The 72,089-nt window shown below is 37.4% G+C and overlaps 3 protein-coding genes across 3 annotated transcripts; all 3 read right to left on the bottom strand.

Annotated features, from left to right (window-relative positions):
* Positions 1-20,215: 20,215 nt before the first annotated feature.
* LOC116267317 (putative disease resistance protein RGA1) lies at positions 20,216-21,604 on the bottom strand. The gene has a single exon (XM_031649002.1). It carries the CDS (start codon positions 21,602-21,604, stop codon positions 20,216-20,218), a length of 1,389 nt encoding a protein of 462 aa, XP_031504862.1.
* A 10,512-nt stretch (positions 21,605-32,116) lies between these two features.
* On the bottom strand, positions 32,117-51,320 carry LOC116265010 (disease resistance protein RGA2-like). The gene is made up of 3 exons (XM_031645521.1): positions 50,889-51,320; positions 45,529-45,728; positions 32,117-34,779 (listed from the first exon to the last, which is right to left on the bottom strand). Exon 3 carries the CDS (start codon positions 34,461-34,463, stop codon positions 32,127-32,129), a length of 2,337 nt encoding a protein of 778 aa, XP_031501381.1. The 5' UTR covers positions 34,464-34,779; positions 45,529-45,728; positions 50,889-51,320; the 3' UTR covers positions 32,117-32,126.
* LOC126409536 (disease resistance protein RGA2-like) lies at positions 46,563-50,895 on the bottom strand. Its single transcript, XM_050075489.1, has one exon. The coding sequence runs from the start codon at positions 50,763-50,765 to the stop codon at positions 47,745-47,747; it is 3,021 nt and encodes a 1,006-aa protein (XP_049931446.1). The 5' UTR covers positions 50,766-50,895; the 3' UTR covers positions 46,563-47,744.
* Positions 51,321-72,089: the final 20,769 nt, after the last annotated feature.

Below are 72,089 nucleotides of genomic sequence, written 5' to 3'. Positions count from 1 at the left end.
GTGAAACTTGTTTATAATATTGGAGCACATGAAAAAAATTAATACTCAATGATACGTTTTTTTATTAAGTTGTGCTAAAGAAAAAATTAAATTAGTTAATTTACTTGATGCTAAATGGAAAATCCCCCAACCCAAGCCTTCTACATCTCTAAAATCACCGGCAAGCGTTTTGCCTCAAGAAATTACATGTTAAAACAAAAATACACATGTTTTTTTTATCATAAATCAGTTGCTGAAATGTATCGTTGATTGAATTAAAAATTAAGTACATTTTAAAATGTAAATTCACATGTTTTTTTGCCACATCGTACAAGTCTACCACCATTCAAGTCAGTCTAAAACAAGTTACATTAAGAAATTATATGTATATATATATATATAGATATATATATATATATATATATATATATATATATATATATATTCGAGAAGGTGGAATCCTTTAGCCATTCCTGCCCTCCATGTATCGTAAAAGTCCAAGTATATTATATTTTGAAAGCACATTTTTAGCGTGTAATACCCGGGGCATCAAAGTACATTTCTTTAATCCTAGTTGTTAGTTTTATAAGAAAGTCAGAAGTTTAACATGCCCACCGCTTAATTTGGACTGTGGTGAGCACATGTGCCCTAGAGGTTTGCAAGATCCACAATTGCTGTTAAATAAATATGGGAAAATTCCCCCAATCCTAATCTTCTACGTTACCTGAAAGATGCCCTAGAGGACTGAAAGATGCTTTGAGATGTTCTTGAATAATAAACCCTTGACCTGCCTTAATTTGAAGGTCTTGAGTTTGATCCAGCCAGGTCTGCATGGCCATTGTTGGCTCAACACGCGCTATTTGATCCAAGAATATAATATGTTGGGATTAGTAGGCTAGGTGAGCGCAACCCGTTCGAGTTCAGACTGGGCCAAAGAAGTTAGACATGCCGAAGAGCAAAATTTGAATAAACATATTAATTGACAATTGGGATCACAACAAAGACTACATGAGATTAGATACCAAGCACAGTATGAAGCCAATTACAATTGGCAGTTGTAAAGAAAGAGTCTGCTGACATGGGATGTGGTGTGCGGAGGGTCTGGATTAGTTGGGTCATGATCTAGCTGCTGCTTTTGACTCCCACAAGTTTATCTTGACTTAATTTAGTGTTTTATTTAACAAAAAAAATTCAAATATCGACAATTAAGAAAAAGAAGTTAGAGGCGAAATGCGCTCACAGAATATGAATATGAATGGTGTTAAAATGGAGAGTAAAAAAAAAATTCCTAAATCAAGTCGTAAGGGAACATGGTGCCAGATATATGGAAAAGCGTAGTGGCTCGTGATCTTCACTCTTATAACCGAGAATATTCTATTTGGTTTTTTTTTGTTTTAATTACTTTTGCTTAATTATGAAAGGAAAAAAATGGTTCATTAAATGCACCCACATTTATAAAGTCGACTTCTTCGTGAGGGATTGGTGAGTCTTTACCAAGTTGTTTGACTATATTGTTACTATCCTATGAACCTGCTTAAAATAAGATGGCAGATTTATAAAACACCCTGGCAAGTGTTCCATGAATCTGTTCTTAATAAGTCCGAACATGATGAGAGAGACGACATAGGGCAGGTCATGACCCAACGGTTCAAAACGTCAACATTGTATGTTAATATTACCAACGACCCTAAGATCGAGTTACGTGCGCGCATACGCCGAGGGTGAACCTTATTGTCAACATGTACATTTACTTTTATGCCAAAACGTTACATATGCATGTGCATGAGATAACAAATAGGTATAAAATAACAAATAAATATGAGATAATATTTATGGGATAACAAAAGATTTATGAGATATCGAGATAACAAACATATAGATGTATGAGATAATGCTAAACATAAGTATGAGATAGTATTTATGAGATGACAAAAAATTTATGAGATAATAAGATAACAGATGGATGCACGAGATAACACTAAACATAAGTATGAGAAAATGTTTACAAGACAATAAAATATTTATGAAATAATGAGGTAATGGACGGATATATGTGGTAACACTAAAAATAAGTATGAGATAATGTTTGTGAGATAATAAAATATTTATGAGATCAAGACACAATGCTATAAGCGGGGCAAAAAAATGAAAATATTTTTTACTATTTAAAAGGATACATTGGTTATAACGATATGTATATATAGACTGACAAATTTTATCTTTATCGAATCCTCAAATATTCCTTTTGTGGTTCCCGTTCTTATCCTTACATAAAGTTTCTGGTTGTATTAATCATGGTTTTTTATGAAATTTACATACATGGATGTGCTGTATATAATCAGCTTCGAACGACCTTAGGTCTGTATTTTGTTGTAGTGTGAATTATAAATTTTTAATTCCCAAATACACTACTTTGTTGATCAGAATCACTGGGGACTTTACAAATATTTGACATCTTGTGTTTAATTTAGGAGCAAATACTTCATTCTTCTCCCTAAGCTGTTCAGCTGGAGTAGCATTTCTACAACATTCTATTAAAACCTTTTATTAACAAAATCTCCCTTTAACAATGTTTAAAACCGTCCCTAAAAGTATGAAAAACCTTTACTAAAAATATACTGTGCCTAAAAATATCACATTCTAAGCATCCTTGATGAAACTTTACAAGAGATGAAAGAAAGAAATAATCGGAAAAAGAAAATGTACAATGAACTTGTTTATTCGATGTTTCAGTTAGGACTACCAGCAATAGAAGCCTTTAATCTGATCGAAAGTATCTGAGAGCCCATCCGAAGCATGGAGGACCTGTCTGTGTGCAAAAACCCTCTCATTCACCATTAAGAGATTTTAGTTCCGTGAACTTCCACCGCAGATTAAAGGTGTTTTCCATGAAAAAGAAGCCCTCGGCCACCGGCGGAGGGTTTGCCATGAAAACGAAACCCTCGTATAGCAATCGAGAATGAAACCCTTGGCCAACTGCCATGGGCGAGAGAGAGAGAGAGAGAGAGAGAGCGGGAGAGAGAAGAGATCAAGACTCAGTGCGAGAGGGGACGCCACTGCCGGTCTTGCATAGCAGAGGAGAGGGAGGAAAAAAAGAAAGAGTTGCGTGCGTCGCTTTTCGTGCGATACACAGTAACAAAAAAGAAAGAGTTTTTGTAATTAAAAAACATGTGTTTTTTTATAGTCATTTCATTAGTTTTGATTTTGATTTGTATTCTACAAAAAAACTTGTTTTTTTAATGTGAATGAGAGGTATTTTTGTCGTTGTGTAAAAAAATTTTGTGCACCAGTATCACCCATATAACCAGCTTTGTAAGTGAACATTTTGTTAGTTCTTTGTATTTGTAATTTTTTTGGAATAATAGATTGGAAGGGTGTGTATGTGTTTTAGTGAAACCCGACGGCGAATATAAAGATATATATGTGCGTAATTCTGAAAGAGTGTGTGTGTTTTTAACTTTGTGAATATCATAAGATATGAAAAAACAAAACTTTGTACATGGGGCCGGCATGCAATTCTGAAAGAGTGTGTATGTGTTTTATAAGTAATGGGAAACGTGGGGCCGGCATGCATCAACGGGTGTATATAAAACAAAATAATATTTAAAATTGTTGTGTTTTTAGTGTTGGTACCCATTCAGGCAAACGACATTGGCCATCTATTTGATCCAAACAGCACCGCATGTATAGCAATCGGCAACCGGCGGAGGGTTTGCCATGAAAACGAAAACCTCATATAGCAATCGAGAATGAAACCCTTGGCCAACTGCCAAGGGCGAGAGGGAGATAGAAAGAGAGAAAGAGAGAGAGAAAGAGAGAAAAGAGATAAAGAATCAGTGCGAACAAAACTTTGAACATTGCCTAAAGGATCATGTACCAAACGTGGGGTTATATTCTTGGTGTATATAAAACAAAATAATATTTAAAATTGTTGTTTAAAATTTCCTTAAAGTAAAAGGAAAAAGGTAATTTTTAGTATTGTGTCCATCTATTTGATCCAAACAGCACCGCATGTATCATTTATATATGGTGCCGGTAGGTACCGATATGTACATAATTGATACTTTTTGCAAATATTTTTTGGGTATAAAAACTTTAACTTTCGTTTATTTGAGACAAACACTTCATTTAACATCATAAGATTTGGTGCAATCCTCTTTTTTCCAAAATTCAAACATATCTGGATGTTGGGCTTAATTAAATGAAGAGTAAGTACTGGTAGTACTTCAGATAATTCTCTTACTTTGAAAGAGTGTGACGTAAATAAAACATTGTTCACGAGGGAGACTAAGGTGCTGGTGAACCACACACGAGGGAATATCATTGCAGTGCCTTCATAAAGAGCAATGTTTATCAAAATTAGCCTTAGATGGAGGGCTCAAGAATACAATAGGAGGTGATCATCTTTGCTAGCTACCTTACATTTTTAAATATGGATGGGATTGAGCAGATTTGATCTTTTACACACACACACACATATATATATATATGGATGGAAAGTAAAACAGTGGTTGGATCTGCCAAGAATTAATATATAGGCCAAATGTGTGGTGGGTGAAAGAGAAAGTTATGACCTGCTGAGAAATTAATCACTGCTTCCAAGCTAAGCCAGATGGCTACAAACTACACTAAGATAACTAAATCCTGTCAAACGGCAACACACTCTCCTGCTTCTATCACGTTTGCTGAAGATAGTTGCAATCTATTGATTCTTACACATTTTCTCTACTTTTGTAGATGGAAAACATGACATAAAAATCTCGCAAGTTCCAAATCAAACAAGGGAGAGAGAGAAAATCAAGAGCCGATAAAATGCAAAAATTGCATATTTAACAAAAAGATTAGTTACAATTTTGTCACTGACTTTAAATCCACACACACTACAGACAATTTAAAATGAATAGAAAATTTTCAGCAGCATGATATAAAAAAACACTAATCATCTCCTATCATTGCAGCAGATCAAGTGCGTGACATCTGTAAATTATCAACGATTGATCAAGCTTCGAGAGGCAGGCAATCTGTTCCTTTGCATCCGTTGGGACGTGTGGCTGGTACGTTATTTTGTTGGGGAGTAACATTATTGACGTCCACCAGAAACTTCAGATTGGGGAAATCACAAATGTTCTTCTCTGTCAAAGAATGGTATCAATGGAAGATGGGGCTGACATTGCCCATTGCCAGATCTCACTATTCTCAACCGTTTCCCAGTCATCGCTTGTCATACTTTTTGCACGCAACAAGTACCCTACTTTGTGGACCACACTGGCACACTACTTTCTGTAGAGACGTCAAACAAGAGTTCTTTTACTTTCTTCTTATCCTCGGCTCTGCCTATGCGTGGTTGTGCAGTACCAATGTGATGGTTTGTCTCTTCAATTTTGTCATGTTCACTACCACTACCAAGAGGACCCTCTTCACAACTCTCTTTTGGTGCTGTGTTGGGCAAACCTGCCATTTTACTATCTTTCGCTATTTCTTCAAGCCTTTCATTGATCTTTTTAATATTAGTTCCAAGTTGGTAGGGATTAGCATATGCATGTTCATTAAAGCAAGAGCATAGAGTGATCCAGGGTTCTTTTACCTTGTTCCAAAAAGCAATTACAAAGTTCTCCCTTTTGGTGAGCTCAATTATGGTTCGATATTCTTCCATGATGTCCTGGGCATCATAAATAACGTCCTCCAGCTCTCCCGACACATTTCTCTCATGCTCGTCGCTGGAAAAGGGCTTGTGATCTGCGTCTTTGAGGGTCTTCTGCAGGTGTTTCAGCTTGCTTTGGAGCTGCCTGAGATCGTCGTTGGTCTTCTGCAGGTGTTTCAGCTTGCTCTGCTGAGATCGTCTTTGGCATCCAAGATGAGGTCCGCCTCGTATTTCAACAAACTGGTTACAGCCGTTTGCAGATTCGAAATAGCTGTTGCCGCAAGTGCGTCAATTGCTATTGCCATCTTCCCCGGTTTCTCTGTCGATGGAAGAGCAAGAGGAGGAGAAGCAATTTTCAGGTGGGGGAGGGAAGAAAGACAAAGTGCAATATATAAAGACCACCCTGCCACAATTACCATTGACAATTAGCTCCATAATATGGGCAGAGAGTAGATGCCATAGACGGCTCTCTCGGTTTCCACGCTCTTTTGTCAGTTCCATAGACGGCTCTCTCGTCCTTCATGTTTCTGCCGTTCACATGAATTTTCCCCTGGTAATGGTGTGACCTGTTTTTCTCTTCAATCTAATGAAACATGTTTATAATACTGAAGCACATGAGAAAAATGTTCAATCATACATTTTTTTATTAAGTTGTGTGCTAAATAAGAAATTTAATTAGTTGATTTATATACTGCTCATTATTAAATCTGGTGGAAAGAATCTCCCAACCCAAACCTTCTACATCTCTTTGAGCTCCCTTTTTTTTATTACATCTCTTTGAGCTCCCTTTTTTTTTATTCTCGTCAGGTTTCTTGTTAGTCGTTCGTTTATCTGATTTCATTATGTAAAAACAATTTACCATCTTGTATTCAAATTTATTTCGATGTTGGGTATGACCAAACTAGTAGCTACCTATGTCACCGTGGTACGTTGACGTTCTGGTTGAATCTGGTTTCAAATCAGAACCAGATCCAAACCATATTCCCAACCAACAAATACCCGACTCCTTCTTTCTCCCTTAGTCTTAGTCTCGGTTTTGTAAGTAGCGGTAGCAGGCTTTGGGCAACGGCAGGATTAAACACGTCAGTACTTGGTTTATGCAGGCGTGAAAACTTGTTACAAGGGCAGTGGAACTCCTTGGAAGACATGTTCCCCAATTCCTTCTCATTTGTGAGATTGAGTTCTATCAAGCACCATACAACAAACCTCCCTAAACTAACAAAATAGCACCGTCTAAATTTGAGGCCCTTTACCACTCAAGCAACTGGCACCGTCTATTTAATTAGTTTCTTTTCACTTTGGAGTTGGTTTGAGAAACCATTCTTCTTTCTCTCTTGTTTTCCCGTTGTCGAAAACATATACAAATCTATTTGCATGTGTTGCCCTAATATGCAAATTCTAGATGATATCATTTGTTTTTTTCAATTCTTTTATTTTTTAATTAAAAAAATCATATTATCATAATAAAAGTTTTTTCGTACCCGTACCAAGATTTGTAAAAACGCTGTACCCGCACCCATTTTCCCGTACTCGTACCAGCACTGTAGCTACAAATAATTTGCTGGACTTCATAGTCAAATTTGGACTTGGTTACAGAAGTACATATTGGCATAACAGTAGGTGTGTGTACACACATATATATAGTCTTCTTGGCTCTCTCTCTCTTGTGTGTGAATATAACTACAGCAGGTCTTCTTTAATTTCTAGTTGCTGATGGATTTGTGGACAGAGCTAGTAATTTAATCTTCAACAAACCAGTGTTAGTGCTGGGCGTCGGGCCGGGCCGCCGTCGGGTCGGCCCGGCCTGGGCCGGGGAAAACATGGCCCGGGCACGTTAGGCCAGCCCGGCAGCAGTCCCGGGCCGGATAGTCCGGCCCGATGGCGGCCCGGCCGGCCCTACTCCAGGCTCCCGCCTCCCCCTCCCGCAGTCCCGCTCCCCCTCCTCCTGTCCTCCGTCTCCCTCTCCCTCTCCTCCGTCTCCCTACCCCTCCCCCTCTTTCTCCTCTCTGTTCCCCTTTTCCCTACCGCTCCCCCTCCTCCTGTACTCCGTCTCCCTTTCCATCTTTCTCCTCCTCTTTCCCTACCCCTCCCCCTCTTTCTCCTCCTCTCTGTTCCCCCTTTCCCTACCGCTCCCCCTCTCCCTCTTTCTCCTCTCCTTACCCTACCGCTCCCCCTCTCCCTCTTTCTCCTCCTCTCTGTTCCCCCTTTCCCTACTGCTCCCCCTCTCCCTCTTTCTCCTCCTCTCCGCTCCCCCTTTCCCTATGATTTTCCGTTTCATCTTGCTCGTCGTCGTCAATGAGCCGCCATGAAAACCGGCATATCTTTTGAGAGATATCTGGACTTGTTCAGCGGGGCAGAGAAGCGCGTGGAGAAGTCTCGGTAGGCGTAGTCGGCTTCCTAACTCGCCTCAGCGCGTTCCATCCTCTTACCCACCACTCGCCGCGGGGATGCACGACGACCCGGCCCGGCCCCGATACCCACCCCTAACCAGTGTGGCACAGGTTATATATATATATATATATATAGACAGAGAGAGAGAGAGAGAGAGAGAGAGAGAGAGAAGTTCACTCAGATCAACAACGTTGCAGGAGCAGTTCACCCAGCCCATATCTTAGAATGGATCCACTTTATTTTGATTTTATCGGATCTTTTATAAGTTTTCATCCATTAGATTGAGCTTGGACATTATTATTTTAATTTTGGGTCCAAGACCCAATTAATTAGGAAGCTCTATTTAATGGTTTCCATTTAAAGGAACGTGTAGCTAGTTCATTCCAGAGGGTGAAGATAATTAATTTAAAACCCTATTATTTTGCTTTCCTTTGTACATGTTTCCTTCTTTTTCATTCAATTTGTGTTCTTGTTCTTCATTAGATTGGTAGTTTGCCATGAGGATTAGAGCTAACCCTCTAACACTACATTTTATATATATATATATATATATATATATATATATATATATATATATATATATATATATATATATATATATATATATATATATAGTGTGACCTTTCTTGGCCTTCTTTCTCTCTCTCTATACACAAGCGCAGCAGGTCTTCCGGTTTGTTAATTCGTAGTTGTGGATTTTATGCGAAAGAATCATCCCATCAGCAGGCCTACCACTTAATTTGGGTTGTGGTGAGCCCACGTTCTCTACAGCTTGGCAAGATCCATGACTGCTGCTAAATAAATCCTAATCTTCTACGTCATCTGGACTTCGAGGTCTCCTCCAATTAAGAAAAAAAATAAATAAAGGCGACGTAAGCTCATGCTGGGGTAAGTAAGCTAATAGAATGTGAATGATATTAAAATGAAGACTAACAATTTCCTAAATGAAGAACAAACTATTGGCACGTGATCTCTCTAACTTGAATATTCTATTTAAAGTTTTTTTCGTTTTAAATTACTTTTCCATTAAGAAACGAAAAAATGCGCGGCATTGTTTGTCAATGTATATTGTAGACCATACTGATATTTACAAAGTCGATTTTTTTTTCTTTTCATTTTTGTCATACCTAACACTTAACTTGTCCATGGTTCAGCACACCTTTTCAGATTGACTATATGCATACATCTGATTAATTAGCTAGCTATTCGGATCTAAATTTGGTACTCGTTTTTTTTTTTCCTCATGTTAATCCAAATTCATTTTGACCAAAGCTAATATGAAGTTGAAATCCAACTCAGCCATGTGATCAGGGTATTGCTACACAATTTAAATACGTCACTGAATTTGGATTTAAATATATCCTTGAATTTGGATTTTATGATCAAGATAGCCCAATACCATTCAGTAACGCAAATCCCAATGGAGTAACCAAGAACATATTGATAGCGGCCTTTTTCGATACCATCATTCATTTTTTTTAAATGAAACTATTTGTTTTAATGTCTTAATGTTCTATGAAATTAATAAGAAAAAGAAAATGACAAATAAGAAAAGAACAAAACAAAAGGTACTAATTACGACCAATTTTAGCATCCATAATTGATGTGGCAATTGACATCCTTCTTTTTGCAATATAATTTAAAATGACGATATAATTTAAAATGACGATAAGCATAAAAAAATAGACATATATATATATATATATATATATATATATATATATATATATATATAGAGAGAGAGAGAGAGAGAGAGAGAGAGAGGGAGAGAGAGAGGGGGGCAAACCTTTGAGCGGGTAGAAAGGAGGAAGGGAGAAAGAGAAAATATGCGAATGAGGGAGGCACATCTATTTCGATAAGGCAGCAGATTTGTAGTTCCGCAAATGTGTTCGTGTCACTAAAAGTTTAAAATATGGGCGAGAAAGGATATTGGAGGAAATTTAAAAATTTAACATGTACTGATGTGAAGTATCATGCAACTAATGATTAAACTTTTCAAATTAAAATAACAAGTGTGGGAGATAAAAAATTTGAAATTTTTACTGGCGTTTACGGGCAATGTCACCGAAGGTTATCACCTTTATTGACATTTTAAAAAATCGGCATTGAAAACAAAAGAAAATGAAATTTTTACTCATGTTTTGTTCTGGGAAAATGTCACCAAAGATTGAATATCTTAGTAGTGACTACAGAAAAATGCTATTGAAGAGAAATGGAAAGCAAGATCGTTGATGAAAAACTACAATCGGCTAATTTTCTATATACCTTTATTGATGTTTCAAAGGAGACGTCAGTAGTGATCGACCTTTAGCGAAATATACTTAGGATTGATGAGTTCTTGTTCCATAGACCCATACCGGTAATAACTCTCACAGGTAGACGGTTCTTCACAGAAGGGAAAAAAGGCGACGAACTTTCAACTATACGGATCCATGCTCGTCAGTATGCAATAAAACTTTTACTGATGTTTGACAAGTATCGTTAGTCACGATTTACCTTCACTGATGTTAGTAAACGTTTTTTTTTAAGTTTTCGCTGGGTAATTAAGTGCACCGCTATAGGCTTCTTCATATGTGCGCTGAAAAAAGGAAACAAGTGATAGGTATTCACTCTACGTGAGTAATGATTTCTCTTCACTCATCCATTAGACATTAGTAATAATTTCCTTTTACTAACGTTCATATGAAAACATCAACAAAGATAAATGTTTTTTCCACGAGTCAGATATAAATACCCATTTTAGTGAAATCTCTCTTTTCTCTCTCTCTCTCTCCCCCTCCCATGGAGAAAGGGTTCTACAGGAACAACTTCTGCGTGGACCACAGGGTTTGCATCAACACACCTAGGGGCGGAGCCAGGATTTTCTTCAGAGGTGGGCCGGCAGTCCGACCTCTGAATTTGAGTAGGGCCAAACTCAATTTTAATACAAAAAATATATTATGTAATTAAAAAATATTATTTTTTCAATGTAAAAAAAAAAAATCATTGGCTGGGGTTGGACTATGGCCTAGGCGGGCCCCCTTCCTTCCGCCCCTGAACACACCCACACCCCCCACAACGCATAGGTTTTTTATCCTTTTGGTTGTGCATGATAAAAATGAGTGTGGCCGTCCGCCAGTTGTCGTCCGTTTTTGGTCGATATAGAGGGTTTGAAGGCACGTCACCCTCACTTGCCGGAAACATAGAGGTATTTGTTTGTTTTTTTTTTACCATCAGAAATGTCATTGTCGATCATTGTTCCGCCATCAGCCTCTCCCTCTGTGTGTATGTGTGTGTATGTGTGTATGAGATGACAGGGCAAAGGCTACCTAAGTAACGTTGTTAGGTTGCTCACTTTAGCGTATGAGAGAAAGTTACTTTTATGGGCTGACCATGTGCAGTAAAAGAGGAAAGAATAATTTGGTAATGTATTTAAAAATAATTGTCTTTCATAGTCTTTTTATTTTTTTATTTTTAATTTTTTTACAAAAAGCTTTCTTTTTCAATGTGAACTAAGAGCATTTTAGTCAATATAGTCAAAAGTGTGTCACTGACACATAGGTTCGCACTTTATCAGCCAACGGTCAGTTTTTTGGTTCTGGAATCATTGTCCCAACACAACGATTCAGTTAACTTGATTTGAGACAATGGGCAGAAATTTTCTCTAGTCAAGGACCCTATGGCCTGGACTACAAGAGGCAACCCACCCTGGGATGAACGGATTTCAAAATTTTGAATCTTATTTCAAGGGCTACAATGAAGAGCCTAGGTCTCGGCTCGGGCCCGGCCCGGGCCGTCCCGTCGGGCTGCTTAGCCTGGCCAGAACCCGGCTCAGCCCAGCCTGCCCTCCTCGCCCCTTTCCCCTCGCTCTCTCGAGTCTCCCGAACCCCTCTCCCCCTCCCGACCCCTTTTCCCCCCGCCCTTCGGCTGCAGCAACGGCGACGGCGATGGAGCCGACCTCCTTTCCCCCCGCCCTCCCGTCGCCCTACGGCTGTAGCAACGGCGACGGAGGAGGAGGGGGAGGGAGATAGAGGGGTGGGAGAGGGAGACGGGAAGGGAGAGGGGGAGCGGAGAGGGAGAGGGAGACTGGAGAGGGAGAGGGAGAGCAGAGAGGGAGCGGGAAGCAGAGGGGGACGGAGGCAGAGGGGGAGCGGAGAGGGAGACGGGAGGCGAGAGCAGAGGGGGAGACGAGTGTTTGCATTCCAAAATTTTTATTGGTTTTGGAGTGTTTCAGAAAATTGAAGTTTAGTTTTGAAATAGGGAAGAAAGAGACTCGCCGTCGGTACGAGGATCGACCGTTCCCGACGCCTTTACCGGGAGTAATCAACCCAAGGACTATGTTTATCATTGATGCATTTCATTTTGACTTAAACAACTTTTTGATTCTATATGCAGTGTTGAAAAATATTAAAAGTTTAGTGTTTCAAACTTTTGAAAAGATTCTTGAAGAATCGCTTGAGAATGTGAAATATTTTGAGGAAAAAATGGAATTAGTAAATATTATTTGAAAAGCTTGTAAAATCATTTTGAAATCACGTTAGTGTTCTCTTAAGACTTTAAGTAGGTTTGAAATTTTGCTCTAATTCGGTTACCACCTAATTAGAGGTCAATTCCCTCTTGCTTAAATTCTTTTGGAGATGTGATTGTGCTCATTTGTGATATTGTGTAGAAGCGAAAACGAATGGATGCATTAATCCTATATGATTGAAAGAGAATGAAGCATTCCTACCACAACATTCATCTAAGGCATTCCTACCATAACATGCATCTAAGATTTTTGTTTTTGTAAATATCATATATATGAAGGAAAAGCTTTTGAAAATGGATTAGGATTGTAGACCTATCAAACATGAATTCAATATTGGGTCATTACTTGGTTGGTGGTCTTCATAAAGTCGGCAAATAAAAAATTAAAATCTTAAATAGTAAGATATTGAAAGAACGGAAAATATGAAAGACTACATCCCAAGAGAGATATAGAGAAAGAGATCTTGAAAATCATAAAATCAAAGATTTAAAAGAAAGAGAGATATGTATTCATATATGTATATATATGTACATATATTTGTATATATATATGTATAGATACGTATTGTAAGAAATGATGTTTAAATCAAATAGAGAAGAAAAGATCATTTTCAAAAGAGAGGGAGAGAGATTTAAAAATGGAATACACGTATATATATTTATATATACGTATATGAGAGTTTGTAAAAGGATATGTTAAATCATAAAAAGAGAATGACAAAGAAAGATATTCATGTGCACACATATATATATAACATGTATATACGCATACGTCTTCATGAGTATTAAAATCAAGAAATGAATTGAAAATAGTCGGCTTCAATTTTTTTATGTAGGCCGGAGGGGAAGTTGGGCTCATGCAAGAACCTAAGTTAAGTCTCGAAGGCCGTATTAGAGAAGTTTCTTTTGAAAATGTTTCGGAAAATATGATTCATATCTAAACATGGAATGTTATGATTTGGTTTGTCACAATGGATATATTTCTTCCACCATTGGGTATGAAAGAAAATCAAGCAATATAACGAGACACTCGTTAGGGTTCCTAATGGGGTGATTAGGAAAGAAACTAGCGCAAAATGATATGCAAATGCATATTAACATGTACATATTCCGTGAAGGTTTTCTCCGGGTTAGACAAGTCCCAACCTCAAAAATCACAAGAAGAAATCCCAACCCCAAACACTCACTCTCATCATGCATTGGGTCACATAAATGGAAGATTAGAATATCATGCATGAGCATCATTTCAAGCATGAATGATGAATGAAGAAAATATAACAAGTATATTTTTGGAGATAAATGAAGATATGGATTTTGTTCTGTCTTGCTCATACTCCCAGTGCACTCAAGAGAGGCTCTTGATTCCGGATCATTTGAGCTATCTTGCACGGCCATAGGGAGACGGTAAGAGGAAAAGGAGGATATGAAAAGGAAAGATTGCATGATTTAAACATGAAAATAAAAAATCATCTCTTTTTCTCATGCTCCCGGTGCACTTGAGCATAGTCTCGACTCTAAAAATAGAGATTGAGGGTCATCTCATATGACCATGGGGAGAAGAAGTGAGAAAAGGAGGAAATGAAAATGGAGGTTTACATACCTCAGATACAAATGATTTTGAGAGAGTGAACACCTTAGTTTGGTTTGATCCTAGACCTCCTTGAGTGAAGCTCTAAGATGATGACGGCGTAGCCTCCAAGAGATCTTCATCCTCCCTTGAGGAATTGTTGTTTGATGAAACTTGTTCCAAGTTGGAGAAAAAGAGAGAAACAGAAAGAGAGAGCAAATGAAAATTTGGAATTTCAAGTGAGGAAGCACATGAGGTTCCTCCATGGTTGGCCCCTTTCAAGAGAGAAGATTATGGGGTATTTATAGAGATTTTGGAGCCAAAATTCAAAATACGAATTCAAGATTTGAATTCAAGAGGGAAGAGCTTTGGAGCCAAAATTTAAAATTCGAATTCAAGATTTGAATTAAAGAGGGAAGAGCTTTGGAGCCAAAATTTAAAATTCGAATTCAAGATTTGAATTAAAGAGATAAGAGCTTTGGAACCAAAATTTAAAATTCGAATTCAAGATTTGAATTAAAGAGATAAGAGCTTTGGAGCCAAATTTCGAAATTCTAATTCAAGATTTGAATTCAAAATGGAAGAGTTATAGAGCCAAAATTCAAAATTCGAATTCAAGAGGGTAGAGCTTTGGAATTCCCAATTTGGATCTAAACTTTGATTTTGGATCTAATTCGGATTTGATAATTGGATTTTGAGTTTGAAATGCTAGATTTGGATATAAACTTGGATTTAAAATTCATTTTAAAAATAATAGACCCAAAATTTTAATAGCCCCGTTTTTGAAAAATTTGGGGTGATAACAACGGGGAACAGAGAGGGGGAGCAGAAAGGGAGAGAGAGGAGGAGGGAGAGGGAGAGGGAGAGGGGGAGCGGAAGTTGGGCCGGGCCGGCCTATCGGACCCGGCGCGACGCCCAGGCTTAGGGCAGAGGCAGGGGGCCAACTAATTGAAAAAAAAAATTACATTAAAAAATTTGAACCCAACTAATTGAACAAAAGATATGTTTAAAAAAATTGAAAATTTTTAGTTGCTTTATGTATTTTTTAGGTTCGGGTTTAGTATGGCAATACCCAGATAAGTTGGCTGCATCATTTGGCCCGCCTCTGAAAAAAATCCTCACTCCCCTTTGGTTTTACGAAAAGATGGCAGCGGTCTACAATATGGCCATTGACTTGAATGTTGTGCATTTGTTTCCTTTAACATAAAGGCATCGCTATATTCTTTTCCACCTATATATGAGGCAAGGTTATAAAAAATGTCATGCAATTTGATTTTCTTATATTCAGTTTCTTTAATCAAACACTGATTTATCAGTTCATCAACATATTGGATTGCTGTCACTTCCACATCAGTGCCTTTCTTTTGGTCAATCAATCCATGCGCCACCCATTGCATGACCAATCTCTCCCTTTCTGTCTCATAATTCTTTTGGATAAATACAGTAATATACAAAACAAGTCTGCAAAGATGCTGGCAAGTTATCATAGCCCAGCATGAGACTAGTAACAATGCCACCATATTGGGTGGAAGACGATGGGGCAGACATCTTCCATTCCTATATCCACCAAACTTGTCTACTATATGCTTCCCAATGCCTTTCAATTTGTTACCAATTCATTTTCCTCTTTCAATGGCACATCTAGAAACAATCACCAACATTCAGCAAAAGTAATTTCCGATAATTTATGCATTTTAGCACAGATGCCCAATACCTTCTAATAGTGATCAAAATCTTTCTCTTCATTGCACCTCCCGTCAGGATCTCCTATACTCTTCCCTCCACCAATCTAATTCCCATATATCATCTTAAGACAAAAAAAAAGGACTTGCTCTATTGAGAGCTCACTCTGTAGTCATGTGCAAAAATCGAGTTCTCCCACATCCCTTGCAAACTTCTTCCAGTATCATTTGCAGCCAACATATATGGTCTAAGCCCATCGCCTCCTTTGGGAATACAATGACATCCATTTCGGCCAGTAATTTTTTTTTATACAGAAATTATTTGTTTTTAATGATAACTCAGCATTAATTATTTTTCTCACTTTCAAACATGAAAAAACCGGATACTTGTAATACTTTAAAAGAATATGTCAAGAGAAATTAAGGCAGCGGTGAGAATATAATGGTTGAGGGAATGGTGAGTCATTATGAAACTGTTTGGTTACAATAACACTTTGTTACTGTTCCATGAACCTGAAATATAGCATATTCATAAAACATAATAACAAGTGCCCCATGAATCTGCTCTAGTTTTTTAAGGTACATTCATTTTGCTCCACATAAAGAGGAAGCCCCGACGAGGCCAGCATAGCTGGGTGAACTGAGGGAATTAGTAAATATTTGATTGCCCATTGGATTCCATGACTGCTATTCATTTGGCCAGCAAATGGTAGATGCATAATAATACTTATGAAGAATGACTAAACTAACAAATCATTGCAAGTAGATTTTCGACATGATTGCACCTATACAACATCACCATTTGGGAAGGGCAACCATTTACTTAGGAAAATATAAGCCGAACCTGCAAAAACCCAAAGTACACACACACACACACACACACACAAAGAGAGAGAGAGAGAGAGAGAGAGAGAGAGAGAGAGAGAGAGAGAGAGAGAGAGGTACCAAAGATTGAAGGCATCAGATATTCACCCAAAGATGGCACCAGTTCTTTCAGTGGCGTGATGGGGAGATGGTTCTCACAAGCAGAGTGATTGAATGCAAGAGAAAGCATCGGCGGTTGGACGCTGAAAACCTCGCCTAAAAGTGAAGGAGAGAGTAGGTACGTTCTTGAGAAGTCTGAACACAATGAGAGGGACGACATAGGGCAGGTCATGTCCCAACGGTTCAAAACATCAGCATTGTATTTTAATATTACCAACAGCCCTTAGATTGAGTTACATACACCACCCCGGCATATGCAATGTGTGTACACTGAGAACGGACTGTACTATCAACATGTATATTTACTTTTATGCCTAAACATTATGTATGCATGTGTATCAAATAACAAATAAGTATGAAATAATAAACAAGTATGTGATAATGTTTATGAGACAACAAAAAATTTATGAGATAACAAGATAACAAACATATGTATGTATGAGATAACACCAAATATAAGTATTAGATAATGTATATGAGATAACAAAAAATTTATAAGATAATGAAATAACACACAGATGCATGAGATGACGCTAAACATAAGTATGAGATAATAAAATATTTACAAAATAATAACATAATGGATAGACATATGTGATAACACTAAACATAAGTATGAGATAATATTTATGAGATAATAAAATTTTTATGAGATAATGAAATAACGATATAAGTTGCATAAAAAACAAAAACTCTTTTTTGGTGTTTAAATTGATATGTTGGTCATAAGAATATGCATATACAAACTGTCACATTTTACCTTTATCGAATCCACAAGTATTTTTTGCGGTTTCCATTTTATACTTAATAAAAGTTTATTTTTGTATTAATCATGGTTTTTTTTTTGTCATACTTAAATTGACACATGAAATCATATACATGGAGGTGGTGTATATAACCAGCTTTGAACAACCTTCGGTCTTTCGATGACATTGCATCTTGTTGTAGTGTGCATTATAAATTTTTAATGCCCTAGTACACTACTGTGTCGATCAGAGCACTAGCCACTTAACAAATGTTTGACATCTTGATGTTTAATTTAGGAGCAATTACATCATTCTTCTCCCTAAGCTTATTCAGCTGGAGTAGCATTTCTGTATCATTATCTTAAAACCTTCTATTAACAAATCTCTCTTTAACAATGCTTAAAACCGTCGCTAACGACCTGTTTGGTAGGGGGGAAAGGGAGGGAAAGGGAGACATTGAGCAATCCATCCTTTGTTTGGTTGGCTAATTAGTAAGGAAGAAAAGGGAGAGAAAGAGGCAAAGGGTGTTTGGCTGCAAAGGGAAAGGAAAGGAAAGGGAGGGATTGTTTAGTGTAAATCTCTTTCCTCCCAATCGGACGGATTGGAAAGAAAAGGAAAGGAAGGTAAGTGGAAGAGTTTTTTATTCCCACACTACCCCTCCTTTTTTTTCCCTCATTTCTAAATCCATGTGCTATTTAGTATTTTTTTCCATTCCATTCCTTTCCCTTTCCTTTCTATCCAAACAAGCATTTTAATCAACTCTTTCCATTCCTTTTCATTCCATTCCTTTTCCTTCCCTTTCTCTTCCCTTTCCTTTCCTTTCCCTCCCATTCCATCCTTTTCTTTCCATCCAACCAAACAAAGCGTAAAAGTGTCAAAACCTTGACTAAAAATATGTAGCGATAGTTTCAAACTGTGCCTACAAATATCAAATTCTAAGACAGTTGATGAAGCATCCTTGAAGAAATTTTACAAGGGATGGAATAAAGAAATAATCGGAAAAAGAAAATCTATAATGAACTTGTTTATCGATGTTTCAGTTAGGACTACCAGCAATAGAAGCTTTAATCAGATCGAAAGTGTAACACATCCGAAAAATGGAGGACCTCTCTGTAAGAAAATATCCTCTCGTTCACCATTAAGAGATTTTAGGTCCATGAATTTCCGGCGCAGATTGAATACCCCCGGCCTCCCATTAAAACAAATCCGTTGGTCACCGGCTGAGGATTTGCAATAAAAAAGAAACCTACGGCCATCGGCGGAGGGTTTGCCATGAAAAAGAAATCCTCGGCAACCGGCGGAGGGTTTGCCATGAAAATGAAAACCTCATATAGCAATCGAGAATGAAACCCTTGGCCAACTGCCAAGGGCGAGAGGGAGACAGAAAGAGAGAAAGAGAGAGAGAAAGAGAGAAAAGAGATAAAGAATCAGTGCGAACAAAACTTTGAACATTGCCTAAAGGATCATGTACCAAACGTGGGGTTATATTCTAGGTGTATATAAAACAAAATAATATTTAAAATTGTTGTTTAAAATTTCCTTAAAGGAAAAGGAAAAAGGTAATTTTTAGTATTGTGTCCATCTATTTGATCCAAACAGCACCGCATGTATCATTTATATATGGTGCCGGTAGGTACCGATATGTACATAATTGATACTTTTGTCAAGTATTTTGTGGGTTTAAAAACTTTAACGTTTCGATTATTTGAGACAAACACTTAATTTAACATCATAAGATTTGGTGCAATCTTCTTGTTTCCGAAATTCAAATATATCTGGATGTTGGGTTTCATTAAATGAAGAGTAAGTACTGGTAGGATAGTAATTCCCTTACTTTGAGAGGGTGTCACATAAATAAAAAATTGTTCACGAGAGAGACTTAGGTGCTGGCGAACCAAGCATGATTGAATATCATTACAGTGCCTTCATAAAGAGGAATGTTTATCAAAATTTGCCTTAGGTGGAGGGCTCAGCAATACAATAGGAGGTGATCATCTCTGCTAGCTACCTTACATTTTTAAATATGGATGGGATTGAGCAGATTTGAATCTTTTACACACACACATATATATATAAATGGATGGAAAATAAAACAGTGGTTGGATCCGCCAAGAATTAATATTTAGGCCAAATGTGTGGTGGGTGAAAGACAAAGTTATGACCTGATCAGAAATTAATCAGTGCTTCCAAGATAAGCCAGACGGCTACAAGCCACATTGAGATAACTAAATCCTGTCAAACGGCAGCACGCTCTCCTGCTTCTATCACGTTCGCTGAAAATAGTTGCAATCTATTGATTCTTACACATTTTCTCTACTTTTGTAGATGGAAAACATGACATAAAAATCTCGCTAGCTCCAAATCAAACAAGGGAGAGAGAGAAAATGAAGAGCCGACAAAATGCAAAAATTGCATATTTAACAAAAAGATTAGTTACAATTTTGTAATTGTCTTTAAAATCCACACACACTACAGACAATTTAAAATGAATAGAAAATTTTCAGTAGCATGATATAGCAAAACACTAATAATCTGTCATTGCAGCAGATCAAGGGCATGACATCTGTAAATTATCAACGATTGATCAAGCTTCGAGAGGCAGGCAATCTGTTCCTTTGCATCTGTGGGACATGTGGCTGGTACATCATTTTGTTGGGGAGTAATATTATTGACGTCCACCAAGACTAGAGATTAGGGAAGCCATAAATGTTCGTGTCTGTCAAAGAATTGTATCAATGGAAGATGGGGCTGACATTGCCCATTGCCAGATCTCACTATTCTCAACCGTTTCCCAGTCATCGCTTGTCATCATTTTTGCACGAAGCAAGCACCCCACTTTTTGGACCATAAGCGGCAATCCACCACACTTGGTCACTATCCTCTCCCCAATCACTTTCAAATTGTGACTCACCAATTCATTTTCTTCTTTCAATACCACATCCAGAAACAATCTCCAAGTTTCAGCGAAAACCATTTCTGGTAATTTATACATTTTACCACCAATCCATTGGGAGACTTCTTCCTTTCTACTGGTGATCAAAATCTTGCTTTCTTTTGCACCACCCATCAGAGCATCCTCTACCTCTGGCAGCCACCAATCTAATTCCCATACATCATCTAAGACTAACAAAAACTTGCTTTTTGAGAGCTCGTTCTGTAAATGTGTGCACAAGTCATTCAAGAAAGCGATACCCTCAAGTTCGCTTTCCGATCCCTTGCATACTTCCTTTAGTATGTTTTGCAACAGACCCATGCAGTTTGGCTTCTCTGAAACACTAACCCACCACCTGCGTTTCCCAAACTGTTCTTCAACATCATTAAAGACCATTTCTGCTAGAGTAGTTTTCCCAATCCCGCATTGACCTACAATACATACAACAGAAACACCATGTTTTCCCACAGTACTCTCTTGAAAGACGTCAAACAAGAGTTCTTTTATTTTCTTCTTATCCTCGGCTCTGCCTATGGGTGGTTGTGCAGTATCAATGTGATGGTTTTTCTCTTGAGGACCCTCTCCACTACTCTCTTTTGGTGCTGTGTTGGGCAGATATACCATTTTACTATCTTTCGCTATTTCTTCAAGCCTTTGGTTGATCTTTTTAATATTAGTTCCAAGTTGGTAGGGATTAGCATATACATGTTGATTAAAGCAAGAGCATAGAGTGATCCAGGGTTCTTTTACCTTGTTCCATAACGCAATTACTAAGTTCTCCCCTTTGCTGAGCTCAATTATGGTTCGGTATTCTTCGATGATGTCCTGGGCATCATAAATAACGTCCTCCAGCTCTCCAGACACATTTTCCTCCTGCTCGCTGCTGGAAAAGGGCTTGTGATCTGTGTCTTTGAGGGTCTTCAGCAAGTGCTTGAGCTTGCTCTGGAGCTGCGTGAGATCGTCTTTGGCATTCAAGATGAGGTCCGCATCGTATTTCAACAAACTGGTTACAGCCCTCAACAGATTAGAAATAGCTGTCGCCGCAAGTGCGTCAATTGCTATTGCCATCTTCCCCGGTTTCTCTGTCGATGGAAAAGCAAGAGGAAGAGAAGCAATTTTCAGGTGGGGAAATATAAAGACCACCCTGCCACAATTACCGTTGACAATTAGCACCATCATATGGGTAGAGAGCAGATGCACAGTTCTCTTACTCCCTTTAGCTTAGACAATAATATAAAAAGACATCCAGCGCTCGGCTTCCACGCTCTTTTGTCAGTTCCATGGACGGCTCTTTCTCTCATCCTCCATGTTTCTGTGGTTCACATGAATTTTCCCCTTAGTAGTCGTGTCACCTGTTTTTCTCTTCAATGTGATGAAACATGTTTGTAATACTGAAGCACATGAGAAAAATGCTCAATTATGCATTTTTTTATTAAGTTGTGTGCTAAATAAGAAATTAAATTAGTTAGTTTATATGCTGCTAATTAATAAATCTGGTGGAAAGATCTCCCAACCCAAACCTTCTGCATCTCTTTAAGTTTTCTTTTTCATCCTCGTCAGGTTTCTTGTTAATCGTTCGTTTGTCAGATTTCATTATGTAAAAACAATTTGCGTATACAATCTTCTATTCAATTTTATTTCGATCTTGGGTATGACCAATTAGTAGCTACAAATAATTTGCTGGACTTCAAAGTCAAATTTGGACTTGGTTGCAAAAGTACATATTGAATCCATTAACAAGATCCAACTTTAATTGTCATAATAGTAAGATTGGCATGACAATAGGTGTGTGTACACACACACACACACATATATATAGTGACAATACAATTTTTTTATTGTCAACAATATTGATATTTCTTGGCCTCCTCTCCCTCTCTCTCTTTCTATCTCTCTCTGTATATAAGTACAGCAGGTCTCCCCCTTTCTTTAATTTCTAGTTGCTGATTTTATATGAAAGACGAAGTTTGACCAGCCCACTGCTTAAATTGGACTGTGGCATGACCACGTGCTCAGGGCAGGGAAATTAATCCACCATGGATTCGAGCTAGTCTTTTAAACTTCAACCTCACCTCCAAAAACCAGTCTGTGGCACAGGTTTCCAACGTGTCTATATATATATATATATATATATATATATATATATATATATATATATATATATATATATATATATATATATATATATATATATATATATATATATATATATATTATATATATATATATATATATATATATATATATATATATATATATATATATATATATATATATATATATATATATATATAAATAGATTCGAGCTAATCTTTTAAACTTCAACTCACCTCCAAAAACCAGTCTGGCACAGGTTTCCAACGTGTCTGTATATATATATATATATATAGAGAGAGAGAGAGAGAGAGAGAAAGAGAGAGAGAGAGAGAGCATTTCACTCAGATCTGATCCAAGAATGGAACAATGATGCAGGAGCAGTTCACCCAGCCCGGATCTTAGAATGGATCCATTCTATTTTAGTTTTATTGGATCTTTTATAAGTTTTCGTTTATTAATTGAGCTTGGACATTATTATTTTAGTTCCAGGTCCAAGACCCAATCAATTAGGAAGCTCTATTTAAAGGAAGTGTTGCTAGTTCATTCGCAAGAGGGTGAAGATGATTAATTGAAAATCCTATTATTTTGCTTTCCTTTGTACATGTTTCCTTCTTTTTCATTCAATTTGTGTTCTTGTTCTTCATTAGATTGGTAGTTTGTCTTGAGGATTATAACTAACCCTCTAACACTACATTATATATATATATATATATATATATATATATATATATATATATATATTTGTCAACAAATCTTAATACGAATCTTTCAGATTAATCAGATCTGACAAAGAAAACCAAATTGAACTGTCTCCAATCATGTTTTCAGGTGAGTGGGAGAAACCCACTGCAGAGTGTTGAAGCTCCTACTGATGCCCTTATCATCATAAGGTACATGACCCACTTTCAATTCATTGTGTGTTTCAACTTGCACATACGTGAACACACGCCCACACCGACTCCCTCGCCCCCCTTTCTGCATTTTTTGCAGCATAGGAAGTTGACGCATCTGACATTTAATTTGTAGCGACCATACTCAACCAAGTCATTGTGCCAACCCCCTTTGAAACCCGTCTTTGATCATATTGGGTTTAGGATTCCCACTTTTCTATCAAAACGGGTGACATTTTCATATGAAAAGAAAAAAAACATCTTCCCTACAATGTTCGTGAAGCCATTGTGAAAAATGAGGATGCCTAGAGGATGTCTACTAGAAAAAGAATCATGCCCATGGAAAAGTGAAATCACTTTCCCACATGAGGTGTTCACTTTCACAAGAAGTTGGGTTTTTTGATGCAATAACACAAGAAAAAAAGCAATACAAGAAAATGGATCTGAATTGGGCATTAATTGGATTCTGATGCAAAATCCTGAACCCAATATGATCAAAGATTTGTTCAAGGGATTGGCACAATTCCTATGTCCAAGGCTTCAACTTCCTATGCTGCAAAAAAAAGAAGGGAAGGGGTGGGGGAGCGGGTGTGGGTGGGTGTTCACATATGTGCAAGTTGAAACACACCCTGAACCATAGGTCATGCACTTTAAGATGATAAGGGATTGCGTAGGAGCTCCAACACTCTGCAGTGGGTTTCTCCCACTCACTTGGAAACGTGATAAGAGATGATAAGAGACAATTCAATTTGTTTTTCTTTATCAGACTCAATTAATCGAAACATCATTAAGATTCGTATTGAAGTTAACGGATGAATGTATGAGATAACATTAAAGATAAATAGATTCAATTAATCGAAACATCATTAAGATTCGTATTGAAGTTAACGGATGAATGTATGAGATAACATTAAAGATAATGTTTATGAGATAATAAAATATTTATGAGATAATGATTAGACACATGTATGAGATAACATGAAACATAAGTATGAGATAATGTTTATGAGATAATAAAATATTTACGAGAAATGAGATAATGCTATGAGCGGGGCAAAATAATGTTTTTACTGTTTTATAACAATATTTATATACAAACTGACAAATTTTACCTTTATTGAATCCTCAAATCTTATTTTTGTGGTTTCCTTTGTTGTCCTAAAAAAAACATCTTTTTGTATTAATCACAGGTATTTTTTTTGTCATTATTAAATGACATGTGAAATTGCAGACACATGGATGACGTACATAACCAGCTCCACTTAAATACACCAGAAAAATGATTTTAAATTATAAAATTATATTGAGAGAGCGATTAATCCTTATAGCGCAATGAAGATTAATTGACCTTAGCTGGAGTGGCTGTCTCGAATTTTCGGCAAGATTAATATATCTCTCTTTCTCTCTTTTTTATTCCTCTCTCAAATTCTCTTGTTCTCTCTCTTTTATCAATCACTCCCCACTTCTCTTAGGTATCTTTCTCTCTCTCTCTTCCTTGGATTTTTTTCTTAACATTTCATTTTCTCTCTCTTTATTAATCTTCCTCCGTCTCTCTGATTTCTCTCCTTGTCTTTCTCTCTCTAAAGAACGGTTTACTATTAAAAAACATAATTAATGTAAGAAAATTATGAACTTAATATATGTTTCTCATCAAATAGCTCTCAATATCATATCTATAAGGTTTGGGAAAAATAATAATTTACAAGTAATTTTAAGAGGTATGATATTTGTCTTTATCCAAGTGGTTTGTTTTTTACCAATATATATATATATATGTATCTATATATATATATATATATATATATATAGAGAGAGAGAGAGAGAGAGAGGGAGAGAAAAAGAGAGAAGCAAAAGCACGTGACCAACGATGGTTGAACCCAAAGAATTTCTTATATTAAAATACAACGTTCAAAACATTTTTTGAAAACAATATTCTAATCTTTTAGATATTATCTTGAGAATAAATTGGTAGGTAAACTAAGTTAATAATTGTGAACAAATACGTTGGACTTAAGAGAGAGAGAGAGAGAATATATATATATATTGTCGAAAACAATGTTGATCTCTCTTAGCCTTCTTTCGCTCTCTATACACAAGCGCAGCAGGTCTCCCCGTTTGTTTAATTCCTAGTTGTTGATTTTATACGAAAGAATCATCCCATCAGTGGGCATTGGAAGTTTAACCTGCCCACCACTTAATTTGGATTGTGGTGAATCGACAGGACCACATTCTCTACAGCTTGGCAAGATCCATGATTGCTGCTAAATAATCCCGAAAAAAATCTCTACATCATCTGGAAAGAAAAAATCCGACAATTAAGGGAAAGAAAAAATAGAGGCGACGCAAGCTCATGCAGGGGTAAGTAAGCCAATGGAATGTGAATGCTATTAAAATGAAGACGAACTAGTGGCACGTGATCTCTCTAACCGATCTTGAATTTTCTATTTGAAGTTTTTCTCGAAAAAATGCGCCGCATTGTTTGTCAATTGTATATTGTAGCCAATACTGATATTTACAAAATCTGTTTTTTTTAATTTTCATTTTTGTCATACCTAACAGTTAACTTGTCCACTTGTGCATGGCTCAGCACACCTTTTTCAGATTGAGTATATGTATACATCTGATTAATTAGGTAGCTATTCGGATCTAAATTTGGTACTCTCTTTTGTTTTTTTTTTTGGTTGTTTGTTTCCAATTAGACCAAAGCTATTATGAAGGTGAAATCCAACTCATCCACGTGATCAGGGTATTGCTACACAATTTAAATACGTCATTGAATTTGGATTTAAATATGTCCTTGAATTTGGATTTAAATATGTCTTTGAATTTGGATTTTATGATCAGGATAGCCCAATAACAGTCAGTCATGCAAATCCCAGCGGACTAACCAAGAACATATTGATAGTGGGCTTTTTCGAGACTGTTATTCATTTTTTAAAAAGGAAATTATTTGTTTTAATGTCTTAATGTTCTATAAAATTAATAAGAATAAGAAAATGACAAATAAGAAAAGAAGAAAATAAAAGCTACTGATCACGACAAATTTTAGCATCCATAATTGAAGTGGCAATTGGCATCCTCTTTTTTGCAATAATTTAAAATGAACATAAGCATAAAAAACTAGGCATATAAATTATATATATATATATATATATATATATATATATATATATATGAAGAGAGAGAGAGAGAAGGAAGGGAGAGGGAGAGGGGGGAAACCTTTGAGCGGGTAGAAAGGAGGAAGAGAGACAATATGAGAATGAGTAGGCACATATATTTTAATAAGGCAGCCAGATTTGTACGTGCGCAAATGTGTTCGTGTCACTAATAAAAGTTTAAAATATAGGCGAGAAAAGATATTGGAGGAAATTTAAAACATTTACTGATGCGAAGTATGACACCACTAATGATTAGACTTTTGAAAATTAAAATAACAAGTGTGGGAGATCAAAAATTTGAAATTTTTACTAGTGTTGACGAGCAATGTCACCAAAGGTTATCACCTTTATTGACATTTAAAAAAAACGTCATTGAAAGCCAAGGAAAATGAGATGTTTACTAATCTTTTTTTTTTGGAAAATGTCACTAAAGATTGAATATCTTAGTACTGTCCGCGGAAAAATGCTACTGAAGACAAATGGAAAGTAACGTCACAGAAAAACTACAATTGGCTAATTTTCTGTATGTTTATGGACGTTTCAAAGAAGACGTCAGTAATGATCGACCTTTACGACATATACTTAGGATGATGATAGTTCTTATTCCATAGACCCGTACCGGTAATTACACTCACAGGTAGACGCTTCTTCACAGAACGGAAAAAAAGACGACGAACGTTCAATTATACGGATCCATGCTCGTTTTCGCTGCAATAAAGCTGTACTGGTAAGCAAGTTCACCGCTATAGCCTTCTCCATATGTGCGCTAAAAAAAAGGAAACAAGTGATAGGGATTCACTCTACGTGAGTAATGATTTCTCTTTACTGTCACGACTTTTTCCACGAGTGAGTTATAAATACCCGCTTTTTTAGTGAAATCTCTCTATCTCTCTCCCTCCCATGGAGGGTTTTAAAGGAAAACCCTCTGCGTGGCCCAGAGGGTTTGCATCAACAGACCTACATTCCCCCACAATGCAGAGGGTTTTTATCCTTGTTTCCTTTTGGTTGAGCGTGATAAAAATGGGTGTGTCCGTCTGCCAATTGTCGTCCATTTTAGCTCGATATAGAGGGTTTGAAGGCAGGTCACTCTCTCTCTTACCGGAAACATAGAGGTGTTTTTGTTTTTTTTAACCATCAGGAATATCATTGTCGATCATCGTCCCGTCTCTCTCTCTCTCTTTCTCTCTCTCTCTCTCATTTTCTGTGTGTGTATGTATGGGGAGTCTATCGTTTCTGTGTATGTGTGTATGGGGAGTCTGCCATCGGAGCAAAGGCTACCTAAGCTTCAAATATGCTACTATGTTCAGAAGCATTGGCGACTTTGTCGTCATCTTGGTCCTTAAAGTCTAATGTCAAATGGGTTGGAAGATGCTTCTCCTTGAGCAATTGTGCTTTTCCTGTATTAATTTCCTTTCTAACCCTCCCCAAATTCTATGGACAGTTTCCCCTTTAGGTTGGTCAAGTCCTTTTAGGTCCCTAATATTGCAACTCAACAATGTTCGCAACATATTTGCTGCCGCCGAGGCATTAGGCATGGCTGCTTCTGCATCATCTACAGCAAGTAATGACAGATGGCGGGTCTGCTCAGTAGCAGACTGTGAACAGCTTTACTCATGCACAAGGGCACGATAAAGGGGAACTGGAAAGAAAAATTCTCAATGGAAAACTTCACTTGTTATTTACTAAAAAATCCAAGAGATTATATACAACAACTTTACAACAGTCAATTACAATGGAAATATTTACAGCATTAAGGAAAGAGCTCTCCTTTCCTCTACATGTCAAGGTTTTCTTAATGATATTTGAAGCATGTTGAAGTTGAGAGAGTTGAGATGAATGGACGTCTTATGGTAAGATGGCAGCCAGCTACGATATGGTCATTGACCTGGACGTTGTGCATTTGTTTCCTTTAACACAAAGACCTATATTCCCTTCTACCTATATATGAGGCAAGGTCATGCAAAATGTCATGCAATTTGATTTTCTTATATTCAGTTTCTTCAGTCAAACACCCATTTATCAGATCATCAATACATTGGATTGCTCTCACTTCCACATCAGAGCCTTTCTTTTGATTAATCAATCTATGCGCCACCCATTCCATGATCAATCTCTCAATTTCTATCTCACAATCCTTTTGGATAAATGCAGTACTGGACAAAACAAGTCTGCAAAAGATGCTGACAAGTCATCACAGCTCAGCATGAAACCAGTAACAATGCCTCCATATTGGGTGGAAGACTATGGGGCAGGCATCTTCCATTCCTATATCCCACTATTCTCAACGCTTTTACAGTTGTCTTCCGTCATCCTTTTCGTACGCATTGAGGACATTATGGTCTGGACTACAAGCGGCAACCCACCACACTTGTCTATACTCTTCCCAATGCCTTTCAATTTGTGAGTCACCAATTCATTTTCCACTTTCAATGGCACATCTAGAAACAATCTCCCACATTAATCAAAAGTCATTTTCCGATAATTTATGCATTTTAGTCATACCCGTCAGGATGTCCTGTACTCTCCCCACCACCAATCTAATTCCCATATATCATCTAAAGACCAAAAAAAAAAAAAAAAAAGACTTGCTCTTTTCAGAGGTCACTCTCTTGTCGTGTGGACAAGTCATTCAACAAAGTGATACCCTCAAGTTCTCCCATGCATACTCCAGTATCATTTGCAGCAAACATATACGCTTTAAGCCCATCCCCTCATATGGGAATACACTGACATCCAAATCTGCCAGTATAAGTGGACATATATTGATGAACTGCAAAACTATCAATGAAAGATTCAGCACATCATATACAGTGGCAGATTTCTTGTGCTGTCAGTAATACGTTTACTGATGGTTTCTGTATTTTTGCTGACATTTTTCGCACATCAATAAAACTACAGTTTTATGTAGTGAATTAAAACATCGAGCAACAACTAAGAATCATGGACTCAGCATGTATATTCTTGAATTATAACAAGGTAAAAATAAAACCACTCTTGCATTAATCCATTAGGACTAACAAGCTCAAGATCACTTAAAATTTTCTAAGTAATTTGGTGCTCCTTGCTGTTGCCCATAATACATGCGACTTATTTACAAAATCAAAGATTAATTTAAGGCCAAGCTTGAGTTGTTTAAGAAAACAGTCCAGTTTAACAGAGTAAGTTGGAGCTGTAATACTCATTATCTCAATCAAAAAGGTAAAACAAATTATCAACATTAACGTATATTTAAATTAAAGAGGCTGCATGCATGGTTGTGCTTTCCTAGCAAATTATGCTTTTCCTTTTTCCCACCAGAAAAAGGCTTGCTATTGAGGAGAAAAAACAGCCGTTAAAAAAAAAAAAAGGAAAACTTGAGCCAAAGAAAAAAGGACCACTACAATGGGAGAGGTGTACAAACACACACTGAGAAACAAAGGAACACTGCAATGAAACAGGCGTACTCTCACAGACAAGGCAGATTTGGGTGCTATGGTCATAAGAGAGGAGTAATTAAAGCTCATCCCCTCCTATGGGCATGCAACTTGGCAGATCATGTGTGTGGACATATAAGGTGCTCTACACACACACACACACACACATACACATAAGGTGCTTCAAGAGCCACGTCAGTAATGATTGACTTATATGGAACTTTAAGCTCTAGCGGTGACCATTTCCCCGCTGTAGATTAAAAAAAAACCCATCAAACATTCACTTTGCGCAGATCCGTCGTATAGATACACATCTTTATTGACTCTTCCTTGAAACGCCAGTAATGTTCGACTTTTTTCTTGGGAACTTCCCAAAGGCATGAATTTTTACTGACAAAGATACAGTATCCATCAGTAATGCATCCCTTTTACTGACACTTGGACATAAACATCAAAAAAGGAATTTTTAGGGATGCATACTTTTTCATGCATCAGTAAATACATGTTTTTTTTTTTTGTATTGAACACTCCTATAAGAAGTTTAAGATGAGATGAACCTCTAATTAGGTGTAGTAACCAAATTAAAGGAAAGTCTTGAACCTTTTAGATTTTGTGAGGCAAACACTTCACTAACATCCTAAGATTTGGAGCAATTTTATTTATGTCCAAGTTTGAAATTTATTGAGATATTGGGCATAATCAAATGAAGAGTAAGTACTGGTATGTACTGGAGATCCCCTTACTCATCACAATATTAAAAGGTGTGACATAAATTAAAAAATTTTCATTCAGACACAGGCTGGTGAATCATGTATGATTGAATACATGCCTTCTTAGAAAGCAATGTCTATGGCAATACAATAGGTAGTGATCTTCTATGCTAGTTACGTTCCAGGTTTAAATACGGATCCAACAGACTTGGATACAGAGAGAGAGAGAGAGAGAGAGAGAGAGAGAGAGAGAGAGAGAGAGAGAGAGAGAGAAAAGAGCCGATGAAATGCGAAAATTCATATTTAACCAAACAATTAGTTACAACCTGTCTTCAATTTTAAACACCACACACATTTCAGACAATTAAAATGAACTAAAAAATTTCAGGAACGTGATATAGCAGCACCTCAACATGATACAACAGTACCTCAAGCCCTTTCTGTTTCTATGCGTAACCTGTCCTCAAGAGAGTCCCTTAATTCTTGCGGCAGATCGACTGCGGGGCAGCAGGAAACAACTAGGTCTTCAAGATTCAAGAGGCAAGCAAGCTGTTCCTTTGCATCCGTGGGACTTGTTGTGGCTACTGCATCATTTTGTAAGGAAGTAGTATTATTGATGTCCACCAGGGACTTGAGATTGGGAAAGTCATAAAGCTCCAGACGCACCAGTTCTTGTAGACACTGCCAGTGGCCTCCCAAGCTGATCTCCTCAGTGAAACCTTGCAGGCCTAATGAATCTAGTTGGGTGAGACCCCACACCCACTCAGGCACCCTTCCCCATTTGAGCTTATCAACATTCGCGTCTGTCAAAGTTAGATGCTCAAGGGAGGGTAGAAACGTTGATACTTCTGATGGCAATGGCGATGGCAGTGTTGATTCCAAAGCTTCCCTATCCAATCTCAAGTCAGTGAGGTTAGGCAATTGCTTGAGCAATTTCCATCCCAATCTTGCACTTGGGCAATCCCACACTCTCAATTCTTGGAGCTGAGGCTCATAGTCATGCTCCTGCTCGGATAGAGCATAAAGCAAGCCTTGTGTTTGCACCTTTGGACAATTTTCAAGACCCGCCTCTCTTAAGCATGGCATAGAAATTGTTGTTTCCCTCGATCCAATTGCTGGCCACCCCTCCCAATTGGGCAAATCCTGTACTGTCAGTACCTCAAGTGAAGGAAGATGAGTAGGAAGCTGCTTCACAGCCTTCAGATTAGTCAAATTCAACATCTTCAAAGCTGGCATGTGATCATCAGCTACTTGCTCTAGTCTACCACATCCGTCCACCTCCAATGACTCCAAGGCAGGCATGTCATGACCAATTGTGTTGAGTCCATCACAGCTCCCAATCTTCAAGGATTTGAGAGAAGGCATGCTGGCTATTTCACACACTGCTGGGCATTTATTGAGCTCTAGTTTTTCCAATGAAGTAATGCTTATTAGTTTTTCAAGCTCTTGAGGCAATGTGGAGGTTCCAAAGCATCCAGCATACAACTCTGTTCAGAAGCATCAGCAACTTTGTCATCATGTTGTTCCTCAAAATCAAACTTCAAACCAGTTAGAAGATGCTTCTCCTTAAGCAATTGGGCTTTTCCTAAATTGATTTCCTTTCTAGCACCCCCCAAACCTTCTATGGACAATTTTCCCGTTAGGTTGTTCAAGTCTTTTAGTTCCTTAATATTACATCCTCTTCTATCCTCTTTGTCATTGCATAAAAGAAACCTTTTTAAGGTCCGCAAATTGGTAAGCTTCCCCAAGCCTTCGGCTACAAATTTCAATTCCTCTGTACCTTCCAACCCAAGATACCTCAAGTTGCACAGTTTACCTATTTCCTCGGGCACCTCTTCAATTTTACTATAACTTAAATCCAACGTTTGCAAGTTCCAAAGTCTGTCGATTGAACTGGGCAACCGTTTCATGTCAGAATAGCTTAGATTGAGATACTTTAGTAGTGAAAGACATTCAATGGAATTTGGCAGCTCATCCATTTCACATTCCTCCAATGACAATACCCTCAACCACTTGATGTTGGTGAAGTGTTCCGACGGCAAGGATGCACAGAACAATGTGCGCAACTTATTTGCTACTAATGAAACATTATGCATGGGCATCTCTGCATCATCTATATCAAGCAATGACAGATGGCGGGTGTGCTCAGTAGGAGAGGCATGGCTATATTCCTTTCTACCTATATATGAGGCAAGGTCATGCAAAGTGTCATGCAGTTTTACATCCCCTTCTTCAGTTTCTTCAATCATGCACCTATTTATCAAATCATCAATACATTGGTTCGCTGTCACTTCCACATCCATGCCCTTCTTTTCCTCAATCAATCCATGCGCGACCCATTGCATGGCCAATAAGTCCCTTTCTATCTGATAATCCTTTGGATAAATGCAACAATATACAAAACAACTCTTCAAAGACGCTGGCAAGTCATCATAGCTCAGCATGAGACCAGGAAGAATGTCACCATATTGAGAGGAAGACGATGAGGCTGCAGGCATACTCCATTCCCAGATCCCACTCTTTTCAACGCTATTCCAGGCATCTTCGGTCATCCTTTTTGTACGCATTAAGGACCCTACAGTCTGGACTACAAGCGGCAACCCACCACACTTGTCCACTATCCTCTCCCCAATATCTTTCAAATTGTGGCTCGCCAATTCATTTTCTTCTTTCAATGCCACATCCAAAAACAAGCTCCAACTTTCTTCAAAAGTCATTTCTGGTAGTTTATGCATTTTAGCACCAATCCCTTGGGAGACTTCTATGTATCTACTGGTGATCAAAATCTTGCTCTCCTTTGCACCTCCCCTCAGGGTGTCCTCTACCTCTCCACCCCACCAACTTAATTCCCATATATCATCTAAGACCAACAAAAACCTGCTCTTTGAAAGCTCACTCTGGAGTCGTGTACATAAGTCACTTAAGGAAGTGACACCCTCAAGTTCTCTTTCTGATCCCTTGCACACGACCTTTAGTATCTTTTGTAGCAAATCTGTGCGGTTTGGTTTTTTCGAAACACAAACCCACCACCTACGTTTCCCAAACTGTTCTTCGGTTTCCTTAAAGATCATTTTTGCAAGAGTGGTTTTCCCAATCCCACCTTGACCTACAATGGATACAATAGAAACACCACGTTTTCCTAGGACACTACTCTCTATAGAGCCATCAAACAAGAGTTCTTTTACTTTCTCCTTATCGTCCGCCCTGCCTAGGTGTGGTTGAACAGTACCTATGTGATGGGTTGTCTCTCGAGGATTGTCACGTACACCACCCATAGGACCCTCACCACTACTCTCTTTTGGAGTTGTGTTGACAAAATCCATCGTTTTAATATTTTTTTCTATTTCATCAAGCTTTTCGTTGATCCTTCTAACTTCATTTCCAAGTTGGTAGGAAGCAGATACATGTTCTTTAAAGCAAGAGCACAGAGTGATCCAGGGCTTTCTTACCTTGTTCCATGAAGACATAGAACCCTTATCCCTTTTGCTGAGCTCAATTATGGTTAGGTATTCCTGGATGATGTCCTGGGCATCATAAAAAGCATCCTTCAGCTCTCCCTCCAGATCTTTATCGCGCTCGTTGCTGAAAAAGGGCTTGCGATCTACTTCTTTAAGGGCCTTCTGCAAGCGTTCAAGCTTCCTCAGGAGCTTCTTGATTTCATCTTTGGCGTTCAAAATCAGGTCCACCTTGTCTTTCAATAAACTGGTTACAGACCCCAAGAGATTAGAAATAACTATTTCTGCAACTGCATCGACTACTAGTGCCATCTTCGCCAGTTTCTCAGTTGATGGAAGAGCAAGAGGAAGAGAAGCAATTTTCGAGTGGTGGGGAAGAAGGGCAAACAGCTAAATATAAAGACCACGCTGCCACAATTATATTACTGTTGACGAGTAGCTCCACCTCCACATGGTTGGCTTGCCAATGGTAGAGTACATGCAATGGCACTCTCACTCCCTTTAATTTAGACAGCACGACAGCAAGTGGCTTTAATATAAAATTACATCCAGCCCTGGCTTCCACTCTTTTGTCTGTTCTATAGACTAGCTACATTCAAGTTGCAGCTTTTTTTTCTCTTCCATGTTTCTGCCATTGACACGAATTTTCTCATCAATAGTAGTGATGTGACATGTTTATAATAATGGAGCACATGGGAAAAACACTCAATCATACATTTTTTTATTAAGTTGTACTAATGAAGAAATTAAATTAGTTAATTTAGATGCTGCTAAATAAATCCGGTGAAAAGATTATCAACCTAAGCCTTCTACATCTCGAGTTACCCTTTTCAGGGTCGTCAGATTCCTTGTTAATCTTTTGTTTATCTGATTTCGTTATGCAAAAATAGTTTGCATATACAATCTTGAATCCAATTTTATTTCGATATTGCGTATGACCAAAAAGCAGCTGCAAATAATTTCCTGGAGTTGAAAGTCATATTTGGACTCGGTTGCAATGGCCAATGATGGTCCAAACAAAGGAACAATTACTTGTGTCCAAATGGAACATTGAAAATGTTTTGTTTTAACGATCTAACCACTTAGATGCTATCTTAAAAATAATTTGGTAGGTGAACCAAGTTAATGATTGAGATTAAAATAAGTTTGAAACCATCATACCCCACCGCTAATGTCATTAACATTTTTCGTGAGTTAGAATACAAGAGATAGGCGTACTAACAAGAGAGAGTGTTTGTATATATATGTATATATATATATGGAGGGAGAGAGAGAAGATCAGGAAAGATCATTATGGTTGACAATAGAAAACAACATTGTATGTTTTTAATTTCAACAACAATGATCTTTTTTGGGCTTCTCTTTCTCTCTCTCTTATTTGTTGAAATTAAAAACATAACAATGTTGTTTTCTAGTGTCAACCATAATGATCTTTCCTGATCTTCTCTCTCTCCCTCCATATATATATTTACATATATATACAAACACTCTCTCTCATTAGTATATAATACACACACACACTCTCCACCTATGAAATGAAAAAGATCGGTAGAAAAGAAAAGTTATGGGACATAGAATGAACATCATCGACCCTCATTTTTGGATAAACTTAAAACAATTCAAATTACTCATTTGAAATTGTCATGTAACCAGTCTCGTTTTTTTGTTCAAACAAATAAATTTTTATGTTTCGAATTCAAATGTGGAAGACGAGTTTTAAAAGTGCAGATGGACAGTGATGAATACCTATAAATAGTAGAGTACTGCACTCCATGAATTAGTTCTGCCATTACACTGTCATGACCACACTATTTATGTAAGAGTAATACATTTAAGGTTATAAGAAAGAATAAAGCCATTTGTTATCCTCATCAGAAGTGTAACGTGCACGGCCATGGCTTAATTTGGACTATGTTGGAAAATGTAATGTGGGCCCTAAATATAACTCAGGTACAAACTCAAATTTATGCAGAGAAAATCCAGCAAAGTCTCGACGTCCAAAATGATACTCAATAATAACTTTGGAAGAATATACTTTAAAATATCAACTATTTATTCATCAAAATAAACATTACAAGGAAGCTCAAGAAAACTCACCTCGCTCACGTAGTGAACTTCCACACCCAAATACCTCCAAGCCCGACACTCTTGCACTGAGCACAACTCTCACACACCTCACAAGCTCACAAAGTGAGCACATAGACTAAGACTCAACCACACTCACAATTTTTTCACAAACTAACAAAAAGCCCCAACGTCCCTATTTATAGGGAGAGGGAGTCGGTGGTGGATGCTTCCACCGACTTCTTTAATTTTTGTTTTAATAGCCACCGACTTAAAAAGAGAAGGCTGAAGATGGCTCGTGAGAGTCAGTGATGACTCTTGAGTCGGTGGTGACTCTTAACAATCTCCCCCTCATTACCGACTCTCTACTTATGATTCCCAACATTCTTCGAAGTTTCACGAATGTCTGTATTGGTAAGCCCTTGGTAAAGATGTCAACGACTTGATCTTCTGAAGCGATTGGCTGCAACTGAATCTCTCCTTTGAGTACCTTCTCTCTAATAAAGTGATGCTCCACCTCTATATGTTTCGTTCGAGCATGGAAGACAGGATTCTCTGCAAGTCTGACTGCACTTTGATTATCGCAGTACAGTCTCACTGCATAATCCACGTTTTGTTTAATGTCTTTCAGCAATCGCATCAACCACACACATTCTTGTCATGCTTGAGAAGCTGCTCTATACTCTGCTTCAGTTGTAGACAGTGAAACTGTTGGCTGTCTCTTACTACACCATGAAATCGCACCACTTCTAAGACTGAATGTATATCCAGTGGTTGATCTTCATGTTGATAAGTCTCCTGCATAGTCTGCGTCAAAATGACCAACAACTTGATAAGTTGTCCCTCTTTCATAAAGTATACCAAAGTCAAGAGTTCCTTTGATATACCTTAATATTCTTTTTACTGCTTCTAGATGTGTCTTCCTTGGAGTTTGCATGAACCTGCTCACTACACCAACTGCATAGGCAATGTCTGGTCTTGATAATGTTAAGTAGATTAGGCTTCCAACCAATTGTCGATACATAGTAACATCGTCCAGCTTGTCTCCTTCATCAATTCTTTGTTTTGCATTTACCTCAATTGGTGTTGAGATAGGTTTGCAACTGAGCATACCATACTTATGAAGTAAGTCATGAGCATACTTCTTTTGACTTAAAAATAATCATTGAGCTTTGTAATCAATTTCCAATCCAAGGAAGTGTCGCAACTCCCCCAGCTCTTTCATTTCAAATCTCACCGTGAGATGTTCACGAATGAGATTAATTTCTTCATTGTCATCTCCAGTGATAATTAGATCATCAACATAAATTAAAAAAATGGTAAGTTTCGTACCTCTTGCCTTGACGAAGAGACTTGAATCTGCTGAGGAGACTTGAAATCCACTAAACACCAAAAATTCAGATATTTTCCCGTACCATGCTCTTGGTGCTTGTTTCAGTCCATAGAGTGCTTTTCTTAACTTGCAGACGTAGTCTGGCTTGTTTGGAGATTTGAATCCTTCAAGTTGCTCCATATAGATTTCATGGTCGAGATCTCCATATAAGAATGCATTTTTCACATCCATTTGCCATAGCTTCCAGGATTTGCTTGCAGCAATGGCTATCAGAACACGTACGGATGTGATTTTCGCAACAGGACTAAAAGTTTCTTCAAAGTCAATATTATACTGTTGAGAAAATATTCTCACGACTAGTCGAGCCTTGTATCTATCAACTGAGCCATCTGTCTTTCTTTTTATTTTGTAAACCCACTTACAAGTAATGGGCTTTACTCCTGTAGGCTTTGGAACGAGCTCCCAGGTTTCGTTGTTCTAGTCACTTCATTTCATCATTCATTGCTGATTGCCACTTTTCAACATCTTTTGCTTCTTCAAAGGAAACTAGTTCGATCTCCTCCATAATGGCACAATCTGCATCTACATACTTGGGATTTGGTTTTCGTATTCTCGTTGATCTTCTTAGTGCTATCGGAGCTCCTTCTGGCTCTTCGAGTTGTGATGGTCTTTCTTCTTCTGCACTTCTTTGTTGGATTGGACTGACTCCTGTTCTCCATGGATCTGCACGTTCTTCTCGTCTTGGACTATGTTCAAGCATCTGAACTTGCTTATCTAGTTGTCTTGCTTCTATGTCTTCAGACTGAGGCTCTCCTTGATTCATCTCAAACTGTATTTTGTTTGGAACATCTTTCTCAAAAATTGAAGAGTCTGGAAGCGTCTTCTTTTCTTCAGACCACCACGATGATGCTTCATCGAAAATGACGTCGCGAGAAAATAAACTCGTCCTGTGCTAGGATTAGCACATCTCCATCCCTTTCGATATGGATCATATCCAACAAAGACACACCTCTGTGCCTTTTTGTCAAACTTAGTCCTGTGCTGCTCAGATATAAATACATAACAAACACAACCAAATACTCGAAAATAACTTACAGATGGCTTTTTTTTATAAAGCATTTCATATGGAGACTTAAAATTAAATCTCGGCATTGGTAGTCGATTAATTACGTGCACAGCAGTGCTGACACATTCAGCCCAAAATCTTGGTGGCATGTTCTTTGCATGTATCATACTTCGACATGTTTCTGCTATGTGGTGGTTCTTCCGTTCTGCCACTCCATTTTGTTGAGGCGTATAGGCGCATGTAAATTACCTACGAATACCATGTTGCCTCATGTACGCCATAAACATGTCTGATGTATATTCGCCACCATTATCGGTACGTAGACACCGAATTCTATACCCAAGTTCTTTTCTCACCATTTGATGAAACTCCTTAAATTTTTCAAGTGCTTCAAATTTTTCTTTCATAAAATAAAACTAAGTATATCTTGAAAAATCATCAATAAAAGTGATGAAGTACCACTTACCTCCAACTGATGGGTCTGGTACCTTGCCGAATATGTCTGAACGCACAAGCTCGAATGGCGCTTTAGCTCTATATTTTGATTCTTTGTATGGCCTCCTCTGCGCCTTTCCATATTGACATCCTGGGCATACTTTATCTGTTCGTACCTCAAGCTTGGGCAGGTCAATCAACTGCCCCTTGTTAGACATCTCCCAAAGTTTGTTGTATACAACATGAGTGAGTCTCTCATGCCAGATATCTGCAGTGTCATGCTTCTTTGCTTTGTCAATATATGCTGTTTCTGCTGACAAAATATATATTGACTCAACTTTCCTTCCTTCAAACATGGGAGTCCCTTGAATATCTTCATTTCTATAAACTTTCACATTATTTGGGCCGAACACAACATAGTGCCCTAAAGCTGTTAGTTGTGGCACAGACAACAGATTCTTAGTCATTCCTGGAACATGATAAACGTTCCGTAAAATCCTGTCTTTGCCAAAATTGGCTACAACCTCTGCTTCTCCAATATGTGCCACTGAGAACTTTGTGTTGTTAGCAGTAACAACAACCCAATTTCCATCATATTCTTTGATACTTACAAACTTGCTCTTATCACCAGTCATATGGTTTGAGCATCCAGAATCAATTATCCAATCAGTTTGATAATTGATCTTCTCTTCTTTTTCTTTTACTGGTTTTGTATGGGCGGAATTACATCCTTCTTGCATAATATTTTCTTTTACCTCCAATGAGTACAAAAACGAATTTTTCTGTACAGTCTCATTAGCTCCCCTATTTTGCTTACTCGTCGTGACTGTATTTCCTTCATTTATTATAACCCTGCAGTCACGAGCAAAATAACTCAGCCTTCCACATCTAAAACATTTCATCTTTGGTCTCCACTGCTGTGTAGTTTCTCTTGTTTTCTTTTCTATATTTTTCTCTTTCTTTTCGGCAATATTCCTACTTGGAGACCGAATGACTGGCTTAGCTGGCCAACGTGATCTCTGACCCTTACTAAACAAAGTTTCATCATTATTTCCCTTGAGAGAAAGCCCGACCATTTGCTTCGCTAATGTTTCTTGATTGATCAAGAGATTTTCTAACTCCAACAAAGTTGGTTGAACTGGCCAGCCTTGAACACCAATTATGAAACTGCTAAATTCTGGACGAAGTCCGCGAATAAGTATCCTCCGCATATGGGCCTCAGTGATCTTTGACTCAAGATCAATTTGAAATGTCTCTCTACAGATATTTTTAACCTTCATAAAATATTCTGCTATCGACATGCTTCCCTGAGTTAATGTAGTTAGATCATTTTCTAACAATTGTAGGCGGGCATCATTAGCTCGAGAAAATAAGGTTGCAAAAGTATCCCATGCTTCTTTAGGAGTCGTAGCATCTCGTATATGCTCTAATAAATCTTTCTCAATTGATACTTTAATTGCAAATAGAGCTTTCCCTGCTTTGATCATCCATTTCTTTTTAGCTTCTTCATCGACAGGAATATTAGTGTCAGATCCCAATACTATCTCCCATAATTCCTGTCCTAGAAAATATGACTCCATAGAGGATTTCCAATAGCCATAATTGCTATTGTTAAGTTTCTCAATATTGTTTAATGCAACCGCTAATGCCGCCATAATTTCAGGATATAACTATTCCAATAAATCGGCCCTCGGATAGAACCTCGCTCTGATACCACTTGTTGGAAAACGTAATGTGGGCTCTAAATATAACTCAGCTACAAACTCAAATTTATGCAGAGAAAATCCAGCAAAGTCTCGACGTCCAAAATGATACTCAATAATAACTTTGGAAGAGTATACTTTAAAATATCAACTATTTATTCATCAAAATAAACATTACAAGGAGGCTCAAGAAAACTCACCTCGCTCACGTAGTGAACTTCCACACCCAAATACCTCCAAGCCCGACACTCTTGCATTGAGCACAACTCTCACACACCTCACAAGCTCACAAAGTGAGCACATAGACTAAGACTCAACCACACTCAATTTTTTCACACACTAACAAAAAGCCCCAACGTCCCTATTTATAGGGAGAGGGAGTCGGTGGTGGATGCTTCCACCGACTTCTTTAATTTTTGTTTTAATAGCCACCGACTTAAAGAGAGAAAGCTGAAGATGGTTCGTGAGAGTCGGTGATGACTCTTGAGTCGGTGATAACTCTTAACAGACTATGGTGAACCCATCTGCTCTATAGGTTGGCAAGTTCCATGATTGCAATTAAACAAATCTGGAAAAGTCCCCTAACCTCAATCTTCAATGTCACCTACACTTCACCTAACAAATAGCAACATCGCAAGATCAGGTGGCACTAGCAAGGGTAGGTTAGTTCAGAATTGAGCATCTTGTGGCCGTGATTTACAGCTCGCTCGCTCAGGCCGAACAAATCAAAAGAGGAACGGAGTAAGTTTCTAAAGCATCAAGAGACTCAAAAATTGGGACCCAAATGATGCTTGGAGATCTACTGTTTATCTTATAGTCAGGCTAAGATCAGGCAGATCCTTAACATTTTGTGCCAAGAGACACACCTAGAGTAATGAACTCTTGACCTGCTTGAACTTGAAGGTCTTGAGTTTCATCCAGCCAGGTCCGCATGGCCCTTGTTGGCAAACAACGTGCTATTTGACGAAGTCCACAACAGGTTGGAACTATTAGGTTAGATGATGGCAATCAGTCCGAGTTCCGACTGGGCAAAACAAGTTTGACATGTTAAAGAGACAAATTCCATTAGACATATTGATTGACAGTAGGCATCACAACAATAGGTACATGAGGTTAGATAACCGGTGCAGTATCACGCCAATTACAATAAGACTGGCAAACAGATAGATACAAGAAGAAAATTTGGATTCTTTCAGTGTGCGGGCAATCAAAGCTGGGTCTCACATGAAAAGAACCAAAAAAAGTTAAAGAAAAGAGGCAAGCCATGAATATTGCTGCTAAACAAATCCGAGAAAATCCCCCAACCCCAATCTTCTATGTCACCTGGACTTCCCCTTTGTAAAGTATAGGCTATTTATTTGTCTGATTCTATTATGTAAAAAGCTTAGATGCTTGGTCTTGTTCTTTTCTAAATCCAAATTTCCAATTGTGATGTTGTTATTTATAAATGCATCTAAATTTAAGCAATTTTTTTTAGTATTCCTTGATTAACAATGTTGTACTAAATAGTGGAGGCAATAGAGATTTGTATCTCAAGAAGTAAGCTTTATAAATGACCAAACGATAAATGTAAAACAAAATATATTTTCTCATGCAGAACTTGCTCTTGGAGTAGGAATGCTTTACTCACTATACCTTATCAACGCTAAATGCAAACAAGCATATAACAAAAACATGCTCACATTTTTTACCATCCAATTTAATAAATTATTAATTTGACAAAAAAAATTATCTTTCTTGACGGAAAAAAGTTAACAATATTTTACACTCAAAATGGGTGTCGGCTGCAAAGCAAATCTGACAGAAGGTTCCCCAACCCAAGATTCCTACGGCTCTTAGAGTTCCCCTTTTCAGGTTCGTTAGATTTCTTGTAAACTTTTGTCTATCTGATTGCATTATGTAAAAACGTTTTGCAGATACGATATTAAATCCAAATTTATTTTGGTATTGGGTATGACCAAACAGTATGGATCTACAAACAATTTGCTGGACTTCATGGTTAAATTTGGACTCAGGTTGCAAAAGTTCGTATTTGAATTGATTTACCAGATCCAACCTTGGACATAACGTTAAGATTGTCATACAGTTAGTTGTGTGTGTGTCTATATATATATATATATATATATATATATATATATATATATATATATATATATATATATATATATATATAGAGAGAGAGAGAGAGAGGCCCTGTTTTGGCTAAAAGACTGGTTTTTAGTCAGTTGTGTGGTTACTAGTCCTGCCTACACCCCCAATATGTTTTCAGGGTTAAGGGCCAACCTCATTTCGTCAAGACATATCTTAAAAAAATTTAAAATAATTCAAATACTTAGAATTCACATGAAAATGTTGAAATTACAAAAAATTAAATTTTGAGCTTTGGATCCAAAACTCTCTACAAATACCTTTAAAATGTTCTCTCTTGGGCATGAGCTAAGCCTTATGAAACCTCTAGTAGTTCCTCATTTAAAGACTTAAAGTGTTTTTCCTAGCTCTCTTTCCCAATTTCTCTCATCTTACTTCTTATTTTTCTCCAACCTTGGGAGCAAGCTTCTCCGACTTTCACTATTCAAGAGAGTACAACAAGACCTTTCGAAGAGAAATGCTGAACAACTTGGAACGTCACTCGATGAAGCTTTAGGATCAAGTGGAGAAGAATACTCGTTTCCTAAAAGTACTTTCATTAGAGGTATGCAGTCATCCTCTCATTTTCATTTATTTTCATTTCCCTTCGCCATCTTCCTATAGTCATGCAAGAGAGCTCTAAGGGTCTCCTATCAGCAGTCAAGAGCCACTCTTGAGTGCACTAGGAGTATAAGCAAAGCAAAATAAATTTTATTTCTCCATTTATTTTTGAAATATGATTCTTTATTTTTTTGCTCATTGAATGTGTGCATCATTGATATTTGAGATGATGTTGATGGATGGTGGACTGATTTTCTTTTTTTAAATATGCGAATGAATGGTAAGAATGAGAGCTTGAATTGGGATCTCTTTGTTTTATGTTGATTTTTTCAGGTTGGGATTTGTCCACCTTGGGAAAACCCCTTACGAATATGTACATGTTAAAATACATCTTCGTGATATTCTTACGTTTAGCATTTCTCTTGATTTTAATTTTTATATATATATACATATATACATGTTATATACGTATACATGTACTGGAATTCAGTTTTGAAGCCAAAATTGAATTTGAAAAAATTGGACTGGATAGTTGAATTCTAGTTGAAATTTTTGAGAATCGAATCTTTGAGATGAAATTTTGGGTTTGGAATGGTTGGAACTCGATCAATTCAGGCTTTTTGAAAACATCTTTGGGTTTAAGATGTTGATATTTGAATCTAGTTTTGGTTTTTTGAGAGATTTTATTTTATTTGGTTGGTTTTGATATTGAAATGATATTAGAAAATTTGAAATTGAGAGTCCAAATCTAGTTTTAGGAGAATTTTCTTGATTGGAAAAATTGGAATTTTGATTCTTTTTGGAATTTTAGTCAATGTTATGAAAATTTGCTTGAGTAGATTTTTGGATTTGAAAATGGGTTTGATTTTAAGAAAAAATCAAATGGAATAATTTTGAAATTGATTTTGAAAGTTCGGGTTTTATATCCATGTTGAAAATTTTGTGCTTCTACGTCAAAATAAGCGAGGTGATCAAGTTTTTGTCATAATATGACTTAATCATGGTAGCAACTCCGACCAAGATTTTAGTGAATATGAGTGGGTGCATTCATGGAGTGAGTGCATGTTTGCATGAAATAAACTATATGATATTCATGCTTCACTTTATTTCTCACTATGCATAATTAAATGTGATCTCACATACACATAGGTCCATCTTGGAGGTGGAAAATATAAGACGTTCCCCAATCCCATCCTTGATGTGGAGGAGGCGTTTGGAGGTACTGTCCCTGAGCTTATGTTTTGAAATTTTAGTTTTGGAATAAGATTTCAAAATTCATTTGACAGGCTGATTTCAACTTATTTTTTACTTGATCATAGGCAAAAGGAATTCATTTGTTTGAAAATTTGGATGAATTGAGCTTTGACAAATTTTCTCTTTGGGTGGGATGGAACATTTTGATATTGATTTTGGAAAATGGCATGATTTTGGGAGATGGTTGAATTTTTTGAAATAGGTATTCCCGAATGGGTTTTGTAGAAACTTGAATTTCTTTTCTGGTTTTGGACTTGATCAAAGTCTTTGTTTTGGATCTAGGGATTTTTTTTTGGAAACCCAACAAGATTAGATATTTTTGTTAATTGCTGATTTTCAAAATCATGGTGATTTCTGAAAATTTCAGAAACTAATGGGTTGAGACCGGTTCATTGCACTTGATATATTCCGTTTACAATATAGACCACACTCATATATTGAGGGGATTTGATTCTTGGTGGAATCGATTTGATAAGATAATGAAATCTAATTCCTTGCTCATCCAAGGAGTAAGGAAACCGTTCTTGTTTCACTTTTTTTCTTTGCATACATCATTAAAACATTCATTCACATAAACAAATGAACAACATTTTCTTCCAAGCCATAGTGGTCTTCTCTTTCGAATTTTGCACAGGTAGGACGACTCTTTAAAAATCGATTTTTGTTTATGGGAGGATGATGACCACCCCACCGTGGCTGCTGTGATTCACCGGCCATGGTGAAAGTAGTTTGATCTTCCCCTGCAGCCAGCCCTAATGGTTGCTCGGCAAAACCCATTGCTTATTTTTTCGTTGAATAAGGAGCCGTGCAATTAAATCTATTGAGAAAACTGACCTGTGTCGATGCGAGGATTGAGGCTACCACGGGTTGGCATTGCGCCCAGAACAGGGCAGAAGAAGGGAGGCCCGGCTGAGCTTGACTTGAAGGGGACGCCAAGCAAATGTTGCTTGGGCAGGGGACGCCTTGAGCAGGGGTCGCCTTGGGCAGGGGACTGCCTTGAGCTGGGGATGCCTTGGGCAAGAGTTTAGCTAGCACTACAAAAAACTAAGCATTACTGACGGCCACAAAATGTCGGTGAAAATAGAATGCATATCGTAATGGTTTTACCGACATTTTGTTCTTTTGTTGGTAAAAATTCAAGACACTAGACAAAAGTGCCGTTGTAAGGTATCATCGGCATGACTTAAACATAGGTAAACATTGACTATTGCCAACGTCCTCTCGCATCGGTAATAATCTATTATTTCCAACAAGTTAGTTGCCTGCCATAAGAACTCTACTGACAGCAAGACAGTCCGTTGGTAAAATATGACTTTTCATTCATTTAAATAATTTGGTGAACACTTGGTGAGTGGCTAAAAAGGCTGGGGACGAGAAACATTCAAATATCTAAATAAAACAATCAAATGACAACTAATCAAAATAATATTCTACAAATAAGTATAAGTGTACTTGAATTAGAGTGGTCCAAATTTGACGCCAAATCTGTTCACAAAGCGCTGGAATCTGGCGATAAAAAAAATTAGGGTAAAATTGGGGGTTTTGTAATTGTGTAGACATTTTATACAATTTACAAATCAAATTGAAGGTACTAAGGTCAACAAACATTGTTCCAAAATTTCACGTTGAAACCTTATTCCTGGCTTGCTGCAACAACCATGGAGAGCCTCCATGATCCACCATGGCCGAAGTTTAAACAAGAGCGCTTGCAAAGTGATCTAGGGACAGTCATAGTCTCTTGGCTATGAGGGAACCCTTTACAAGCAAATGACAAGCTCAACGATCTGCTCTCACCTATGCTGGGGCAGAGCTAAGAGGGGCCCACAAGGGCCTTGGCCCTTCTTAAAAAAAATAATTTTACAAGTAAATTTTAGAAATTTTCACTTGTCTTATATAAAAATTTTGAAAAAGTATATTTCAGTGTTTGTCAAAATTTAGAAACTTTAATTTGGACCTCCTCCTCCGCCCAAGCACCTATGGTACTCAAGGCCATACATGTTGGCAACTTCAACCACCACGAGAAAGGCATACTAGATTGAAGTAAGGTCAAAGCCCCGTCTGATTATCCTTCATGTGTCTTCGTGCCTCCCTGTAGCCAAGGCAATCATTAATTACAGACTGGCATGAACATGTTATTCGGCAACCTCATGATATTGGCAGGCCTTCTTCCATGGATTATGCGAGAAGATCTGCACTGCTAGGTCCCAGACAGCACGATACTTGGGACTTGGATGGTCAGAGGTCCACACGATACCCTGGCTTGACCTGCATCTATCTCTCTACCCTTGAACCAGCTGCTACTTGCCACATTTGACAAGAGCCATCATACACATCCACGGAGGCTATCTCATGGTCCAGAGTTCAGTATGGGGCCACGCCCTTCTCACTCTTGCCTGCATCCACTTATTGTAGCATGTCTGCCTGCCTCAGGAAGAAGTTAACCCAGCAACTCTAGCAGTCAAGAGTGAACCGTCCATGGCAGCCCAGTGCCTAACTCTAGCAACAAGGCTTCCAGAGAAAGTTGCATGCATCCAATGCATTAAAGGAGGGAACTACATTTTGGTAACTTATTAAAAAGCAATGTCTTTTATAGTCTTTTTACTTTTTTCTATTTGCAATTTTGTCTTTGTTAAAGGTTTTCTTAATGGGAGCCTTTGTGCATCAATTGATGTATATAAAACAAAGCAATTTTTAAAATTTTCTTAAAGGAAAAGGTCATTTTTAGTATCTAAACCGATTCAAGCCAAAGAACATTGCCTTCTATTTGACCCAAACAGCACCGCATTTATGATTTATACATGGTATCTGCTGCTACGGGACCATATTCACATAATTGATATTTGTTTTCAATTACAAAAAAACAAATGAGAGAGATGGTCATCTTTTTGAGTAAGTTAAAACAGCTAGAGAAGACTCTGTTGATGCATAAAAGGTACGCCAGTTCAGTTCAACAACACCTCAGTTTACCCGACCCAAGTCAAGCAAGAGGGAGATGGAGAGAGAGAAAGAAGAGGCAACGAAATGGAAACACACATATTTAACCAAAATAATTAATCTATGTCTAATCTTTTCGCAAGACGGTCGCTTAACTCCTGCGGCAGATGGAGTGCTGGACATGAGTCAATTGTCAACGATTGAAGGTTGGAAAGGCAGGCGATCTGTTGCTGTGCATCGGTGGCACATGTTGTTTCATTTTGTTGGGGAGTAATAACATTCACGTCCACCAGAGACTTCAGATTGGGGAACTTAGAAAGCATCAGCTTTCTCAGTTTCAGGAAGCATTGCCAGTGGCCTCCCAAACTGATGTCCTCAGAGAAGGAGTTTAGTTTCAATTCCTCCAGTTGAGAGAGACCCCACACCCACTCAGGCACCCTTCCCCATTTGACCTCCTCATTAACATTATTGTCTCTCAAATACAGACATGTAAGGGAGGGTAGAAATGTCGATACTTGTGATGGCAATGGCGATGGCAGTAGTACTGCTGATTCTGAATCCAACCCCAACTCAACGAGGTTAGGTAGTTGCTCAAGCAATTTCCATCCCAATCTTGCACTTGGGCAATTCCACACTGACAGCCTTTGGAGCTGAATCGCTTGACCGTCATACCCCGCCATCTCCAATAGAGCATAAATCCAGCCTTTTGTTTGCATCTTTGGACATTTGTAAAAGTGTGCCTCTCTTAAGCATGGCATAGAAGTAAGTGTTGATTCCCAGTTGGGCAAATTATTCACACTTAGTTTCTCAAGTGAAGGAAGGCGAGTAGGGAGCTGCTTCAAAATGTTCAGGTCAGACAACCACAACCTCTTTAATGCTGGCATGTGATCATCAGCTACTTGCTCTACCCTACCACATCTCTTCACCTCCAATGACTCCAATGCAGGCATGTTAGCGAGAGTCTTCAGCTTTTCACATCTGTTCACATCCAACGACTCCAATGCCGGCAAGTCACCAATCGTGTTGAGCCCATCACATTCCCAAATTTCCAAGGACTTCAGCAAAGGCATGCTCCGTAATTCACACAATGTTGGGCAGTTGCTGACCCCCAATTCTTCCAATGATTTAATTCCTGTCACTGTGTCCCATGATGGGCAACTTAGAAGCCATAGTGTCTGCAGCTTCCCACAATTGGTGTCCGAATACCACGCAGGCCTATCTCCTGTATAACCCCAAATTTCCAACCTCTCTATGCTATGTGGAGGTTTCAAAGCCTCCAGCAAGCCCTTCTGTTCAGAAGCACTACCAACTTTATCATCCTCTCGCACCTCAAAGTCAAATTTCACCCTAATTAGCTCATGCTTCTCCTTAAGCTCTGCTTTCTCTGCATCAATTACTTTCACCCTTCCCCCACCCAAACCTTCTATTGACAATTCCCCCTTTAGTTTATTCAAGTCTTTTATTTCCTCAATCTTGCATCCTCTTGTATCCCCCTTGTCATCGCATACCCTAAACCTATGCAAGGTCCGTAAATTAGTAAGCTTCCCCAGGCCTTCAGCTACAAATTCCAATTCCTCTGCATCTTTTAGGCCAAGATACCTCAAGTTGCACAGTTTGCCCATTTCCTTGGGCAACTCTCCAATTCTACTATTACTTAAATCCAATGTTTGCAGGTTACAGAGTCTGCCGATTGAACTGGGCAACCGTCTCACATGACAATGGCTTAGATCCAAATATTTTAGAAGTGCAAGGTCTTCAATGGACTTTGGCAGCTCATCGATCCGACATTCCCTCAATGATAACACCCTCAAACACTTGAAATTGGCTAAGTCTTTAGCGTAAACCAAAGGCAACTCACTCGTCAATATTGTGCACAACTTATTTGCTGCTCCTGAGGCATTATGCTTTTGCGCATCGGCATCGTCGACACCAAGTAATGATAGATGGCGGGTGTGCTCAGTAGCAGAGGCATGACTATATTCCTTTCCACCTATATATAAGGCAAGGTCATGCAAAATGTCATGCAATTTGAGATCCTTATATTCAGTTTCTTCAATCATGAACCGATTTATCAAATCACTAATCCACTGGTTAGCAGTCACTTCCACATCAATGGCTTTCTTTTGGTCAATCAATCCATGTGCCATCCATTGCATGACCAATCTATCCCTTTTTATTTCATAATTCTTTGGATAAATGCAGCAATATACAAAACAACTCTTCAAATAATGTGGCAAGTCATCGTAGCTCAGCATGAGACCAGGAAGAATGCTACCACATATTTCAGAGGATGATGATGTTGAGACAGGCATCTTCCATTCCCAAATCTCACTCTTCTCAACGCTTTCCCAGTCATCTTTAGTCATCCTTTTTGTACGCATTAAGGATCCTACCGTCTGGACAACAAGTGGCAAGCCACCACATTTCGCCACTATTTTCTCCCCAATACGTTTCAAATGGTGACTCTCTAATTCATATTCTTGTTTCTTTGCCACACGCAGAAACAAACTCCAACTTTCATCGAAAGACATTTGTGACAATTTATGAATTTTAGCACCAATTGCTTGGGAGACTTCTACCTTTCTATTGGTGATCAAAATCTTGCTTTCCTTTGCACCTCCCAATAGGATGCCTGCTATGTCTCCCCACCACCCATCTAATTCCCATACATCATCTAAGACCAATATGAACTTGCTCTTTGACAGCTTGCTCTGCAATCGTGTGCACAAATCACTTAAGGAATAGGTACCCTTAAGTTCTCTGACTGATTCCTTGCATACTTCCTTTAGTATCTTTTTCAGCAAACCCATACGATTTGGCTTCTCTGAAACACAAACCCACCACCTGCGGTTCCCAAACTGTTCTTTGACTTCATTAAAAACCATTTTTGCAAGAGTTGTTTTCCCAATCCCACCTTGACCTACAATGGATACAATAGAAACACCATCTTTTCCGAGCGCACTACTTTCTTTAAAGCCATAAAACAAGAGTTCTTTTACTTTCTCTTTATCATCTGCCCTACCCATGGGTGGTTGTGCACTACTTATGAGATGGGTTGTCACTCGAGGATTGTCATGTTCCCCACCAATAGCATCCTCACTCTTAATTTTTGGTGTTGTGTTGAGCAAATCCACCATTTCCTTATGTTGTTCAATTTCATTATGCCTTTGGTTGATCTTTTTAATTTCATTCCCAAGTTGGTAACATGTAGATACATGTTAATTAAAGCAAGAGCACAGAGTGGTCCAGGGCTTGCTTACCTTGTCCCTTTTGCAAAGTGCAGTTGTGGTTTGGTATCGTTCGATGATATCCTGGGCATCATTGAAAACATCCTTCAGCTGTCCCTCCAGATCTCTGTTGCGCTCATTGCTGAAAAAGTGATCTGTGGCTTTGAGGGCCTCTTGAAAGCATCTCACCTTCTCCTGGAGCACCTTGAGATCGTCTTCGGCATTCAAGATGAAATCCACCTTTTCTTCCAACAAGCTGGCTATAGCCTCTAACAGAACAGAAATAGGTGTTTGCACAAGGGTGTTGATTACTGTTGTCATCTCCTCTGTTTTTTTTCATCTTTTCTTGGTAGAAGAAAGAGCTAGCAAAGGAAGAGAACTGGAAATCTGAAAATGGAACGAGAGGAAGAGGAAGTAAGGCCAAAAAAATTTAGGTCCACGACTGCTTAAATCTGAAAGTGGAAAGAGAAGGAAGACGAAGGAAGTGCTCTACAGGCTGGCAAAGTCTATGATTGGTGTTAAATAAATCGGCAAAAATTCCCAAACCACAAACTTCTACATCACCTACACTTCCTCTTTCTCACATTTATCGGATTCCTCATTGTAGTATGTAAAACGTTTGAATGCATGAACCTTTTTTTTTTTAATCCAAAATTTTATTTATCCCATCCAAGTTTCGTGATCTGACCATTGACTAGAAGTACAACTTGTTCGTGCTGCAAGGGAATGCCATCAACCTTCCCAAACTCATGATGATGATGATGTCCCCATGATGACATTTATAAAGTGTTTCATATTTAGATTTAGGATCAAGATAACTGGGACTCGTACTAGTCCAGTTCAAATGTTGTCTTTCAACAAACTCTGTTTAACAGAACTATGAGATCAGAACGGGATGTGAAAAGGTCTCTCTAACAATAGCAACAGAGCATGATCAAGTAGCATCAGCCACACAAGGTTGGTCAGACCAATTACATAGCCAGGGCTAGGTGTTATTGCTAGTCTTTTCAGCTATTTCCTTTCAAGTAGGCTTTCTTGATTTCATGCACATGAGGCTGCAGTTGGGGGTTTAGAACAAGTGGTGCAACAAGCAAAATCCAACAATAACACCAAAAAAAAAAAAAATCGTTCTTCCACCAGAAAAATAAACCTTATAGGCTAAGTGCACTCATGCAGCGTTATATAAGCTAATAGAATATGAATGGTATCATAATGAAGACAAAGTCAATTTTTTCTTTTCATTTTTGTCGTACCTTTGCCCACTTGCTTGTGGTTCAGCCTACCACCTTTAGATGTCTCGTATTTTCTTTTCCTCTTAAAACCCCAATCCACTTATCAAGAACAAATTGACAGTAGCCCCTTCTTCTTCTTTTTTTCTTTCCATAAAGTCATTCATTTTTTTAAGAAATTATTTGTTTAAAATTTTTAAGGTTGTCTCAACATTAATTATTTTCCTCGCTTTAAAACGTTAAAAAAATCAAATACCAATAATTTAAAAAATATGTCATAGTGTTATCAGAGAAATTGTGGCTGTGGTGAGAAGATAATGTACATGATGGGTATTATATGAGAATGTTAATCAAATTGTTGAGAGATCCGTGAGTCCTTCTGGTCTCTTATTCGTCTTTCTTCGTCTAATATGTAGTTCATAGCTAGAATATTTTTTCTTTTTCTTCTTTCAACGAAACCTGATTAGTTAAATTTAAATTTGATTCCTCAAGGTCGAGTAGCTAAACTGCATTTGATGTTGTTTGTAATAATCTTATACCAAATTGGCCATTTGCAATTCATTTTGTCCCCACATATAGAGAAAGACCATTTGCATAAATATTAATTTTTCAAAATTTTTTATGAAGTATAAACTAAAATATTAAAAATTTATAAATAATTTTTTGATTTTTTTAAAATCCAAGAAAGGGACATGGCCCCTGCCAGGCACCCTGCCTCCAGTATCCCTGACTGATCTCTCTCTCCCCCCCCCCCTCTCTCTCTCATTTTGTTGGCCAAATCCTTCGGTCTCCATGACTGAGGGCTGCTCTTTAAGAACAAAAAGAATAAAAAATTAGCATATTTTTAGAATTAAAATATACAAAAGAAAAATAGCCCCCTGCCCCCACCATTTTCAAGGTTCTATAGGAATTGCATATTACTAGAACTAGATTAACAAACATTAGTATCATTCTTTCACAATTAAAGCCCCAGCAGTTAGCATTGCGACAAACATTATTAGCAGTCAGGGTAATACACGAGGCAAGTCGAGCTCTATAAGGTTAGCTCATGTTGGACTTGGTAGACTATGTTCGAGTGCGACTCCTTTAAGCTTGTGAATTAAAAGCTAACGAGATCGAGCTCGACAACAAGCAAATGGAATCAAAATAGCGTGCAACAACTAAGCACCATGTTTCTACGACTGGATTCATATAAGTAACCTTGAAAATGGATTCAACATGCATATTCTTGAATTATATATAACAGTAAAAATGAATCCACCCTTGCATTGTATTAGGACTAAAATATTCAAGATCACTTAAAATTTTCTGCAATATGAGCAATTTGGCCATCCTTGCTGTTACCATAATACATGCACCTTATTTACAAACTCAAATTTTAATTTGAGCCCAAGTTCAACATTAATGTATATTTAAAATAGGTTCATGGTTGTGCTTTCATCTTGAAAATTATATTTCTTTTTCGTGACCAGAAAAAAAGCATGTTCACTTATTGAGGGGAAATAAAAAATAAGGTGGACTGAAATGAGAAGGAGAAACATCAGTATATAAAAAAAGGAAAAAGAAATTTCAAGTCAAAAGAAAAAGGATCCGAAGCACACCTCTTGGAAGATCTCCCTCCGAATCAAATTAATTAAATCAAATCAAATAAAAAAATGGAGCGTTACATTATAAGAGAATAAACAGAAAGCTCTACAAAATTCTTGGTTGACAGAAAAGAATGGCTGCAAGCTCTTTGACAACGGGACTAAAAGATTGCATGAGAGAGAGAGAGAGAGAGAGATAAATCAAAATGTTATAAAATATGAGAAATAGTAACTAACATTGGGATCAATGGCAATCATTTTTTTGACCAAGATAAAAACATCTAATTAAAATTACAACATACAATTCTTGATTGATATTCAACTTTGGTCATCCTGAGTAAGGAACGGACAAAAATTTAGCTCTTAGTGACTCGCATCACTGCACACCGGATATCGATTTAACAACAGTTAATTTCCAATGTGCCACATGCCCAATTTTGCCTGCAAAATTGGAATAAACCTGCCACATAGGTTTTCGCCAATCATGGCATGCTGGTAGTGTGATGATTATATTTTTTTTTAATTTCAAAAAGTAAAATTAAAAAATTAAAAACAAATGATATCATCAAATCATTAGCACAATGTTTATTTCATAGTTAGTACATATAATATCATAAAAAAACATAAAATATTCCTTCCATGGTTCCTACATATCGTCTCATAAAAAAAACATAAATAGACTGAGATCATTGCGACAAAACAACATAAAAGGAAAACTTCCGCTAATCTCATAGGATGTCATTTTGATCGGTTCTTAAAAATAAAAACGAAACAAAAAAGGAACCTAACAAATGAATAATAACACGAGAGAACTCAAGAAACAAACTGAAAACCTAACAAATGAATCTAGTATCAACCGTAATAGCAAGAGAGAACTCAATAAATAAACTGAAGAGGAACCACTAAACACATCGAACAAGTTGACATACAAAACAAACCAACACTCAATCGAGCTGCCCAAGCTGTCAAACCCCCAAAAATTGCAGCAACCCTAAAAACCATCAAAAGAAAAAACTTGTTGTTGCCGACTCGATGTCCATCGCCAGCCTTTGCCCAAGCTCCCGCCAAAAGACCAAGGAAGATCGAGAAGCAGTTTACATTTTATTATGGTTTGAATCTGGTTCCGACCCAAAACCAGATCTAAACGTACCAAAACATACCCGCGTACCCGTTTTGGCAAACCAGCATACTGGTACGGATACACGGGTATCCCCCACATAGCATGGTGACATAGATTTAAACAAAATCACCTAATTTTCACAATCAGAAATAACAAAGGGTTGACTAAAGCCTCCATACAAATGCTAATTTTCACTCGTTAATTTTTGCCTACAGCTGTTGGTCTGCAGAAAATAAATTTCCCTCTCCTTTAGATGGACATTATGAACACACCAAAACTGACCATCCCTTTCTCCTTCTTCACTCTGTACTCAAAACCTTCTAAAGTTCTTCTGCAAACAGCCCACACTCTCCTTCCATCAGGGTGTTGACAAAGCTTTCGGTCTAAAGCATCAACCGGAAAGATTATTGTTATCAGTTCACCATTGAAAATCTGCTCTAGCACCTCTACCTCACCCTCCAACATGCCTCCTCTAGGAGCCAGCAATATCGACACTCCTTTAGCTCCATCACCAGTGAATTGATGGTTCCACCCACTCTCTTTCAAATTATTGAGAAAACCGGTTTTCATATGTTAGATTCAAGACATTTTATATGGATTTCAAATTGAGTTTCAACTATTTTGTAAAACTTTACAAAATTTTGCAAAAATTTCATCCTTGATTTTTAATAAATAAATCCAAGTAGTTCTTGAAAAATCATCAATAAATGTTATATTGAGCTTGAATTCACTGGGGCTGGTCCCCACACGTCACTATGCACTAGTTCAAATGGAGACAAAGCATTATTCAAAGATTCATAGAACGGGAGCCTATAGACATTTTAACATGCTTACAAGTTTCACAAACATGTGACTTATAATTCAAATTTGGTAATAAAATATTCAGGGTGTGTCATGATGGATGACCAAGTCTCTCATGCCACAGCTCCCAAGCATGATTGATTTGGGCAGTCAAGGAGCATGCGTTAATTTTAAGCATATATAAGTCATTTTCTTGAGTTTCCTCACCAATCTTCCTCTTCAAACTAGTGTGTTCAAATATAACATTAGTGGAGGACAAAAAAACATGACAATATAAATCTCCAGCAATCTTTGAAACATACAAGTTAGTTGAGACATCTCCCATAGAAAATGTTTTAGATTTGATACCATTTCTAAGAAAATCCAATTCTCCTACTTCTAAAACATGCATAGATAACCATTAGCAATGAGGAAGATTTTTTTCTAGACATAAAAGAATAATTGGTAAGATTACAGCAATTCATAGGCACATGATCACGAAATCAGTCGACTATCCAATAATCAGGTGTTAGGGATATGAGAGCATTAACGATGGGAGGTCTATTACTTTGCTGATGCTGCAGTACCACGTTGCTGCTCTTTACGGTGATGATCCTTTAAGTAGCTCACTTATTTTTTCCAGCAGCTGAGGCAAATCGGATGCATCCAAATCTTTGGCATGGCAGTTTCCTAATCTCTTTTTTACAATGGATCTATACTTGGATAGGACTAAGGATTTGGATCCAAACCATGATATGGATCTATATTTCGGATTTTGGTTTAGATTTTGGATCATTATTTACATTTAATTTGGATCCGAAGCTCACATTTGGATCAATTGTGTCTGAATTTGAAATCAGATCTAGGTTTAAATATGATTTTTTTTTTTGTTGGTGTTAACACTCTAAATTTTTCCACATCAAAATTGAAGCAATGTGAAAATTTTATAAAAAAGACTTGTAAACATTTGAAATTGCAAAGCTAATTTTGAATCTAAAGAACAACTAAGATTCAAATCATGATTTAACCCGTGACACAAATCCCAATGCAGAATTACGAGTCCTAATCCAATTACAAATGTCATTTGACATCTAACTCTAATTAAGGATGTCATTTGACATCCAAATCCAATTGCAAATGTCATTTGAAATCCATAACCGATTGAAAAATTCAAATTTTGATTCAAATCTAAGAATATGATCTAATTCAGTCTAGAATGCAACGTTGGACCCACGTGTGGGCCCCACCTAGCCCGTGTGGTCAAGAGCCACCCTAGGGGTCACGTACCCCCTTTAAAAAAATATATATTCTTCTCTCAATTAAATGAAAAAAATCATTTTCAAGAGATAATGAATAAATGTTCATAGGAAAAGAGAAACATTAATCTCTCTTTCTCCCTTAGTTAAAGAAAAATCAAATTCCAAAGAAGTAATAAGTGTTAGAATTAAACTCACTTAACCTACTTAATCCAAGTAGGTTTGACCCGGGTGCACCTAAATGTGGTGTCAATTTCAGCAAGGTCTGGTCAACTTAGGCTCAACAAAGTCAAAAGGGTAGGTCTGTCTCGCGACCAAACGAGTTGACGAAAATAGACTATGACCGAATCGAACACACTTTGGCCAAACCCAGTCAAAGCACAATTTAGCTTAATTAAGAGCTTTCTTAGCTCAAATTTATCAAATTACCTCAAACAAAGTCAAACTACTTGCAAATGAGCTTTGACTTTGGACAATTGGTCGAAATTGACTTATTTGGATAATTTTGCTCTTCTATGATCAAATTGAGATTACAGAGCCTAAATTAGTTTATTAAAGGCAAATATACATTTGGATTTGTCAAAAGCATAAATCAAATACCAAATTAAAATTCAATATTTCAAATCAAAGTTTGATTCAAGTGAAATCCATCTTTAATCAAGTGTTGAACGAAAATACCCTTTACAAACTAAATTTGATAGAATTTTCGAATTTTATTCAAATTTTAATTGAATTGTCATAATTCAATAGCATTAAGAGGTTAATGAATAAGATTTAACCTAACAAGCTCAATTTCAAACAAAAAATAAATAAATAAAACAAAATAAGGCAAAACCTTATGCAGGGACATTTTCGTTCAAAATTTTGGTCAAGGTTGGTCAGCTAGGTCTGAACCAAGGTTGACCCCCAACCCACCTAGCTCGTGTAAATGGGCTAAGAATGGTCAATTAGAGCTACTAAACCTTATATAGCTCATTTTACAAGTCCCTAAGATCTTGAGTGAGTTCTCAAAGTGAGTTAAGAAGGTGGTTGAACCCACCTCCTCCTCTATATAAGCCTCCCCTTGGCTACCAAGAAGGAGGACGAAAATTTTGGAGTATTGCATCAAGTCGTTGCAGCTAAGGAGCTAAGTGGGAGAGGCCCAGAAGGAGAAGAAGAATTCGTCCAAGCCTCCTTTCCCCTTTCTCCCATTTTCCTCTTCATATTTTCTTCTATTCTATCCATTAATTTTGCTAAGTTAGGGTGCTCAAGTGAACCCTTACTTAGGATTTTCTTGGTGAGAAGTTATCTTTTTCACTCCAAATTTCAGCAAGCAAGTTATTCTTCTTTTAGCTTTGCTAAGCTCGAATCCCAACTTGGATTCTTGCTTAGGATTGCTTGATTTAGAAAATAAGTGAAGAAGAGGATCAAGCATCAAGACCGACCACAAAGTAGGAGATTTTAACTCATTTCTCATATACTTGGCCTCATAATGACACCCATAATCCGAAGATCAGCATTACTCAATATAATCAGGATAACATCCTCCAGGAATTTAACAAAGGAGGTGGCTATAATATACCACCCAACCCGACTAGAGAGAGAGAGAGAGAGAGAGAGAGAGAACAACAGTAGCAGTTCACTCAGATCTTATTGTAGACTGGATCAATGACACAGGCTCACACTGATCGGATATTAGAATGGATTCATTCTATTTTAGCTTTATTGAATCTTTTTTATGTTTGGATTTATTAAATTGAGTTTGGACATTATTATTGTAGTTTCGGATCCAAGATCCAATTAGTTAGGAAGCTCTATTTAAATGGACTGGTAGTTCATTTGGAGCGTGTGAAGATGATAGTTAATTGAAAACCCTGAATTTATTTTCCTTTCATTTGTACATGTTTCCTTCTTTTATAATCAATTTGTGCTCTTGTTCTTCACTAGATTTATAGTTTTCCTCAGGGAATTATAGAGGTTATACTTTTAATTACTGTTTCAGAGTGAGAGGGAGAGAGAGAGAGAGAGATCTTTTGTTTTGTCGACAAATCTTTCTGTTTGTTTACCGGTCCAAAGTTCGGCCGCTTAAGATTTGACCTTTTATGTTTATTTTTGTGCCCTGTTTGGATGGAGGGGAAGGGAGAAATTAAACAATCAATCCTTTGTTTGTTTGATTAATTAAAAAGGATAGAAAGAAAAAAATTAAAAGTTTGTTTGGTTGCAAAGGGAGAGAAATGAAGGGGAGAGAAAGAAAAGGAACATGTAATATAAATCCAATCCCTCCAATTCTGGAGGGATTGGGAAGGAAAGGAAACGTCTCCGCCTTTCTGCCATCTATACCCATGTGTCTATCAAAAGCACACAAAAGAATTGAGATGTATTATTCTAAAGTATTATAATTTTTTTTTCCTTTTTTTCATCCAAACAAGTTTTATAATCACATTTTTTCCTTTCCTTTCTTTTCTATTCTCTTTCCTCCCTTTCTTTTCCTTTCCTTTCTAACCCTCTCTTTCTTTCCCTTTCCCTCCATTCAGACAAAGCGTTAGTTCTGAAATGTCTAAGGTGGCAGCTTAATGGTACAGTTTTATTCTTTTCCTTGTTTTCTTTTCAATGGAAAACCTGATTAACACTAAAAAAAAACAATAGTTTTACCATGGGTGGAATGCATCAGCAGAAATTGCAAAGCCGTCAGTATAAGTTGTAGCCACAATTTGATGAGCACCAAAATCCGAAGATTTAAACTTTTCATTGTTTTTAGGGTCTCTACAATTCAATAAGTTAAACAGATACTGAAGGCATGACAAGATACAACAAACTATTATAACAATTGATATATACTTACACTTTACCATTAAAAATTTCCCTCATCAGTGATGGTACCAAATAAATCATCTTTGAAGTAGAAAATCAATTTGTCCATTTTTCATTAACTTTTGTTAAGCTTTGAGAGGCAGGTAACAGATTGGTGCAAATGCATTTCGTGGGTGAACGATGTCCACCAAGGGCTTGAGCTTGGGGAACAAGAAAGTCGCAAGCACCTCAGTTTCTCAACATTCCCATGGCCTCCCAAACTACAAAAAAGAACAACTTATCCTGGTGTGTCTGAAAATATTGAGCAATACCAAACTAGAGGGGCAGCCAGGAATGTTTTGTTGTAAGAATCAAACTGTAGTTTCAAAATTTTAATAGGTATCGAAATAAAATTTTTCAAAATTTTCACTTATGTTAAACTAAAACTTTTGAAATATAACATATAACTTTTTGCATTTTTTGAAAGGAAAAGGAACATGGTAACTACCTACCTTTCATCGAGCACCTGAACACTCATCGTAGAATCATCATTCCTTCCATCACACATGCCTCATAACTAGAATGGGAACAATGGTTCCCATTCCAGCAAATTGTTGTAAACAAGTTACTAGTTGAAGGTTTCCATAGGACCAAACTATGCCTAAAAAACAAATCTGTACGGGTAAAATTATTCAATGGAACAGACATTTAATCAACTCCACCATTTCAAGTACCCACATTGTGCACTCTCGCCCTTTCACTTTTCACTTCTCATGCTCTCTCTGCTTGTGACTTTATTGACAGCGTTTTTTCCTCTTTCATTTGTCTTCTCCTGATTTCTTTGTTGCCACCAAAGATACCAGTAAGGGCGGACTAAAGAATTTTTCATGAGGAGTCGAATTATAGTTTCACTATCTTAACAACAGCAAAAATATAATTTTTTAAAATTTTTACGTAAGATATATGAATTTTTGTTAAAATTGACATGTAAATTTTTTATTTTTATGTATTTTTTTAGGCCTAGATACCAGCGATTGGAGATCAGAAAATTGGAAAGGATGGGTTCAGCTTGGACTCGTTGAAAAATCGGCGATCTGCCTTGAGTTTTGACCAAGTGAATGCGGGGAAGAATTCCGAGGAAATTCAAAGATATTCCTTGTGTTGATTTCCAGACATAGATGAGAGTTCTGGATTTTTTTGTTCTTTTTTTTTGCTTCCCTCCTTTATTGCCTTCTCCAATCATCTTGAGACTCTTTCATTTCTTTGCCATCTTCTTCATCGATATGATTCTCGCGCGGAATTTTTTGTTAGATGTTTTTATAAATTGCTGATTTCCAAAATCACGAGGATTCCTCAAAAATTTGGCATGATAGTGGTTCTGGCGAACAAGTTCTAACATGTTAGTGACCTTCAGTAAAAACTCCAGCAGCGAGACCGTCAATCAGTAAAATATAACTTCTCACCCATTTAAACAATTCGGCGAAAACACTTAGTGGGTGGCTAAAAAGGCTAAGGACCGGAAACATTCAAACATAAAAAAAATGCGGTGGAATCAATGACATAAGGTAGAATTCATGCACCAATGTGGTGCATATTACAAGATTCCTTGAAATTATTTTGTTGTTTTCTAGTTTTGATGACTAGATTGTTTGCCTATAGCTTTGACGGCTAAATATAAGGATAGAAGAGAAAGTCCAAATAAAGCCTAAGATAACTGGACAAATAGAGTGGTTAAAGTCCCAGGGTGGTGCCACCCAATGGATTCTTTGGCCTCCTGTTTTATGCCATGTTTGCATGGAGGGAAACCTAAGAAAATGATTAATAGATGGAAGGAACAAGAAAAGAAAGAAATTGAAAGAAAATTAATAGGGAAGGAAAGAAAAGAAAAGGAAAAGAAAAATATTATTATAAAAGCTTGTTTGAATATAAAAGAAAGGAAAAGAGATCATTTAAATTGATTTATAATAATGCCCTTAACACTTGAACTTATTATCTAAGTAAAATATTTGATTACATGACACGATTCAATAGTTGCACATGTCTATTTCTAAAAAAAAAAAAAATATTGTACTTAACTTAATTTTTTATTTGAAAAAATAACCAAAGTAAATACTTAATGGTACTTAGCTAGAAAATTGATCGGTTATTTCTTACACTTAAATTTTTTTTACATTCTTTTAAATTTGGAAAAAGAATAATTTATAGAGATTGATAGCTTTAAATAATGAAAAGAATACATTCATGTTTTCGATTTTATAATCATTGTGCAGGACCTAATTTTACTGTAATGCTTAAACTTAGATTATATTTAAAATTACAATAAGGTTAAAGTTATATTTATTTTTTCTTTTCAGTTTACAAAAGTTTGCAAGTGATATTTTTTATATTACTTTCTTTTTGCAATTCCTTGTTCATCAATTTCCTTTGTTAAAACCATATAAAAATTAACGAAAAATATGGATTATAAAACACCGCTTAGATGGTGGTGCAAAAACAAAAAAAAGGCTTGGGCTACAATGGAGGCTGTGAAGGTTGAAAGGCTGTAGGATGATTTAGAGGCAGCAGTAGTTTACGAGACAGCGATGATGGTTGTAACCCAAACCCAAGTAGAGGACGAGGTACTCTGTTCTGCTTCCCGACAGAACAGAGGGACAGCAAGTTGTAGAAATTATAAAGGAAAAGAAGAGAGAAAAGCTTCAGCTTTGGAAGCTTTCTCGTTAAGTGTGTGAAGGGTGTGCAATGGTTGGATCCTATGTCACCATAGTGCAGGGTGCGGGTGCGGCGAGAGTATTTTATTATTATTATTATTAATTTATTATATATATAACAAAATAAACATTTTGTTACAATTTAGTTATAAATGTATATAACATACTTGAATAATTGTATTGCATAGAAAAATATCAAAACAACATACATTATATAAGTAATTTAGTAATATGACATTCTGACTAGGCTCGGGTATGAGTCGGAGCCGCACCCATATCCAGTGTGCACCCGACTCGATGCGGACTCTGGTGCAGTAGTAAAATAGAAGAGTCCGGTGACTTAGGTTGGGTCATGGTGATTTTGACCTAAAAGTTTATCTTAATCAAATTTATGTGTCTTTTCTTTTTTACGGAAATAAAGTCCATGCAATGCATTGCATTGTTTGCCAAATTATATATTGTGGTCCATACTGCTGTCTACAAAGTCGATCTTTTTTTTTTCTTTTCATTTTTGCTTGTATCTTGATGGCTGGGTCGAGCCAGGCTTGAGATTTGATGGCTGGACCGAGCCCAGCTTATAAAACAACCGATGCCAAAAGCCTCGTATGGACATCTTGGTGTGATTGTTTAGAATCTTCACTTTGTAAAAGATTTAAAAATTCATTGTTTTCAATTACGCAAAAAAAAAAAAAATCAACTCATCATTTTGAGTAAGTTAAAACAGCTAGACAAGACTCTGTTGATGCATAAATGGTACGCCAGTTCAGTTCAACAACAACTCAGTTTACCAGACCCAAATCAAATAAGAGGGAGAGGGAGAGAGAGAAAGAAGAGGCAACGAAATGGAAACACACATATTTAACCAAAATAATTAATCTATGTCTAATCTTTTCCCAAGATGGTCCGTTAACTACTGGGGCAGTTCAAGTGCTGGACATGAGTGAATCCACAAGTCTTGAAGGTTGGAGAGGCATGCGATCTGTTGTTGCTGTGCATCGGTGGGACATGTTGTTTCATTTTGTTGTTGTTGGGGAGTGATATTTTTCACGTCTACTAGAGACTTCAGATTGGGGAAGTACCAAAGCAATAGCTTTCTCAGTTTTGGGAGGCATTGCCAGTGGCCTCCCAAGCTGATGTCCTCAGAAGAAGAGTATAGTTCCAACACCTCCAGTTGGGAGAGACCCCACACCCACTGAGGCACCCTTCCCCATTTGCGCCCATCAACATTCGTGTTGTCTCTCAATTTCAGATATTTAAGGGAGGGTAGAAATGTCGATACCTCTGATGGCAATGGCGATGGCAGTGGTACTGCTGATTTTGAATCCAACTCCAACCAAATGAGGTTAGGCAGTTGCTCAAGCAATTTCCATCTCAATCTTGCACTTGGGCATTCACGCACTGCCCTTGGAGCCCTGCCAACTCATCACTCAAGCCTTCTGTCTGCATCTTTGGACAATTGTAAAAACACGCCTCTCTTAAGCATGGCATAGAAGTAAATGTTGATTCCCAGTTGGGCAAATCAAACAACCTCAACGTCTTTACAGCTGGCATGTCACCAATCGGGTTGAGCCCATCACACAGAAAAATCTCCAAGAACTTCAGCAAACGCAGCTGGCCACACAATGTTGGGCACTTGTGGACCTTCAATTTTTCCAATGATTTGATTCCTACGACTGTTGCCCACAATGGGCAACTTAGCAGCCATAGTGTCCGCAGCTTATAATTGCTGTCCAAATACCACTCAGGCCTATCTCCTTTATAACACCAAATTCCCAACCTCTCTATGCCATGTGGAGGTTCCAAAGCCTCCAGCAAACCCCTCTTTTTAGAAGCACTACCCACCCTATCATCCTCTTGCTCCTCGAAATAAAATTTCAGCCCAATTAGCTCATGTTTCTCCTTAAGCTCTGCATTTTTTGCATCGATCACTTTCACCCTTCCCCCGCACAAACCTTCAATTGACAATTCCCCCTTTAGTTTCTTCAACACTTTCAGTTCATTAATATTGCAACCTCTTGTCTTCCCTTTGTCATTGCATACCATAAACCTATGCAAGGTCCGTAAATTAGTAAGCTTCCCTAGGCCTTCGGCTACAAATTCCAAATTGTGTGTATTTTTCAGCCCAAGATACCTCAAGTTGCACAGTTCACCCATTTCTTTGGGCAACTCTTTAATTCCACTATAACTTAAGTCCAATGTTTGCAAGTTACAAAGTCTGCCGATTGAATTGGACAACCGTCCCATCACATAAGCATAGCTTAGATCGAGATATTTTAGAAGTGAAAGGTTTTCAATGGACTTTGGCAGCTCATTGATCAAACAATTCCTCAATGACAACACCCTCAACCACTTGAAATTGGCGGTTAAGTGTTTAATATAAACTAGATGCAAGTCTTACTTGGAATGGGAATAGGAATTGCACAACAATGTGCGCAACTTACTTGCCGCTTCTGAGACGTTATCCTTGTCTGCTTCTGCATCATCGACATCAAGTAATGATAGATGGCGGGTGTGCTCAGTAGCAGAGGCATGGCTATATTCCTTACCACCTACATATAAGGCAAGGTCATGCAAAATGTCATGCAATTTGAGATTTTTATCTTCAGTTTCTTCAATCATGAACCGATTTATCAATTCCTTAATCCATTGGTTAGCAATCACCTCCACATCAATGCCTTTATCTTGGTCAATCAATCCATGTGCTATCCATTGCATGACCAATCTATTCCTTTCTATCACATAATCCTTTGGATAAATGCAACAATATACAAAACAACTTTTCAAATAATGTGGCAAGTCATCGTAGCTCAGGATGAGACCAGGAAGAATGCTACCAGATATTTCAGAGGATGATAATGAGGCAGGCATCTTCCATTTCCAGATCTCACTCTTCTCAATGCTTTCCCAGTCGTCTTTCATCATCCCTTTTGTACGCATTAAGGATCCTACCTTTTGGACAACAAGTGGCAACCCACCACACTTTGCCACTATTTTCTTCCCAATACCTTTCAAATTGTGACTCTCCAAGTCATGTTCTTGTTTCTTTGCCACACGCAAAAACAAGCTCCAACGTTCATCGAAAGACATTTGTGGCAATTTGTGCATTTTAGCACCTATCCCTTCGGAGACTTCTACCTTTCTACTGGTGATCAAAATCTTGCTTTCCTTTGCACCTCCCAACAGGATGCCCTCTACTTCTCCCACCCACCAATCCAATTCCCATAAATCATCTAAGACCAATAAGAACTTGCTCTTTGACAGCTCATTCTGTAATTGTGTGCACAAATCGGGGAAGGAAGTATTGCCCTTAAGGGGTTCTCCTTTTGATTCCTTGCTTACCTCCTTTAGTATCTTTTGCAGCAAACCCATACGATTTGGTTTCTCTGAAACACAAACCCACCACCTGCGGTTCCCAAACTGTTCTTCAACTTCATTAAAAACCTTTTTTGCAAGAGTTGTTTTCCCAATCCCACCTTGACCTACAATGGATACAATGAAAACACCATCTTTTCCTAGCGCACTACTTTCTGTAAAGCCATCAAACAAGAGTTTTTTCACTTTCTCTTTATCATCTGCCCTACCCATGGGTGGTTGTGCAGTATTTATGAGTTGGGTTGTCTCTCGAGGATTGTCATGTTCACCACCAATAGGATCCTCGCTCTTAACTTTTGGTGTTGCATTGAGCAAATCCACCATTTCCTTACATTGTTCTATTTCATTAAGGTTTTGGTTGATCTTTTTAATTTCATTCCCAAGTTGGTAAGAAGCAGATACATGTTCCTTAAAGCAACAGGACAAAGTGATCCAGGGCTTTCTTACCTTGTTCCATGAAGTTATAGAATGCTTGTCCTTTTTGCAAAGCGCAATTGTGGTTTGGTATCTTTTGATGATGTCCTGGGCATCATAGAAAACGTCCTTCAGCTTCACCTCCAGATCTCTGTTGTGCTCGTTGCTGAAAAATGGTATTTGCTCTATGGCTTTGATGGCCTTCTGCAAGCGTTCCAACTTCTCCTGGAGCTTCTTGAGTTCGAGTTTGGCATTGCAGATAAGGCCCACCTTGTCTTTCAACACACTCGTTACACACTGGAACAGATTAGAAATGGCTGCTTCTACAAGTGGATCGATTACTATTGCCATCTTCCCTCGGTTTGTCAGTTGGTGGAAGAGGAAGAGGAGCAATTTTCAAGTGAGAGAGAGAGAGCGAGAGAATAATACAACACCTTTCCCTCTTTCTTTAATTTCTAGTTGCCGATTTCATAAGAAAGAATAATTCCTCTTTCTTTAATTTCTAGTGGATGATTTTATAAGAAAGAATAATCTCTCTTTCTTTAATTTATAGTTGCCGATTTTATAAGAAAGAATAATCCCATGAAGTTTAACCCACAGCCAGCTTTCTTTCATTTCTAGTTGCCCATTTCACAAGAAAGAATGAACTGCATTAAAGCGGATCGGGAGTTTAACCTGCCGAGTGCTTAATTAGGAGTGTGGCGAGCTCGTGCTTCAAAGGCTGGTAAGGTCCATATTGCTGCCAAATAAGTGTGGAAAAGTCTCCCAATCCCAGTCTACCATTTCACCTAAATTTCCCCTTTCTCAAGTTAATTTGTTTATCTTACTATATTTCCATCAAAATCCAAAATGTTATTAAATGTTGGGTTTGAGAATACAGCATTGCTTCAAGTTTCTAACAAGTGAACATGGGGGAAGAATCCCATTGGAAATTGGAAGATATTCCTTGCGTCGACTTCCAAACATGGAAGAGTTCCGTTTTTTTTTTTGGCTTCCCTTCTTTGTTGCCTTCTCCACCTTCTCCAATCATCTTGAGACTCTTCATTTCTTTGCGGTCTTCTTCATTGATTCGATTCTCAAGCGGAATTTCTTGGAATAATGTTTTGCATTTCTTTCATCAATATCTATTTTTGTATATCTTCGCTCCCATGATCCTTTCAATGGCCTTTGTGATTGCAATCGAATTTGGTGTTTTTTTCCTGGTTGCAGTTGATTTTTATATATTGATTGATTATTACAATTGGAAGAAAACAGAGCTGATCAAGACAGAGGCCGAAAGCAACTATGTTCTTCCTCCGTTCTTCCCTGTCCCAATGTAGAGAAACAAAATTCAAAATTAGCTTATAAATTCTGGAGATCACAATGCATAAAAGATTGATGAGTTAAAAAACCATTATTTGACTTTTTGAATAATACCACTGACTGCGGGTAAAAACCATTATTCGGCAGGCGAATGGTGGAGCTGCTGCCTGGGAAGAACCGTCGAACGGCAGGCGGTCGGACCCGGGTTGGCCCGGATCCATAGCAAGATTTCAAAAAAAAAAAAATTGCCATTGCGCTTGCGTTAAGCATTTTAGATCCGGGTCGAGTCATGTTGGATCTAGCCCGTATCCATACGGTTTAAAATTATTTTGGATTCGGGTCGGGTCATGTTGGACCCGACCCGTATCCATACGGTTCAAAATTTTTGTCCTAAGAATTTTGGATCCTGATCGGTGCATTGTGGACCCGACCCGTATCCATAGGGTTTAAATTTTGAAGATACTGTTTTTTTGGATCCCGGTCAGTTCATGTCGGACCCGACCCGTATCCATAAGGTTCAAATTCTGAAAACACGGTTATTTTGGATCTAGATCGGGTCATGTTGAACCCGACCCCTATCCATACTGTTTAAACTCTGTAAACGGTTCATTTTAAACTGATTTTGAAGAGAATCGAACCGGTTCATTCGATTTAAGACCGATTCGACTCGATTCAGAACCGGTTCATACTTTTCGAGCCGATTCAGTTCAAAATTAAAACGGTTCTTACCGATTCGGACCATTTTCAGACCGGTTCAGTTGATTTTGTTTTTCAAACCGGTTCATTCAGTTTTGGAACCGATTTTAGCCATTTTCAAACCGGTTCAATAGACTTTAGAACCGATTCGATCTATTTTTGACCGGTTCGTCCAAATTTTAAACCGGTTCAACCCTATTTAGGGCCATGTAGGCGTTTTAGTTGGGGTTTAAGAACGGTACAGGCCATTTTAAGGCCGATTCAGTGGTTTTTGATCCACTTAAGCACAATTATGGTACTGGTTTATAACATTTTGGACTTTCTGGGCTTGTTTCATTGAATCATTTTGGTTTTGGATTCAATGCATGGCAAGTTTTTTTGTTTATTTTATCTACTTAGTAACTTTTTTGAATTTTTATTAATGTTTGTAAGACATTAAAAGTGAAAAACTCAAGATAATTTTTATATAATTTTACATATTCTGAATTCTTGAGATCTTTCAAGGAAAACAATTTTTTTTGGTAGTCCAAAAAAACTTACCTACAAGAAGCAGAATGAGATCTGTGACAACGGTTTAACAGTTAATGGCCATGATTTTCGGGATATATATTCACATTTTAACATAAGATTTCTTAATCAGATATTTTTTTTTTTTTTTCACATCTGATTTTTTTGGGTGGAATCGGATATTTGATTCAAATCCAATATATTGACATCCCTAAGCTCAAGTAAGCTCAATTAATCTAGGTTATCATTTTCATTTCTAGTTGGATGGGACTCAGTCCACTTGGGTTGACCTCGAGCTAATGGTACAACTCAACTTGACCTCGGGCTGAACAAGATACGAGTCGAGTTCAAGTGAGCACGACTCGGCTCGTGTACATCCCTAGTAATGGAAAGGTATGAGGTAAATCAAATGGTTGAGCGAGACTGATGACTCATGAATATTAACATACATGTCTTGTTAAATAGGAGGTTATCATTCTTTCTGGTTTTAAATAAGAATCATATTTATCTAATCAGAAGAGCTATGTATGGGCTATATGGGCTTTGAGTCTTCCGGTAGTTAATAGTGGGACATACCACTATTAATTAGTCAAATTCTTACAATGGGGATGTCAATGGATCAGATTCAAATTGGATATGCACTTATTGTATCCGCTTTTTAGATACTTGCATATTCGGATTCGATAGAAACAAAGAAGAGTCATCTCCGATTTGAAATTTGAATTCCGATCTTACAATCCAAATCTGATTTTTACATCCAAAGCGTAAGAGCATTGGATATATATATATATATATATATAACACTAAATTTGATGTGAATCTGAATCCGATCCGGTTTCTTAATCATATATATTTTTTTTTGGCATTTGACTTCTGAAACGGTTTTGTCTAATATGCAATTCAAATCTGATATACTGACAAACACACCTCACATGGATGTCCAGCGATAATGTGCATGTGTCATACTTGCTGAAAAAGCTTACATTCTAATATATATATATATATATATATATTCGCCTGATCACTAGTTTCATATGCAGACCTCATTTAACTTGATCCAATCAAAAGATCAGATGTCGCATATGTGTATGTCTAAACTAAATCCGAAGGCATAATTTACAAGACTCAAATGGGACGACAGATAAGAGAATTGGTTTTAAATCGTGAGGTAGTTTTGAGTATTTTTGGACGAAGTTGAATTTTTTTTAAGAAATTGTTTTTTTTTAAGAGAAAACGTTACAAGTTATGAAAAAGTAAAATAAATACAAAAATTAGTGAGAAAACATAAAAAATAACTTGATAAAATAATTAAAATAATCTTATAGTAATGATCGAAACAAATATAAGTAGTTTAATTTAAGTTTTAAACGTTAAAACAAAAATAATGGAAAAACATGATAAAACTGCAAAAAAAATATTTTAAGGTTTAGAAAAAAGCTGAATTTTCCTATTTATATTATTTTGACGTTTTTATCATGGGGTCATTTTTTTTCTTTTAAAGACAAATAATTTTATTACCAATTACACTAGAAAATAATTTTCTCACTCAAAGCATGGTGTACAAAGTTGACATGTTATTTTTTTACGTGATATTTGGCACCCTGCACGAAGCCCAGTTGGTTAAATCGGTATCATAAAATAGTTTTTGAATCAAATCCGAAAGCTTATGATTCTGCGAGTTGGTTGAATCCCATTGGAACTGAAATGGTTTTGGATCAGATTAATTAAACGATATATTCTCAATATCAAAATCTTTAATAAGAAAATCAATAGGGTATTTAAGAAGCAAATTTCATGATGATGGTGATTATGGTATTAACCTAATATGAAAATATCCACAATGGTAACCTAATAATGATACCTGAAAAATAATATTTTAATAACAATATAGAAAAATGTTATCAATTTTTTATATATTCTTATTTATAGGGAAGGTTTTTTTTATCCATTTTTCTTTCTCAAGCTGGGAATCCGGAAACTAAATCGCCACTTCCCCTATTTAGTGGAACCAGCTTCAATAATAATGCCATAAACACTTTTTGGAAAAGCCTTAGCTCCTGTTCGGAAAATGTGGCATTTTTACTATAAAGGTAAAACTTTAATCCGAATTTCATGAGAATTTCCAGCAACAAAGAGACGTGGGACAATATTTGTGCCCAGAGTTTTTGGCTGGTTTTAGACTTTTGGTACCATCTTTAAAGTTTGACCCAAACAGGTAAACCTTTAATGCCCAGTGTAATCACCACAATTTTTTCAAAAAAAGGGGGTATTAAAATTTTGGGTCTATTATTTTTAAAATAAATTTTAAATCCAAGTTTAGATCCAAAACCCAAATTCAAATCCAAATCAATCATTTAAGACCAAATTGTCCTTCCTTTTGACCAAAAACCTCCTTTTAGAGGGTGATTTTAGTCTTTTTAGGTAAACAAGACTGATTTGCCCCTCCTTTTGACGAAAAAACTCCTTTCAAAAGGTGATTTTAGTCTTTTTGGGTAAACAAGACCAATTTACCCTTCTTTTTTACTAAAAACCTCTTTTTAGAGGGAGATTTTAGTCTTTTGGGCAAACAACACCGATTTGCCCCTCCTTTTGACCAAAAACCTCTTTTTAGAGGGTGATTTTAGTCTTTTTGAGTAAACAAGACCGATTTGCCCCTCCTTCTGAACAAAAACCTCCTTTTAAAGGGTGATTTTAGTCTTTTTGGGTAAACAAGACCGATTTCCCTCTCATTTTGACCAAAAACATCCTTTTAGAGGGTGATTTTAGTCTTTTTGGGCAAACAAGACCGATTTGCCACTCCTTTTGATAAAAAACCTCCTTTTAAATGGTGATTTTAGTCTTTTTGGATAAACAAAACCGATTTGCTCCTCCTTTTGACTAAAAACCTTCTTTTATAGAGTGATTTTAGTCTTTTTGAGTCAAAAAATTCAAATTTTAGGTTTTGACTTCAAAATCCTCTATAAATACCTCTCACTTCGCCTCTGTTGGGCAAGATTTGGCCTTGGGAGAAACCCTAAAGTATTATCACTTGAAGACTTACGGTTTTTTTTGAGCTCTTTCTCTCTCCCTCTTCCTCTTTTCACTCCTCTCCAACTTGGGGAAGCCACAACCCTCTTGGAGGCATCATCTTGGAGCTTCACTCAAGGGGATCTTCAATTTAGGGTGTTCATTTTTCCAAAAGTTATTCTCACAACAGGTATGTAATCAATATCTCATCTATTTCTTTCTTCATTTTCCTATCTTTTTCATCTCCCCATGGCCAAAGGAGATAGCACTTAACATCTTTTTAAAGACAAGAGGCTATGCTCAAGTGCACCGCGAGCATGGAAAGATGAGATAATCTTTCATTTCATAATTGAATCACGTTTTTCCTTTTATTGAATGTAGCATTGAATTTCTTTCTTCATTTTCTTCTCATCTTTATCCACACATGGCCAAAGGAGATAACACTCAATCTCTTTTTAGAGACAAGAGGCAATGCTTAAGTGCACCGGG

This window comes from Nymphaea colorata, chromosome 1 (assembly GCF_008831285.2).
Source record: "Nymphaea colorata isolate Beijing-Zhang1983 chromosome 1, ASM883128v2, whole genome shotgun sequence".
Classification (NCBI taxonomy): Eukaryota; Viridiplantae; Streptophyta; class Magnoliopsida; order Nymphaeales; family Nymphaeaceae; genus Nymphaea; species Nymphaea colorata.
The sequence above is the reverse complement of the archived record's forward strand: the minus strand, read 5'-3'. Positions and strand labels throughout refer to the sequence as shown.

Bases quoted from the DNA above. Each gene is read 5' to 3' on its own strand.
- LOC116267317 (XM_031649002.1), bottom strand. From the start codon at position 21,604: ATGGTGCTAATTGTCAACGGTAATTGTGGCAGGGTGGTCTTTATATTT.
- LOC116265010 (XM_031645521.1), bottom strand. From the start codon at position 34,463: ATGGCACTAGTAGTCGATGCAGTTGCAGAAATAGTTATTTCTAATCTC.
- LOC126409536 (XM_050075489.1), bottom strand. From the start codon at position 50,765: ATGGTGGATTTGCTCAACACAACACCAAAAATTAAGAGTGAGGATGCT.